Source organism: Prunus persica, chromosome G2 (assembly GCF_000346465.2).
Source record: "Prunus persica cultivar Lovell chromosome G2, Prunus_persica_NCBIv2, whole genome shotgun sequence".
NCBI classification, from domain to species: Eukaryota; Viridiplantae; Streptophyta; class Magnoliopsida; order Rosales; family Rosaceae; genus Prunus; species Prunus persica.
In genome coordinates this window covers 21538394-21607926 of record NC_034010.1, presented here as the reverse complement: position 1 = coordinate 21607926, position 69533 = coordinate 21538394, and the positions used below count along the sequence as shown (strand labels likewise).

General features: G+C 37.0%; 10 protein-coding genes and 1 pseudogene across 21 annotated transcripts in view; 6 read left to right on the top strand and 5 right to left on the bottom strand.

Moving 5' to 3' along the window:
• The window catches only part of LOC18786214 (probable LRR receptor-like serine/threonine-protein kinase At4g36180), a 3661-nt gene extending 3422 nt beyond the window's left edge, over nt 1–239 (top strand). For 2 of the 4 annotated variants that reach the window (XM_020556269.1, XM_020556268.1), the window contains exon 2: nt 1–239. This exon is cut by the window's left edge. Coding sequence is in view for 1 of the 4 variants with exons in the window: in XM_020556268.1 (XP_020411857.1) it covers nt 1–17 (17 nt within the window). In the remaining 3 variants the exon portion in view is untranslated. The other 2 variants (XM_020556271.1, XM_020556270.1) reach the window with 2 other exon arrangements.
• On the top strand, nt 6962–10536 carry LOC18786729 (probable LRR receptor-like serine/threonine-protein kinase At4g36180). 2 transcript variants are annotated; one of them, XM_020558574.1, is made up of 2 exons: nt 6962–10158; nt 10246–10536. In XM_020558574.1, the coding sequence occupies exon 1, from the start codon at nt 7309–7311 to the stop codon at nt 10150–10152; it is 2844 nt and encodes a 947-aa protein (XP_020414163.1). In that variant the 5' UTR covers nt 6962–7308; the 3' UTR covers nt 10153–10158; nt 10246–10536. The 2 variants fall into 2 exon arrangements, with proteins under 2 accessions (XP_020414163.1, XP_020414164.1); XM_020558575.1 differs by having other exon boundaries at nt 10228–10536.
• Nucleotides 18312–21282, top strand: LOC18785653 (receptor kinase-like protein Xa21). Of its 2 annotated transcripts, XM_020556566.1 has the most exons (3): nt 18313–18830; nt 18922–19350; nt 20074–21281. In XM_020556566.1, exons 1-3 carry the CDS (start codon nt 18551–18553, stop codon nt 20934–20936), a joined length of 1572 nt encoding a protein of 523 aa, XP_020412155.1. In that variant the 5' UTR covers nt 18313–18550; the 3' UTR covers nt 20937–21281. The 2 variants fall into 2 exon arrangements, with proteins under 2 accessions (XP_020412154.1, XP_020412155.1); XM_020556565.1 differs by having other exon boundaries at nt 18312–18830; nt 18922–21282.
• LOC18786750 (probable serine/threonine-protein kinase At5g41260) lies at nt 25946–32776 on the bottom strand. 5 transcript variants are annotated; one of them, XM_020557794.1, is made up of 12 exons: nt 32051–32776; nt 31397–31646; nt 31077–31297; nt 30535–30670; nt 29796–29929; nt 29597–29702; nt 28820–28905; nt 28419–28604; nt 27619–27768; nt 27280–27393; nt 26744–27012; nt 25946–26193 (listed from the first exon to the last, which is right to left on the bottom strand). In XM_020557794.1, the coding sequence occupies exons 2-11, from the start codon at nt 31476–31478 to the stop codon at nt 26758–26760; spliced, it is 1470 nt and encodes a 489-aa protein (XP_020413383.1). In that variant the 5' UTR covers nt 31479–31646; nt 32051–32776; the 3' UTR covers nt 25946–26193; nt 26744–26757. The 5 variants fall into 5 exon arrangements, with proteins under 5 accessions (XP_020413383.1, XP_020413384.1, XP_020413381.1 ...); XM_020557795.1 differs by lacking the exon at nt 25946–26193 and having other exon boundaries at nt 26402–27012; nt 27280–27360; XM_020557792.1 differs by lacking the exon at nt 25946–26193 and having other exon boundaries at nt 26402–27012; nt 32051–32773.
• On the bottom strand, nt 34100–36890 carry LOC18787049. Its single transcript, XM_020558458.1, has one exon. The coding sequence runs from the start codon at nt 36283–36285 to the stop codon at nt 34372–34374; it is 1914 nt and encodes a 637-aa protein (XP_020414047.1). The 5' UTR covers nt 36286–36890; the 3' UTR covers nt 34100–34371.
• Nucleotides 37077–38098, top strand: LOC18784881. The gene is made up of 3 exons (XM_007220446.2): nt 37077–37251; nt 37368–37429; nt 37639–38098. The coding sequence occupies exons 1-3, from the start codon at nt 37194–37196 to the stop codon at nt 37756–37758; spliced, it is 240 nt and encodes a 79-aa protein (XP_007220508.1). The 5' UTR covers nt 37077–37193; the 3' UTR covers nt 37759–38098.
• LOC18786200 (AT-hook motif nuclear-localized protein 9) lies at nt 42299–47633 on the top strand. Its single transcript, XM_007218221.2, has 6 exons — nt 42299–43033; nt 43548–44061; nt 45038–45105; nt 45922–46053; nt 46628–46789; nt 47193–47633. Exons 2-6 carry the CDS (start codon nt 43653–43655, stop codon nt 47421–47423), a joined length of 1002 nt encoding a protein of 333 aa, XP_007218283.1. The 5' UTR covers nt 42299–43033; nt 43548–43652; the 3' UTR covers nt 47424–47633.
• On the bottom strand, nt 47911–50314 carry LOC18787487. The gene is made up of 2 exons (XM_007219613.2): nt 49748–50314; nt 47911–48510 (listed from the first exon to the last, which is right to left on the bottom strand). Exons 1-2 carry the CDS (start codon nt 50312–50314, stop codon nt 48025–48027), a joined length of 1053 nt encoding a protein of 350 aa, XP_007219675.2. The 3' UTR covers nt 47911–48024.
• On the top strand, nt 50891–51454 carry LOC18785865 (putative ripening-related protein 1). Its single transcript, XM_007220886.1, has one exon. The coding sequence runs from the start codon at nt 50891–50893 to the stop codon at nt 51452–51454; it is 564 nt and encodes a 187-aa protein (XP_007220948.1).
• LOC18785647 lies at nt 52462–54323 on the bottom strand (annotated as a pseudogene).
• Nucleotides 56143–61672, bottom strand: LOC18785728 (ABC transporter B family member 11). Of its 3 annotated transcripts, XM_020556969.1 has the most exons (13): nt 61252–61671; nt 61027–61081; nt 60764–60939; nt 60461–60682; nt 60132–60370; nt 59425–59950; nt 58940–59213; nt 58077–58802; nt 57916–57971; nt 57513–57779; nt 57094–57357; nt 56689–56982; nt 56143–56518 (listed from the first exon to the last, which is right to left on the bottom strand). In XM_020556969.1, the coding sequence occupies exons 1-13, from the start codon at nt 61570–61572 to the stop codon at nt 56165–56167; spliced, it is 3774 nt and encodes a 1257-aa protein (XP_020412558.1). In that variant the 5' UTR covers nt 61573–61671; the 3' UTR covers nt 56143–56164. The 3 variants fall into 3 exon arrangements, with proteins under 3 accessions (XP_020412558.1, XP_007219098.1, XP_020412559.1); XM_007219036.2 differs by having other exon boundaries at nt 57916–58802; nt 61252–61672; XM_020556970.1 differs by lacking the exons at nt 61027–61081; nt 61252–61671 and having other exon boundaries at nt 57916–58802; nt 60132–60354; nt 60764–60854.

Sequence of the window (69533 nt, the reverse complement as noted above, 5' to 3'; positions counted from 1 at the left end):
TTCGAGTATTTGAGTGATGATAAAGGGTCTCTTTGAAATATAAACCATCTTTAGTATATAAGTTGTACCATTATTTGTAATTGGAACTTCTACCATGAACTATTTGGTATGTTCTGATGCACCTCATGGTTTTTCTCTAATTCAAGCAAGTATTTTTTTTTCAATGTAGACGCTGAATTGCCTTTTATATTGCTCTTACGAATAAACCAATGGAATTTGGGTTCAATCCCAGAAATGAAGGATTGCTAGTCTGGAAAATGCACTTACTTTAACATTATCTTTCATCATGACTTGTTTGCACCTAAATGTGTTTTTTTTTTTTTTTGGGGGTCGTAATCAGAGAAATGCATTAAAAACCCCAAAACCTGACCTGAGGAACACATTACAGGGAGAAGCAAACTAAATTAGAAAAAAAAATTCAGGAAAATTCTAGCTAATACAACCCAACATATGTTTAGCAAAAAGAATCTTCCCGACCAAACAGTTTCAAGTAGAAAGGTGGGCACAATAGCCCATCTGACTCCAGAACATGAACTAGGGAGGGTGGTGGCTGATTAGCCCAGCTTCGCAGCTCCGCCGCTCCCAAACCAATCTTTGCCGCAACATGAGGCGCACGATTCAAATTTCTAGGAATCCAGGCTCCGTTGCTAACTTTTCCACCAAGTCCATCCAATAAAAACTTTACAGTCAGTTTCTATAATGACCCTACCGTGGCCTCCGTGTATAGGCAAATTAAGCGTGGGCTGAGTGTCTCACCTAAAGCTTTGCAAGGAACTTGGACCCCAATTTCGATGGCTCACTCAAGTAGATATTTAGGAGGTTTTAAAAAATATGTGGGCTTTGGTAATTATTTTATAGGTTAGAGGGACTTTAATGATGATTTCAAATACTTCTTTACACTAGCCAAATTTGAATCATACTATATATACCAACAACAACAACAACAACAACAACAACAACAACAAAAAACACACATAAAACAAAAGGAGAGAAAAACATTAAATAAAACCTGTCCAACCCGGAATAGAAAATACAAATATATAAAACACTTAAGTATTCAATAGTTACATGTCTAGAAATAAACATATTTCTAATTAATATTTTTAAAATCTTTTTTTTTTTTCCATAAACACCATCGAAAGTACGTTTGGTTATCAGAAAGCAGTTTAGCCTCTAACATCATGGCCAAGTGTGTTATGTATGCATGCTAGTTTTAGAATGTTAAAGACACAAAAGATGTGTTGTGATTTAAAGGGCTTGTGCATCAGTTTAGTGTGTTGATTGCCGGCGTATTCTTATTGTAGGGCTATCGGGAGATCGACGTAGGGGGGGGGGGGGGGGGGTGAAGTCTGCAGTGACCAAATCCTTGGGTGTGTGAGTAGCAACACTCAATTTTAAATCATATGTAGTTGGACCGCCCGCTATCTCTTGGGTCGAGTTGGACTGGTGAGCCTTTGCATGTTATGGACTAAAACTCGAATGACCCATTATTCTTTACATAGTGTCTAGTCGAGAAACCTCTTAAACATGTTAGTAAGCATTTTCATGTGGAGTACAATAAAACAAAGTAATCTTAATCTTAATATTAATCTTTCCTTCAAAAAAAGAAAAGAAAGAAAGTAATGTTAATCCAATTTCATTTTTCTTGATGATTGTTCAGAGGCAACTAGTTTGTAGATTAAGTATTTAAAGGTATTTATAATTACACTTGAGGTCGTGTGTTCGATTCTTCGTTTTTTATGGAAACTATTGAACTTCATCCATAACCATAAGAGAAAAATAAAATCATAATTCAGAAACTAGATAGTCAACTTATAACTAAGTTTTGAAACCTTTATTTTTGTAGATTGCTAATGCCATTGCCATTTCTGCTAGAACGTACAACACTATCATTGCAGTACGAAAAGTTTGCTAATGCCATTCCCATTTCCCACACTTATTTTTATATATTATTTATATAATATTCGATGTTCAAATCGATTTTTGAAGCTCAATTAGCTTCCACTTGGTCCAACTTCTATTTACTAAGTGTGGGACTTCCACACTTATAAAGACCTCACTCTTTCTTCTTTCTACCAGTGTGGGACAAATGTCCTTAAATTTCATTTAAACTTCCAACAAGTAATCCTTGTGAGAAATGTGAGTGTTCTAGAGTTTGTCTCTAGAAAGCAAGAAAGAGTGCTTGTAAGAGTTGGTCTTTCTTTTGAGAGTTGTCTTGTTGTAATATTTTATGAGTCTAATACAAGTAATTTGTTTACTTATTTTCCCTCCAACAAGTCTATATTAGAGTTGTGTACTCTAATTTTCTCAACATGTACATGGGATTTTCCATTATGATTTCGATACTATTAGGATGAGAGCAGATGTGAGGCATGCCTCTTTGTGGTGGGTTGCACCATGTGAAAGATTAGAACCAAAACCATAAGCACAACGAAAGACAACAACATTTATTAGTACCATAACCATATCTCGCAACTGCTTTAATATGTATGCTGCAATAAAAGAAAAATTAATTAAATTATTTTTGAATCCATGCGGAGTGAAATCAGCATAAATTGAATGCCAAAAGTTTCATTGTAGGTGGAAACGAAAGTTTAGGGAGAGAAAAACTTCCCTATCACAGTGATTCCACATCAGCATCCACAAAAGTATCCTAAACCAATTCATTTCTGACAGCTGGCCATAGACTTTAAAAAAAAAAAAGGCTTTTTTTTTTTAATCACAAATGGTCCTTAACGTTTAAGATTTTATTACGAATGGTCTTTGAGGTTTTTTTGTGACACTAATAGTCCTTAACGTTGGGGCTTTTTATCACAAATGGTCCCTCCGTTAAAAATTCTGTTAAGTGTCTGATGTGGAAGACAAGTGGAGCCCATATTACCAATCACATTGTGACATGTGGATGAAAAAATAATTAAATAATTTTTTTTAATGAAAATTCCTTTTTTTTTTTCTACAACTTTTCATCCCCCTTCCTCTACTCCATCTCTCTCCCCATCTGCCCTCGCTCTCCATCCTCTGCCCCCTCTCTCCCCCTCTGCTCTCCCTCTCTCCCCTCTGCTCTCCTTCTCCCTCTGTAAAAATAATAATATAACTCATATATCTTTCTCCATCTTTGTATAGTGGTATATAAATCATAATCCACAATCCCCCTTTGTTTTTTTCTTGCCCATTGCCTACCACCTGTAAGAAAAAATGGTCTTTGGGATTCTTTTATTGGTCTCTGTTTTTTTAACACAGCCACCAGCAAGCTGCAACCCACGCCCAACTCCCCTACCCTCTCCCACTGTATTTTCTCTCCTCCTCTACTCTCCCCCTCTGTTTTTAATTATTTTAAGTTGTTTGAATAAATATTTGTGTAAAAGGAAATGTGAAACTACCTTGTGCAAGTGATTATTTTGCAAAATACACAGAGGGAGAGGGGTGGGTTGCGGGTGGGTGGGCGTGGGGTGGTCGGGCTGTAGAGGCAAGGAAAAAAAAACAGAGAGAGAGGGAGAGCACAAGGAGGAGAGAGGGCAGAGGGGAGGGGGAGAGAGATAGAGAGAGAATGGATTTTCATAAAATAAAATAAAATATATTTATTTATTTATTTAATTCACATGTCACGATGTGATTGGACATATGGGCTCTACTTATTACACTTAAACAGAATTTTTAACGGAGAGACAATTTGTGATAAAAAGCACTAACGTTAAAGACTATTAATGCCACAAAAAAAATCAATGACCATTCGTGATAAAATCGTAAACGTCAAAGACCATTTGTGATAAAAAGCCAAAAACAAAATTATGCTTATTTTCTTCCTCCTCTCGTCGGCATCGCGCTCTCTCTCTCCTCCATTCCCAGTTCTCTCTCCAATCACTCCTCCTCTCCATCATCATCAACCACACACCCCTGATTCGTCTTTCCCAGTTCTCTCTCCAAATGGACTTGAGAAAGATTGGGTTGGCTTCGAATCTGTGGAATAACTGGGTACGGTTTGGAGGAGAAAAAATTTATCCGGCGTCATTGTCTCTCCTCAAATCTGAGGAATTTCTTTCCACTTTTTTTTTCCTTCAAATTTATTATCTATTGGGGAGTTTTGGAAAATTAGACACGGTGGAGCTGAGAGAGACTGTTGTTTCGATTTTGTCAGGAAACATTGAAGGTGCGGTTTGGGGGAAAGCTTGTCATCTCCTTATTCAGCCTTTTTTTTTTTTTTTTTTATAATGAACTGGGGGGCAAATCCCTAAGAACCAGCCATTTCATTATCACTAACTATTATCCTTTTTAATCTCAGTTTAAATATATTAGAGATAAAATGGGGAAATGAATACATGATGTGTGGGTGATGGAGTGACTGAAGAGGGAGAAGAATTAGAAGAACAAAGTTGCAAAATTTTACGGACTGAAAGAGGAAAAGAGAAGGAGAGAGAGAGAGGGATGCCGATGAGATGAGGAAGAAAATAGGCATAAATTATTTTTAAATCTGTGGCCAGCTGTCAGAATTGGATTGGTTTGGGATGCTGATGGTGGAATCACTGTGACAGGCAAGTTTTGGTATTTACAAAGACTTGCCATTTCCATTCAATGGCATGTTGTAAATATCTCAAATATGATGGCTGCAAGGTTTTCTTAACTGCCCGCACAGTTGGCTTAATGTAGGGCTCGCCAGACCATTAAGGTTCTATTCCCAAAAGTTACGCTAGAGACCTTAAGCCTGGCCCATAAGCCTGAAATTTCCACAAGTCTTCTTGTCCATTAATCCCAAAATTAATGAACTTCATATATTGAAAAATAAAAAAAAAGAAGAAAAATGAGATTATATGGTTAAGACTTACAAAATTTGTCAACTACTCAAGTCTCAAGTCAATTTCTGATCACTTACATCTTGCAGTAATGAATCTACTGATCTGTGAATCTCATCATAACATAAGTGAAGCACACACCCCGGCTCTCCTTGATGAGAGATCGGGCTTTTAAAAGGGAAGGGGCCTATGTTGTAAAGGTGACAGACGAGAGTTTTTTTTCCACTATAGCTGCGTAAGACTTAGAAGAAGAAGGATCTGGTGGTCGGGATGAAGATCCTCCCATTAAAGAAGGGTTTGGCAGCAGTCAAAGTGGCGGGATCAACCGTGGTTGGCCGGAAAAACCAGCTACATCAGGAGAATCGGGAGGAGCATTCTACCCATAAAAGCCACTCCGGCCACTTTCTATTCCCCGTACGAAATTAGTGGCCAACTTAATTTCTAGCAATAACAGATGTATCTCTGTTTTGGTCTTTTGTCTGTGTGAATTTATCAAACAAGTTATAAGGATATAAAATCATTTAAATAGGAAATAATCCGATCTCAAGTTGAAAGGAAGTGCCAAAAATGAATACATGCTCTTGTTTTTAGCATACCAACAACATCCCACTTCAAAAAGATAAGTCACTTTTGAAAAATGTGATTTTGGTAAAATTATTTTAGAACATAAGGTGGATGGGGAAATAAAACAAGAGGTGAAAATAGCAGTACTCTATTTTTAATATAGATGGAACAATCATATTGAATTAAAAAATAACTATAGTATTTATGACTTCCTAAACTAGGAAGTATGATCGGAGTTCAAATTTTATAGAGAGCTCTTAAAATAACTTTTGTGTATTTTTAACTAAATTATGTTTCATGATAGTGGACACCGGAAGGCACGTGAAGTCAAGTCAACCAATAATTTCCCATGATCTACGGTCAGGTCTACTATTAAACCCCAATTAGGTTCAAACTATGACGGATTTTCGTGTGGAACTGGGGATTCTCAAGATGTGCAACATCTGAGAAGGTAAAGTCTTTTGTGGAGCCACTCACACATTAATTCATGCTTCCAAAACCAAATTTCCACAAGTCTTACCTAATTAAGTTCCCCACTTCATTGAAATTCATTTTCAGACCTGAAGGAAAACAAAGGCCGCCTTTATTGAATTGAATTCTAGCTTTTACCAAATTAACTTTATGCATATATAATTCAATCAATATTCTGTCTTCCAAATTTATAATTCCATGCATGATTCATTCAATTACTAGCAGAACCAGATCATTGATGTGGTCTTGTTTCGTGTGTAAATATGTGGCTCTCTTCTTCTTCTTTTTTGAAACGAAAGGATAACATTGATAGAAAAAGACTTACAGAGAATCTTCCACCAAAGCATCAGTAATGATCACAGGAGGTTCCCATGACCAAGTGGATGCTGAGGTCAGAGTTAAAGATAGTTGTGCTAGTCTATGGGCCACTTTGTTGGCCACTCTAGAGATATGCATAATGGAAGTACTAGGCAAAAGCGCAAGGATCGCTTTGCAGTCCTCCACCAAAGAACCATATGTGGCTCTCTTCTTATTTTGACTTGTAAGTCTACTTTTCTTTGTAGCGTGTTTGAGACGAACTGCAAAAGACGAACTCACATTTGATAAGAATAATTAAGTACAGTGCTTGTCTACTTGTCCACATTTGACAAATTTTTCTTCTATTTTTATCTTTCCATAGACCAATATGAATAAGAGTCTAGCTTCTTTCTTTTTCTTTTTAAATTAAATACACACTTATCCTCACAAAAGTTAGGAGAGAAGACCTACACTTCGGACTGCCCCCTCTCATCCCCCTATGTATATTATTGTTAAGGAATAAAAAGAGAAAAGATAAATATATATAGTTATAATTTTTTTTATAATAAATTTATTCTCACAAATTATTTATGCATAATATTGTTCAAAACCATCAGTGCATTGAACATTTTGTAAAACAAGTTTCCACAAATATTATATATGATCATTGAGTTCTACCAACCCGATGAATCAGAATCAACCAACTTTTATGCTAAACTATGAGAGTTTGAGAATTTCTGTATGTTTTATTCGAGGTATATATATATATATATATATATATATATATATGATTATGTAGAATTTTTAGAAGTGTATACGATAAGAGAATTGTACAAGGATTGGTCTACTACACTAGTTGGCGTGTTCCACCGATAGGCAAGCAAATTAAATAATTGAGTAGACATGGGAGGCACGTTAATTACCATCTCAAGTCAATTTAAGTCCAGTCAAGACCTGCATTCTGGAATACAAATCAAGTCAGTTCAAGTCATTAAAGACTTTCTTTTTTACCCCTATATATATATTTTATGCAAGCTCGTATAAGGAGAAGCACGGAGACAAACCATATATCAATATACTTGCAGTGTTTGCATATGTGCTTGTGCTCCATCTTTGACATTATATAAACCCTAAACAGTCGTGCCTCTTCATTGGATCGAGTTGATCTTGCTTTTGAATATATTAACATATGCAGGGTCACGGGAGGTGCTTGAAACTCTTTCTTGCATTTGCGCTACTTTTGCTACAAAATGTCAAAGGAGGAGAAGTTGGCCGCAGCGACAAGGATGCTAATGCGACCGGGACTTGCGTAGAGAGGGAAAGGCAAGCACTCCTTGCATTCAAACGTGGCCTGGTGGATGAGTACAACAGCCTCTCTTCATGGAGTTCGGAATCCCATAAACAAGATTGTTGCAGATGGATTGGAGTCTCTTGTAACAACCACACTGGCCATGTTATTCAACTTGATCTTGAAGATTATCTTTCAAAAGGTAAGATGATTAGTCCTAAACTGATTGAGTTGCAACATTTACAACATTTGGACCTTGGAGAAATTGATTTCAATGGGAGCCAAGTTCCAGATTCCGTTGGTTCTCTAACTAATCTAAGGTATCTAGATCTCTCTTCCTGTAATTTTGGTGGTCAAATTCCAAGTCAGATTGGAAACCTCACGCAATTGCAATATCTCCACCTCGGCGGTAATCAGTTTAATGTAGAAAATCTTAACTGGCTCACTGGTCTTTCTTCTTTAACCGATTTGGACATAAGCGACGTCAATCTCAGTAATATTTTCGATTGGCCGGAAGCAGTTAATAAGCTCCCTAAACTAAGACACTTGGATCTAAGGGACTGCAGTCTTCCTCCTCCTCCTCCTAGAATTCATTCCACTCCTTTTTCTAACATAAATTCTTCCACATCTCTTACAGATCTTAATCTCAGAGACAACCATCTCACTTCTACAATTTTTCTTTGGTTGTCCAACTACACTACTGCAAGCCTTGTTGACCTTAACCTCTCTAAAAACAATCTAACCGGTTTAATTCCTGATGTCATTGGAAACATGAGCTCTCTTGCAAGTCTGGATCTCTCTGATAACCAGATTGAAGGAGGAAACCCGAATTCGTTTGCTAGGCTATGTAGTTTGCAATTCCTAGATATTCCAGGAAATCGTCTGAGTGGACAATTATCCAAGTTTGTTCAGCTTTTGCCCACATGTACTCAAAATTCATTAGAGACTTTGGATCTCTCTCACAATGATCTTGCTGGCTCATTAACTAATCTTACAACTTTTTCATCTTTGCAAATCTTGTCTGTGAATAATAATCAATTGACCGGAAGAATACCTGAAAGTATTGGGCAAATGTCTCAACTGGAACACATCGATTTTGGCATGAACTCTTTGGAAGGGGTGGTGTCAGAAACCCATTTCTCCCATCTCCACAATTTAAGTTCTTTGGATTTATCCTCTAACTCACTTGTTTTAAACTTCCCTTCTGATTGGGTTCCTCCTTTCCAATTGGATACCATATTGTTGTCATCTTGCAAGATGGGTCCACATTTCCCAAAATGGCTTCAAACTCAGAATGATTGTTTAGCCCTTGATATTTCGGATGCTGAGATTTCTGATATCCTTCCAAGTTGGTTCTGGAGTATGTTCTGTAACTCGGTATTTATTAATCTCTCCAACAACCAAATCAGAGGAATTTTTGCAAATTTGACCGTGAATTTTGCAATCTTCCCAGAAGTATATTTGAGTTCGAACCAAATACAAGGTCCAATTCCCTCAACTCTATTACAAGCCTCATATTTGGACCTCTCCAATAATAACATTTCAGGATCGCTTTCTCTCTTGTGTGCAAGTGCAACGAGTTTAACGTTTCTAAATCTCTCAAGCAACAGTGTTTCTGGAGAACTTCCTGATTGTTGGAACAAGTTGGAGAATCTAGTCATGCTTGATTTGAGTAACAATGCTTTTTCTGGAAAAATTCCGACGACAATAGGCTCTTTGTTTAAAATCGAAACATTGAAATTAAGAAACAACAGTTTTGCTGGAGAATTGCCATCATCCTTGAAGAATTGCACAAGTTTAGAAGTTATTGATCTAGGAAATAATAAATTATCAGGACCAATACCTACATGGTTAGGGGTCAGCTTCAAGAATTTGGTTATCTTGATGCTTTCCTTTAATAACTTCAATGGAAGCATGCCCCCACAATTATGTCATCTAGTACACGTTCAAATTTTGGATTTCTCTATGAACAACATCTCTGGAAGCATACCAAAATGCCTCAACAATTTGACTGCTCTGTCTCAGAAAGGAAATTCAAGTCTAACCAGCACACATTATTATAGGAAAGAAAATGATAAGATCGTATTTCCTGGTAATAGTTATGAGGATGATGCAACTTTCATATGGAAAGGAAGAATGTCCACATACAAAAGTATTTTGGGGCTAGTGAAAAGAATTGATCTGTCAAGCAATAGATTAACAGGGGAGATTCCAAGTGAAATCACTTATCTTGTGGAATTGGTTTCTTTAAACCTTTCGAGAAACCAGTTAACAGGTCAAATAACTCCAGAGATCGGAAACTTGCAGTCACTGGATTCTCTTGATTTATCGAGAAACCGGATAAGTGGAAGAATTCCAACGAGCCTTGCTCGAATAGATCGTCTTGCTGTCTTGGACTTGTCATATAACAACTTGTCGGGCCAAATTCCAATTGGGACTCAGCTCCAAAGCTTTGATCGCTCTGTTTATGCTGAAAATCCTCAACTCTGTGGAGCTCCACTTCTAAAGATGTGTGCTGATCCCTCTGAGTATAGCAATACAAAGGATACATATGAGCTTATAACATTGGGATTTTACATCAGTATGGCGCTTGGGTTTGTTGCAGGATTTTGGGGAGTTTGCTTCACTTTGATATTCAAGAGGTCATGGCGATACGAATACTTCAAGTTCCTAAATGGTTTAAATGATTGGCTTTATGTGAGAGTAGCTTTGATCAAGCGGCAACTCAAGGATACGCTTAATTGATAAGATGTAAGTACATGAACTCTTCTTTTTGTTTAATTTGGTTTTTATAATTAACTATATTTTCGAAACTTACAGGTGTTTGTTTACTTTTAGCTCTGAGGCGACATCCATGCTTCACTTGACTTGAAGAGTGCACCGGTACCGTTGCCATGGAAGCAATTATATATCTGTGGAAGTTTTCAAGTATATATTGGATTAATATTGCTCAACTCCATTATAAAGATTTGTGTCTTTTTTGTAATAAGGAATTATGTAGTGGGAATTTTCCTTGGTAAATGATTTGTTACTTATCTTGTTTGTAAGAACTTCATTGGGACTTCTCCAAACATTTCTGCAGAGTATTTTAGATCATAAGATTTACAGAAAGCCAATTAACTTTGTTTCTTTTCTTTTCCATAGATTGCAGCATTATGCAAAATCTTGTCAAACTTAAACATTTTCTTATCAAATAACTAATAATTTATTTATTATAATTAGACAGAGACGTTTAAAACTTTAAACTAAAGCCTAACTGAGAATGGTATCCAATCAATGGAAAAGCTCATATCCTCCAGGATGATTTTGCTCCTCTGATTTCGATACTCTTTAGCATAACATTCAATGAATAAGCTAGGAACTGTAGATTTTATCTATCTTTATGCCGATCAATTAAGTCAAGTCAATTGAGGATGGCAACCGGATGGATTTTCCTCCCACATCCCTATCCTTGCAAAAATTTATCATCCTCATCCTCTACCTAGTCCCCATCAAGGATTATCCATCTACACAAACATTGGGGACCATCCCTATTCATAAAGAGTTAGCTAAAAGTCACAAATAATACATGTAGTTTATTTACCTTGATGGCTAGGGAGATTATCTTTATAGACCAACTTGTGCACCATCTCACTAATAGAGGTGAAGCTGAATACAAAATGAAGGACACTTTGAACTCCTTGCTCCAAAACTTTAGCGATCAGATTCAGCACTAAATATACTCTTCCTACTTAAGAATTTTGTGATCATCACTATAAATTATAATATGAGAAATTTTTTAGAGTAATCTTAACACCACATGTAATATTAATTTATCTTATTTTTAATATGTGATTGGTGGGAGATTTATGCTTTACTATATAAATATCAATAAATATATACGTACAATAATAATATTGGGTTGTTAGACATATGTTTCAGTTAAGTCAAGGTCCATATTTGCAAGAAGATAATTGTAGCTTGTGCCCAACCTTGGATGGGAGGCAAATTTAAAAGATTGTGTGGACACCGAAAGTTTCAGTTACCAACCATCTCAAGTCAAGTCAAGTCGAGTCAACAACTACAAGACAATAGTGAGAAAGAGTTTGATGTGCGTTGGAAGGCAAATCACCATCTCAATTCTCAAGTCTAGTCTAGATTAATAGTTGCCTGGGAAGGAAATTAGGAAATATTGGGCCAAAAGTCGAGTAGTTCCACTTAGCTTACCTTGAAAAAATTTCTCCAATATAAAATTAGAAATTATTGAAAAAAGAAAAAGTGATTATTTGATTTGTATACTCTTCAGCATGAAGCTTGTTTTGTCTATCAAGTCAATCAATATAGTGTGATCCAAACTAATTAAAAACTCAAATTTATTTAATTACTTAAGTCAAGTCAACATCTAGCCACTTAATTGCATCATGGAAATTACAATTAGTGTCCAACTTAATTTGTAGCAGGGTTTGCAAAGGACCCACTAGTGTAGTGGTTTGGAGCAAATGCTCCCTCCAGGAAAGGTCCTCGATTCGAGTACTAGTATCTGTATAGTGTATATGAGTTTAGTATGCTATAACTCTTCTCAATGGAAAAGGTCATTGAAAAAATAAAAAATAAAAAAATAATATTGTAGCATGGGTAGCTATAAATACATGTAATTTTGGTTAAAAGTCACAAATAAAGAGTTGGCTAAAAGTCACAAATAATCCATGTAATTTTGTCAAGGACACATATGTACCACGTGTATAGGTATTATTATTTTTATGTTGTTATACAATATCACTTAATAAATTGGAAAAATGTTAGCACAAGCCTTGGGGCATGATTTTGTGGCAAACTTCGAGAGATGCAGCCGGGACGAAGGACTGCTCCTATATTTGTACTAGCTTTCGAGTATTTGAGTGATGATAAAGGGTCTTTTTGAAATATAAACCATCTTTAGTAAATAAGTTGTACCATTATTTGTAATTGGAACTTCTATCATGAACTATTTGGTATGTTCTGATGCACCTCATGGTTTTTCTCTGATTCAAGCAAGTTTTTTTTTTTTTTTTTTTTTCCCCTTTCAATGTAGATGCTGAATTGCCTTTTACTGTATTGCTCTTATGAATAAACCAATGGAATTTGAGTTCAATCCTAGAAATGAAGATTGCTAGTCTGGGAAATGCACTTTGACATTATATTTCATCATGAGAGAAATGCATTAAAAACCCCAAAACTTGAGGAACAGATTACAGGGAGAAGCAAACTAAATAAGAAAACAAATTCAGGAAAATTCTAGCTAATACAACCCAACATATGTTTCGCAAAAAGAATCTTCCCAACCAAACAGGTACAATTAGAAGGGTAGGCACGGTAGCCCTTCCGATGCCAGAACGTGAACTAGGGAGGGTGGGGGCTGATTAGCCCAGCTTTGTAGCTTCGCCTCTCCCAAACTAATCTTTGCAGCTACATGAGCTGCACGATTCAAATTTCTAGGAATCCATCGCCACTCGACTTGGTCAAAACATGCCTCAAGTCTTCTAATCTCCTGAACAAGAGGAAGGATAGTCTAGGCTCCGTTGTTAATAAAACCTTACAGTCGGTTTCTATAATGACCCTACCATGGCCCCTGTGTATAGCCAAATTAAGCGTGTGCTGAGTGTCTCACTTAAAGCTTTATAAGGAACTTGGACCCCAATTTCAATGGCTCACTCAAATAGATATTTAGGAGGTTTTGAAAAATATGTGGTCGTTGTAATTATTTTATAGGTTAGAGGGACTCTTTTTTTTTTTCTTTTTTTTTTTTGGTCAAACTGGAATAACATTATCAGGGCAAAAAGCCAAAGTTACAAAGCTAGAGTCCAAAGCTAACGGACAACTGCAACTAGAAAAATAGAATAGACAAATATAAAGACTAGAGGAAACACAGGTAGAAGACGACCCAACCAACCGGTGGTGGTATCGTCAAATTCCTCACTAGTCCCAAACTAATGATGGGGTGGATAAGGTAACCCATCCTTATTATGAATGGGACCTGAAGACAGTAGCTAATTTTGAATGGGTTAAAGGGACTTTAATGAAGATTGCAAATACCTCTTTACACTAGCGAATTTTGAATCATGGTATATGTACAAACAAAAAAAGAAAACAAAAGGAGAGAAAAACATTAAATAAAACCTGAAGACATTCCAATGATTCAAGTGAGAATTGTAAAGTTGGGCGGCTAGAATAGAAAATACAAGTATATAAAACACTTAAGTATTCGAGATTTACATGTCTAGAGCTCAATATATTTCTAATTTAGTCATGTCTAATTTGTTTTAGAGGGAATTCTAACTTAAATTATAAGTTGTTTAGTACTAGTTCTATATGTTATATATAATATAATAGTGGAGAGATAAAAAATATGGGGGGGAGAGGGCCACTCCAGGCCTAGGAGTGGCTCCGCCACTGCCTGCATGGTTAGGGGTTAGCCTTTCAAATTTGGCTATCATGCTGTCTAATCACTTCTATGGAAGCATACCATCACAATTATGCCATCTAACACACTTTCACATTTTGGATTTTTTCGATGAACAACATCTCTAGAACTATACTTAAATGCCTGAACAATTTAACTGCTCTGGCTCAAAAAAAAAAAATCAAGTTTAACCATCACTTATAAGATGGAACTTTATCTGGGAGTAGTTATGATGATGAAGCATCCTTAATATGGAAAGGAATAATGTCCAAATACAAACGTATTCGTGGGTCTTGTAAGGAGCATTCATCTATCAAACAATCGGTTAACAGCGGATATTTCTTTAAACCTATCGAGAAACTTTTTAACAAGTCAAGTAACTCTGGAGATTTGGAAGTTGCAATCACTAGATTGCCTTGATTTATCAAGAAACCAAATGCATAGTAGAATTCCAACAAGCCTTTCTCAGTTACGTGGTCTTGGTGTCTTGGATTTTATCAAACAACAACTTATCTGGTAAAATTCCAATAGACACTCAGCTTCAAAGATTTGATCCTTCTGCTTATGCTGGAAACCCTTTACTTTGTCGACTTCCACTTCAAAAAGACTTGTAGTTGTTTAGAGGAAACATGTTCAAATGAGCAACCTGTGGTTAGTTAGTGATCAAGAAGACAAGGACCCGATCACGCAAGGATTTTACATCAGTATTGGGCTTGGGTTTGCTGTTGGATTTTGGGGAGTTTGTGGCATCATTCTACTGAACAGGGCGCATGCAGATTCAAATAGGGGTTGGGTTTCCGTGAAGGCAGCTGTACATAAGTTTCCTTTGAAATTTTTGTACTATATTTCAGATAATGAATAATATCTACAACACCATGTTTCACTTCAATTTTAGCTCGATTTGGTGACTTATGGAAAAATGTCTGTTGTTTTTAAGTCCTAACTAGTTAGTAAGTTAATATGACGTTAACCACTCGTTTTAGTTCAATTTACAATACATTTCTTGATCCAAACTGTTTACTTTTAAGATCTTCAGCGAAAGATCATATTGTTAAAAATTCATCCTAATGGAAGAGCATTTTAGCTATCTAACTATGATCAAATGAATAAATGAACACAATGTTTTCAATAAACAAGGAAACTCTTTTGATAATAACTAAGTGGCTAAATGGGTTCTGATTTGGATGAAATTTCGAGATATAATCTTTGCCTAACAATTTAGTAGTTCTCGCCGTTCAAGACTACTTGTCATGTGCTCGTTGTAGTAAATATGTCACAAAGTGATTAATTAGCTTTACGAGCATAGAAAATTGGTTAGGAATCAAGCTCTGAATTGAGAGAAATCACAATTCAAATTACCGAGAAACATGTCATCATACAGTTCTATATACCATCTAACACACATTCAAACTTTGAATTTTTTTATGAACATCATCTTTGGAACTATACCCAATGCCCCAACAGTGCAACTCCTCTGGCGCAATTAAGAAATCCGAGTTTAACCATCACTTTATAACTACGACGGCATATGTTTTTATTTACTTAAACCCACACACTTACCAAGTTTTACCCAATAACCCTATTTTGACCCGTAGAGAAGATCTTCCTCATCCTATTTCATAAAACAAGCGATTGGACTAGCATGGACGAGAGATAGGCACAACAAGCGATTGGACTAGCATGGAGGAGAGTACAGTAGCGAACGATGAAATCATAGCACTGGCTTTTGAAACCCATTCAAAGAGAGAGAGAGCTAGAGAAACTCATTTAAAGAAATCCAATTAATGGCTGTTATAAAGGAGTTGCTCACTATCTTTTATTTTTAAGTTCTTAGGTGAATGAGACTGCTTTATAAGTGATTATGGATATGAGAGTAGAAATCTGAGAGTACTATAGAAAGAAGTAATATCAAGCAATCCCTAGTTGAGAATCCCACATTGGAGGATGGACGTTTGGCAATAGTGCTTCAAAGATTTTAGGCCTCTTTATTTAGTGGAAATTAGTTTGAGTTGGATAATCATCTAACGTAACATAAAAGGGCTTACATATGCATTTGACAAACCTTTTGTGTTTGGTCACCGACCTTCCACATGATGGAGTAATTTGCAAGTCCAGACGCATACATAATACATTTAACCAAACGACATTGCATCTAGAACAACATCATTTTCCACCGTGAAACGACTTGACATACTTTGAATTTAAGAGTAATGTATTGTCTTTTTTTACAATACATTAGTTTAGTGATGTTAATAATCAACTAAGTCCAACATATCCGACATTGGAAAAATTACACATGTCAATTACATTTGTTCACCATCAAGAATCTCAGCAAGTGACATGGTAAGAATTCGTGATGTTTGCAAATGATGATCAACTCAGTTTTTCGTTTCTGTTTATATTACATGATGAGAGAATTTTAGTTCTCGTGTCACATGATGAGGGATGTAGGCACAAATATGAGTTACTAAGCAGATCTTTCTCACGAGGTTTCCATCGAATTCAATGGTTCCAAGATTTGAAAGACTAATTCAGTTATCAAAGACAAGTTACATTTTGGTATCCCCACTACGAAAATTCAAGTTGCGAATTAGTCAAGTTTGGCTAAGATAAAATGAAAGGTTTAGGTCCACATAGTACACAAGTGGATAATGCAAGTCAATATACTTGGCTACTTGTGAGATCATGGACAACTTTTTTCCTTTGAAGCAACTACTGATGGATAACGGGTGATAAAATGTGGTGGCATAAGTTTCCCGAAATGCATGAACCATCAGTGGAATATATTGCCACGCGACTGACTAAATTGGCATTACCCTACAAAAAATTAACACCTGTTTTCTGCAGCCAAATCGAAAGATTTTTTTTTTTCATTAGGAAAAGCAGTATATGTCATTAGAAAATATATTTTCTTCGACAATTGCAAACTTGAAAATAATAATAAAAGTTATTTCCACTTTGTTTAGTTAATATGTAATTAGCTTTTTTGCTATACTTATATTTCTCTCAAGAAAGAGTATTTAAATTCGGAGTATCTTCTAATATTAAAAAGAAAAATACCACTACATAAAGATTGGGCTACTCAATTTCGATACGTACTGTCAGTACCCATGCAATTCCTTAAACAAAGCTCATCTCTTGTATCTGTAAAAGGATTAAAGACTAAGGTAAAAGAAGTCAAATGTCCTCTCTCTTTCTCTCTCGTCTCTTGTATTTACAGAGATGATCTTTGAATGAGTATCTACAAAATAAAATGTTTGGATTAGTGCAATAAAATACCGAGTGAGCCATACATGGGTGTCCTTCAACTGAAGCTCCTTGTATATATATATATATATACATATATATTTAAAATGAATTTTAATAAATTTAAAACCTTAAAACCTTAAAAGCCAAAAAAATAATATAACATCCCACATCGACCAATGGAATGGGGTGATGTGCCTCGTATGTACATGCCTACCTCCATATGAAACAAGGCATTTCGGGAGCTCACTGGCTTCGGAGTCATGGGAACTCCGAAGTTAAGCGAGTTGAGGCTGGAGCAATCCAAGAATGGGTGACCCACTAGGAAGTTGCTCGTGAGTTCCCATAAATAAAATCGTGAGGGCAGATAGGGGACCTAAAGCGGACAATATCATGCTACGGCAGAGCCGATCCCTGGATGTGACAATTTGGTATCAGAGCCACTCTGCAGTGTGGTGCGAGTGTACCAACGAGGACGTCGGACCCCTAAGGGAGGATACCAAAGGAGAGGGGGTGATGTGCCTTATATGTACATGCCCGCCTCCATATAGCACGAGGCCTTTTGGGAGCTCACTGGCTTCGGAGTCATGAAAACTCCGAAGTTAAGCGAGTTGGGACTAAAGCAATTTCAGGATGAGTGACCCACTGGGAAGTTGCTTGTAAGTTCCCAGAAACAAAACCCTATGGCCTTAGGATAGCTTTGTTGACCTATTCAATTTCTCAATTGAATTTTTAAACGACTCCAAGGAAGATATGACACCGGATATTGTCATAGTCAGTACTTGCATTATGCGAAGACAAATGCCTACTTAGACTTAGTCATTTTAATTCGCACCCAATGTTTTTTTATTTTAATGTAAATGATAATTTTAATTATTTTAATTTTCAAAAAATAAGAATTGAATACGATTTTAAGGACAGATACACTACTTTGCCTAACTGCCTTAACCATGTATGCCTCAAGTATTTAATATACTACCTAATTGCCTTAGCGTGAGCACTCCAAATTACCCCGAACCGAATTCAAATTCTTTATGCATGATGATTGAGAGTTAATAGTGATTTTTCGAGTGGCAATCCTAGTATTTAAAGTCAACACACGCAGTAAAGTCAATAATTGCTAATGTAACATAAAGGGCTTACATATACATTTGACAAATCCTTCCACATGATGGAGTAATTTTCCAGTCAAACGGTTTTGAAAGCAAAGTACCACTACATTAAGATTGGGCTACAAAGCTCATCTCTTGTATCTGTACAATGATTAAAGACTAAGACAAAAGAAGTCTAATGTCTCTTCTCTCTCTCTCTCTCTCTCTCTCTCTCTCTCTCTCTCTCTCTCTTGTCTTTATAACGTTTACTACTATTCCATAATTCTATCTGCAACATAGAAACCACAACCTCAATCCGTCCATCCCTCTCTCCAGCTCTATCTATCTGTCTCTCTTTCAACTATTCCTCTCCCTCCCTCACACTTCGATGGCCATAGTTGACCTCAGAAGGTGCTTCCAACTCTGGTATGCTTTTGCGGTGCCTTTGCTACACATGAGTCCTTCCGTAAATGGATGCATAGAGAGGGAAAGACAAGCCCTCCTAGCATTCAAACAAGGCCTCGTCGTGGATACCCGCAGTCAAATAGTCTCTACATGGGGCACCTCAGAAGGCCAAAACAATGATTGTTGCAGGTGGAAAGGAGTCTACTGCAGCAACCAAACTGGCCAGGTTGTTGAACTTCAGCTTGGATCCCAATCTTTGCAAGGTACGATTAGTTCTAATTTAAATTATTGGCTTGCTGCAGCATGACTTTAACTACGTACTATATATTACTAATTATATATGCATGACTGCAGGTTCAGCTATGGATGTTTGGGGCAACATGAGCTCTCTTGCAGTCCTTAATCTCACTGATAACCAACTTGAAGGAGACATAACAAATTCGTTTTCGGAGCTATGCAGTTTGAGATCGTTGGGGCTTTCAAACAATAATCTCAGTGGAGAATTTCCCAAGTTTGTTCAGATATTGTCTAAATGTTCTCAAAAGCAACTAGAAGGTTTGTATCTCTCTAACAACCGATTAAGTGGAGAAATACCTGAAAGCATTGGGCAAATATCATTGTTGACAGAATTATCTCTCTATGGAAATCAATTAAGTGGAAGAATACCTGCAAGTATTGGGCAAATGCAATCATTGACACGATTATCTCTCTACGGAAATCGATTAAGCGGGAGAATACCTGAAAGTATTGGACAAATGTCCAATCTGGTGTATATCAATCTTGGTAAGAATTCTTTGGAAGGGGTGATTTCTGAAACTCATTTTTCAAAACTCTCCAAGTTAAAATATTTGGATTTATCCTCCAACTCACTAGTTTTAAACTTCCATTCTGATTGGGTTCCTCCTTTTCAATTGAGTGTCATAATATTGTGGTCTTGCAAGATGGGTCCATATTTCCCACAATGGCTTCAAACTCAGAAAAATTATTCATCCCTTGATATCTCTAACACTACAATTTCTGACATCATTCCAAGTTGGTTTTGGGGTTTGTCACGTACAGCTGTCGTTATAAATCTCTCCCACAACCAAATTAGAGGAACATTTCCAAGTTCAACAATGGAGTTTGCTTTTTACCCTAAGCTAAATTTTAGTTCGAACCAACTGGAAGGTCCAATTCCTTCATTTCTGTCAAAATCATCATCTCTAGATCTATCCAGCAATAAACTTTCCGGGTTCATTTCTTTCTTGTGTGGAATCAAGGCCAGTAATTTAACCCTTCTTGATCTCTCGAGCAACCTTGTATCTGAAGAACTTCCAGATTGCTGGACGCATTTAGAAAATCTAGTCGTTCTTGAATTGTGTGACAATGGTTTTTTGGGCAAAATTCCTACCACCTTGGGGAATTTATATTCTCTTGAAACCTTGAAACTCAAAAGAAACAGATTTGTGGGAGAGTTGCCTTCATCCTTGATGAACTGTAAACACTTGAAAGTTTTTGATGTTGCAGAAAATCAACTGTCAGGATTGATACCTGGATGGTTACTGTTTGAACTTCCGAAGTTGGTCATCCTTATCCTCCGGTCTAATCGTTTTTATGGAAGAATTCCTTTACAGTTATGCAATCTAACACACGTCCAAATACTGGATTTTTCAATCAACAACATCTCTGGAACTATACCCAAGTGTCTCAGCAATTTGACGGCTTTAGTGGATAAAGGAAATTCAATTCTAACCATCACTCATCACTATTCAAGTGATTTTGGAAATGGGATTTTTTCGGAGAGCTATGATGAACGTGCAACCTTAATATGGAAAGGAATGATGTCTGAATACAAAAGCACTCTGGGACTTGTGAAGAGCTTTCATTTGTCAAGCAATCAATTGACGGGGGAGATTCCTAAAGAAATCATTCATCTTGGTGGTTTGGTTTCTTTAAACCTGTCGCGAAACCATCTAACAGGTCAAATAAATCCAGACATTGGGAAGTTGGAGTTATTACAGTCTCTTGATTTATCAAGAAACCAGATCTATGGAAGAATTCCGACAAGTCTTTTTCAGATATATGGTCTTGGTGACTTGGACTTGTCAAACAACAACCTGTCTGGAAATATTCCAATGGGGTCTCAGCTCCAAAACTTTGATCCGTCAGCCTTTGCCGAAAACCCTCTGCTTTGTGGACTTCCACTTCAAAGGATGTGTGATCAAGAGAAAGAGAAAGGCAGTGTTCAACAAACTGGCTTAGGGAATCAAGACCATGAGGGTGGGCTTGTAACGCGTGGATTTTACATCAGTATGGGGCTGGGATTTGCTTTTGGATTTTGGGGAGTTTCTGGCACATTGATGTTCCATGAGTTAGCCAGATCCACATAGTTCAAGTTCTTCATACTTTGGAAAGAATGACTCAACCAGAGGCCAGCAATATGATATGTATTCAAAGATTGAATATAACGTTTGAAGTTAGCATGATATGTACAAAAAAATTAGCATCATCCTCTTGAATTAACATATGCGTCGATCATCATATATATATATATATATATATTGTTGTCGCTAAGATTCATTTGGTTTTTGTATTTTATCATCAACAATTGTTTAATAAATATTCCACCTTCATATTGGGTATAGTTTAGTTAGTTGAGTTGTTCTACCTCCACCTCCTCCAAACACTCAATGAATGTTTTGTAAACTCCCTCCTCCATTCGCTTGTACTTAAAACATAAGGAAAATTTGCATAAATACCGCCTGAATTATATGTAGTACCAACTTTCATTTGATATATGTTAAAGAATAAAAAATGGTTTATGAAGAGAAACCGGCCAAGCCAAATTTATCATTTATAATTAAGACCCTGTGATTAGAATATAATGTGGTGGACGGTATCATTTATCATAGAGCCTTTTGGCCAAAAACAAAACCACAATTTATCATTTCTTATTGAAAGACGAACAGACTAGAAATGAAAATCACAACACCAAAACAGAAGAAACAAAAGATGGAAAAACGACTTTGTCCAAAAAAAAGGGAAGAGAAAACGACAACAAACAAAAACAATAAGAAAAATGACCTTGTTGAGGTCTTTCCTTATGAGCCGTTGGGACGCACGTTTGGGCCTATCTGTGGTCTAACGGCTCCTCAAGTCAGAAGAAGTGACTTCCTCTCAGGTGAAATGGGGGCGGATCTCATTCTCGCGTTGTGCAGGGGTGATTTCGTCTGACCACTTTGAGTCTTGTCCGCATGCAATTATGTCATTGGCTTGAGAAATATATCCCACAAATAACACATATGGTGGTACTAGCTTGAATGTGTTGGTCAATTTGTGTTCCACACTGATTTCTTGTCGCCTCACAAAATTCATAAACATGTACCTTGCATTTGTGTTCCCTTCGTAAATATAACGGCATTACCGAGCGACCATATTTCTCCTCGGAAATAGTCAAACAATTCCGACGGCATGAGAAGCTCCTCGGAAATAATCATGTCATTTCCGACAAACAAATTGTTTGTCGTTAATAAAGTTGGAGCCAAGTTTTCCCGTCAAATAAATTACATTTTCGACGACCATAAAGACTTTTTTCAAGGGCCGTTCCTTTGTCGGAAATAAATTCCAACCCCATGACATATTTCCAACGGACAACAATTTTTCGTTGGAAAAAACACTTTTACCGAGGGAAATTGGGGGCCCTCGGAAAACGTTGGTTGGTAATGAACCTTTTTTTTGTAGTGCATTAAAGTTCTATTCATAAAAGTTACGCCAGAGACCTTGAGCCTGGCCCATAAGCCCGATATTTCCACAAGTCTTCTTGTCCATTAATCTCAACTCTCAAGTCAATTTTTGGCCACTTGCATCTTGGAAATTAGTGGCAACTTAATTTCTAGCAGTAACATATGTATGATCTGTTTTGGTCTTCTGTCTGTGAATGTGTCAAACACGTTATAAGGATATAAAATCATTTAAATAGGAAAGAATCCAATCTCAAGTTGAAAGGAGGTGCCAAAAATTAGTCCATGCTCTTCTTTTTAGCATATCAGCAACATCTCACTTCAACAAGATAAGTCACTTTTGAAAAATATGGTTTTGGTAAGGAATTATAAGGATATAAAATCATTTTTATATATCGATAAATATGTGTTTGTTTTTTTTGTAAGGAATTATGTAGTGGGAATTTTCTTTGGTAAATGATTTGTTACTTGTCTTGTTTGTAAGACCTTGATTGGGACTTCCCCAAACATTTCTGCAGAGTATTTTAGATCATAAGATTTACAGAAAGCCAATTAACTTTGTTCTTTTCTTTTCTGCATCTCATAGATTGCAGCCTTTTGCAAAATCTTGTCAAACTTAAACATTTTCTTATCAAATAACTAATAATTTATTTATTATAATCAGACAGAGACGTTTAAACTAAATTCCTAACTGAGAATGGTATCCAATCAATGGAAAAGCTCATATCCTCCAGGATGATTTTGCTCATCTGATTTCGATACTCTTTAGCATATCATTCAATGAATAAGCTAGGAACTGTAGATTTTATCTATCTTTATGCCGATCAATTACTAAATAAATATAGTTTTGCCTATTCATAAAGGATTATCCTTTTACACAAACAGTGGGGACCATATTCCCCATTGGGAATCTGTTTCCATCCCTATTCATGAAGAGTTGGCTAAAAGTCACAAAAAATCCATGTAGTTTTGCCTTGATTGTTAGAGAGACTATCTTTACATACCAAATTGTGCATCATCTCTCTAATAGAGGTGGAGCTTGATATAAAAAATGAAGGACACTTTGTCTTCCTTGCTCCAAAACTTTAGCGATAAGATTCAACACTAAATATACTCCTTCCTACTTAAGAATTTTGTCATCATCACTATAAATTATAATATGAGAAATTTTTCAGAGTAATCGTAACATCGCATGTAATATTAATTTATCTTATTTGTAACATGTGATTGGTGGAAGATTTATGCTTTACTATATAAGTATCAATAAATATATATGTACAATAATAATATTGGGTTTGTAGACATATGTGTCATTTAAGTCAAGTCCAAATTTGTAAGAAAATAATTGTAGCTTGTGCTCCGTCTTGAATGGGAGGCAAATTTAAAAGGTTGAGTGAACATCAAAGGGCATTGTTACCAACCCATCTCAAGTCAAGTCAAGTTGAGTCAACAATTGCAAGACAATAGTGAGAAGGAGTCTGGTGTGCGTTGGAAGGCAAATCATCATGTCAATTCTCAAGTCTAGCGTTAGAAGGCAAATCATCATCTCAATTCTCTAGTCTAGGTTAATGTAATAGTTGTGTGGGAAGAAAATGAGGAAATATGGGGCCAAAATTCGATTAGGTGCTATACTATCCAATAATTATTGAAACTTAATTGGCAAGGATATGCTCCAAATTAATGCATTAAAAAAAAAATTAAGTTCCACTCCAAACTTTTCTTCAATATAAAATTAGAAATGATTGAAATAAGAAAATTAAAAAAGGAAAAAAAGAAAAAGTGATTATCTTATTTGTATACTTTTCAGCATGCAGTTTGTTTTTTTTTCTATCAAGGCAATCAATATAGTGTGACTCAAACTAATTGAAAATTCAATTACTTAAGTTAATATCTAGCCACTTAATTGCATCGTGGAAATTATAATTAATGTCTAACTTAATGTATAGCATGGGTCGCAAAAGACCCAATAGTGTAGTAGTTTAGAGCAAGTGCTTCCTTCAAGAAAAGTCATCGGTCTGAGTTCTAGTATTCGTGTAGTGTGAGTGAGTTTAGTATGATATCGCCCCTCTTAACATGAAAGGTCCTAAAAAACAAAAACCAAAAAAATTTGTAGCAGGGTTAGATGAATCGTGGTCTTTTTCATGTCGAATCTTGTATAAATATATGACTCTGCTTTGGTGCCGCATCTGTATGTGAATGTCCATACTTTTCCACTATGGTATAAGTGAATTTGTTTGATAAAGATGTTTGTACAAAATTGTTCCAAACCATTTCTGTGCAGTGAACATGTTCAGGAACAAGTTTTCACAAATCTTCTTCTCATCAAATTCTACAATTTCAATTAACCAAGTAGCTATTAAGTATGTTATTCTCAATTCAACAAAAAAAAGGTATGTTATTCTCAAATTTTAGAAATGACTACTATTTTGATAGAATTTAAAGTTGGGATTTATGACCTTCAAATTCCAGTTCTATCAAAAGCCTCATATCTGGATCTCTCTTATAATAAACTTTCTGGGTCAATTTCGTTCTTGTGTTCAAGTGCAGCTATTGGTTTAGTCTTTCTTGATCTCTCAAGAAACAATAGTTCTAGAGAAGTTCCAGATTGCTTGACACATTTGGAAAATTTAGTCATGCTTGATTTGAGTTACAATGCTTTGTCCGGAAAAATTCCTACAACAATAGGGTCCCTATTTCGGATTGAAACACTCAAATTAAGAAGCAATAGATTTGTGGGACAATTGCCTTCATCCTTGAAGAACTGCACAAGTTTAGTAGTCATTGATGTTGGGCATAATAAATTATCCAGACCAATACCTGAATGGTTAGGGGTTAGCTTAAAGAATTTGGTTATCCTGCTGCTTTCGTCTAATCACTTCAATGGAAGCCTGCCCTCACAATTATACCATCTAATACGAATTCAAAATTTGGATTTCTCTATGAACAACATCTCTGGAAGCATGCCTCCATGCATCAACAATTTGACTTCCCTGTCTCAGAAAGGAAATTCAAATCTAACCAGCAGACATTTGTATGAAATTTCTTATGACGATCAACATTCATTTACTTATTATGCTTATGACGATGATGCCATTCATATGGAAAGGAAGAACGCACTCATACAAAAACACTTTGGGGCTTGTGAAGAGAATTGATCTGTCAAGAAATAGATTAACAGGGGAGATTCCAAGTGAAATCACTCATCTTGTTGAGTTGGTTTCTTTAAACCAGTCGGGAAACCAATTAACAGGTCAAATCACTCCAGAGATTGGAAACTTGCAGTCATTGGATGCCCTTGATTTGTCAAGAAACCAGATGGAAGGAAGAATTCCAACAAGCCTTTCACGGATTGATCGTCTTAGTTTCTTGGACTTGTCATTTAACAAATTATCTGGCGAAATTCCAATCGAGACTCAGCTCCAAGGCTTTGATCCCTCTGTTTATGCTGGAAATCAACTCTGTGGACCTCCACTTAAAAATTTGTGTGCTGATCAAATGTGCAAACGGAATTGAGCAATCAAGAGGATGATAAGGATGAGCTTATTACACTGGGATTTTTACATCAGCATGGGGCTTGGGTTTGCTGCTGGATTTTGAGGAGTTTGGGGAGTTTGCGGCACTTTGATATTCAAGAGGTCATGGAGATACGCGAGTAGTCTTGATCAAGCGGCAACTCAAGGATATGCTTAATAGATAAGCTGTAAGTACATCAACTCTTCTTTTTCTTTTTAGATAAAATTTAGCTATTTTTGTTTTAATTTGGTTTCTGTAGTTAACTTTAACTGTCTGTTTTCAAAACTTACGGGTGCTTGTTTACTTGTATCTTTTGCTCCAGCATCTTCGGAGACAACATCCATGCTTCACTTGACTTGAAGAATGCATAGTTGCCATGGAAGCAACTATATATCTGCAGAAGTTTTCAAGTAGTGGATTAATATTGCTTAACTCCTTTATTTGTTACTGTCTTTGTTTGTAAGCAATTATGTAAGAACAATTGTTTGCCATGAATGTTATTTTCTGCAGGGTATTTTAAGTCATAACATTTCCTACAGAAAGCCAACTAATTTTCTTTTTTTCTTTTCCCCCATCTCATAGTTTTGCTGTCAAACTTGAACTTTTTTTCTAACTGAGAATGGTATCCACTGTTTTTCATCAGAAAGAATACACCAGGAATCTTTTATGTATTTTGTACACAAATTACAAGCTTTTTTCCTCCCACTGTTGTTTACAACATTTTTTTTGTTTCCATTTTTCCAGAGTAATTCATATACTGGAAACATTTAACGGACAAGAAATCAGATCAAATCAAAGAACTCAAATACAACATATCTCGCGGGAAAATGACCAAAATCTTAATATCATGGAACTGAGTGAAGCTTTAACTTCCATGATTCGAAACCTTATGAGCAACATCTATATGTGCTGAGAGCCAAACTGAGAAGTGTCAAATTCAGTACCTGATCCTTGGTTTTCACTTCTTTGCAGCTGCAGCGTTCCTTTTGGCTTCAAGCATAGTACCCTCCTTCAGTGCTGCTTGTGCTTCATTGTCCATTCCAAGGGCAGAAAGGGCAGCAGCCTGAAGATAAGATGCAATGTGCCATATTGGGGAAATTACTTGAGCTTGCATTGCATCGTTCAGAGCTTCCTGAGGCATGTCATTCATGAGATAAGACAAACCACGCCGGGCAAAAATTGTTGGAGAAACCATGGTTCCAACATCAATGAACTGCAAGTGGAAGAAACTGTTAGCAGGATAACACATACAAATAAAGTAGCAACAAAGGCTTTACTAGGATCAAATCCACTAATTTTGTGACTGTTTATAAACTACCAATTTTACTCGTTCCTATAAGACTTAGCAGATAAGATGTTACAAGCACATTTTGTTATTTCTGAAACTAATTCTAATAGCTGGAATGAGTATAATTTCCCTACAAGAGAAGAGAATGCAAAAAGAAACCAACCAACCACAGTATCACAATAAGAACTTAACCTGTGAATAACACTCAATTGTGGTTCTAAAATCCTTCTGCTTAAAAGCAGAATCCCCCTTTTCCTTTGAATCTAATGTTTCCTGCATTTGGTCAGTCCACATTTGAAATGAGAGCTGCAGTGGAATGTGAGAAATGAAAATGTTTCAGTAACAGTACTTTGCATACAAGATAAAAGTGGCAAGAACTCAACAGACAGTTGCAACAGAACATATGCAACTGAGAAGTTCAGTGACAACCACAGGCACAAAATGAATACAGAAGCAGACTATCTAGAAGGCTAAATATGCAGACGTAGAGGCAATTTTATATTTCTCCATCATTTTAAGAAAATATAGAACCTCATTTGTCATTCCATCATCTTTATAGCCGATATTCTCTAGGACCTCATGTATAGCAGTCAAATCCCTTCTTGAGCACGCTTCACCAAGTGGTGAAAGAGGAGAGCAGGAGGTACTGTTTGGAATACCCATCAAAACAAAAGAGGGAACCTGCAGTTGTAAGCAAAAAAGAAATTTAAAGGAACTACAGATACCAGCATTATGTTAAGCATCTATATTTAATCGAACTACTAAGATGGTTCAGATCATTAGTGATTTGAATTCACACCAAAGAAGTAAGCATAGACTTTTAAATAGATATATTCTTATAGAAGGTGGTTCTCCATCTCCCTAACTTTGAGGTTGGTAACTATGAGTTTAAGGGATTATAAATTCAAAATACCTTAAAACCCCTATAAAAATGACCCTCGGTTTTGGGGCGATACATATTTTCGAAGATTCTTCCTAGAATATCGCTCACCATGAAAGGAACTGAACAAAAGTGTAGCTCTCATAAGTCCTACATAACTAGTAAGACATGAGTGCCATGTCCCATTCTCAAATTTTCAAATATTCCACTTGTCAAAAGGTTCTGTGTCGAAGTGATCACTGCCGATAAAAATAAAGATCCGGTAGATCTGCGCTTGCAGAAATAGCTCAGATTGAGTCCGGTGGAAAGAAGATATCCATTAAATATTGTGCTTAAAAGACTGCCACAAAATGCGGATCTATAACTATTTGTGCAACTTTTCAAGTGGTCAAATGATGCTCCCTGATTTAGTTGAAATTCGAAAGCTTTATAAGAGAAACACAAAACTGACCTCAGTTTCCTTTTGAAGAGGCGTCAAAGAAGCAACTAATGACTTTGGATTTGGTCGCTCTCGGGGTTCAGATTGTAAACATCGTGAAGCCAACCGTACCAACTCAGTGGCATCATCAGAAAGCTGTCCTTCCAAGCAAGAATCTGTCAGCATCTGAAGATTTCTGTCCCGAATCAGGTCTAGGGCCTGGTACAAAATAATCAGTCATCAAGTCAAGAAATTTACTTCAGTATTTACACTTAACCAGAGAAGATGAAATCATGATGCAGAATTCCTAACAATTGAAAGTAAAAAATATTATGGTGTAGGGAGAAAGTTTTAACATCAAGAAACAATATTCTTTTCCTGTCAACACCTTTTTCTCTATTTTGTTCCCTTTTACCACTCAAGAAATTACTCACATGGCTAGGGGGAATATGCTTTCCACTGAGAAGATCAAGCAAAAGAGTCCCAAAGCTATATATTACACTTTCTGGTGTTACTCTCCCTGCATGACAAGGGACGTGAAGCAAAGTCATAGACTTATCTTGCAAACCAATGAGCAATTACTGTACGTTGTGAGATGCCAATAGCAGTCAGATCTTAAATCATAAATACAATTGCAAATAAACATGGAGACTCCAAATCAGCACCACCACATGATATTTAAGGAAAAATATGATCAACCAATACTTTATAGAAAGATATTGAGAAGGATCAGTTTGGGTGAAAAGACTTAACAGCGCTCACCCTATAATTCCAAAACATTATATATCAAAAGGAGTATGCCTGTTCAGTGTACAATAATTGCTGAACTGCATCCACATCAAGAGTAATTGTCACAGCACCGACATTTCCATATTGAACTCCTTTTTAGATATCAGGAGAAAATAAATCTGATGATGAGACAAATTTTCACGAAGACAGATCTGCCATTCTAACAAAAGAAACTATTCTGGAAAGTAAATTGTTAATGTATTTGATAATTAAGGCTAGTTAGTCTACCATGGTCGGAAGACCATTTACATCTGCTTTGGATGCTTGTTAACAAGGACATTCCAAGTTATTATCAAATACCAAACAAGAATATGACTTTATTACCTTAAATAGCTAAACCATGCAGCTGTCAAGATAATCATAAACTTAAATGAGCCTTGTTTGGAGAAAAAAAAATTGCCTGCTTTCTAGGAGCTACATACCAGTTCTAAGATATTCAGGAGGAGTAAATGCCAGATTTGTACTATAACTCTTCCCATCCCTACTATTTTTCATCAGGCCAAAGGTAGATATTCTAGGATTTCCATCCTGCAAAATTATAATACATAAAATCAAGGAATGCAAGCAGAATATACATAAAAGAAAAATGGTACTGAACAGATGGAGTTAATAAATAGTTACCTCATCAAATAAAATTCTGTAAGCATTAAGGTCATGATAAAGGGCACGCCCTTTGCTTGTGCAGTACTCTAGAGCCTGTGCGAGATGTAAAACAACCCTCAATCGCATTGCCCATTTCATAGGCTGTGTTTCCCCTGATTCAAGAAAGCAATAAAGTTAATCTCCACAGAACATTAGCACAGTACTCAACAGGTGATGCATCCATGCAATTAACTAGATAATTTACCAAAATAAGAAAAGATACTATAGCTGAAACAAGACCACATAGGGTATTTTTCCTTAACTTCTGTCTAATAGTACAAAAAATTATAAATAAATAATAAATAAAATCTAATGCCAGACAGGGAGGGGGTAAAAACCTAGAATGAAGAACCAACAATAAAAAAGGTCACACTAGCAACCATTGTATCATTGTAGATACTCATACCAACACCAATATAAACTCTCAAGTAGCATTCAGTACTACAAAATTCAGGGTGGAAAAGTGAGAAATTAAGCGAGACAATTATATTTTGAATTTCTAATGTAATATGTGGTCATCATTACTAAAATAAATGTGATGCCTAATATCTTATTATGTCCAATTCCAAATGAAGTCCGTGGTAAGTCATGAGTAAGACAAATGGAACCATTATCCAGAGGCAATTGCAGGACCAAATGGATCAGGTATCCACTAAATGGAAAAATGAGTGCAAGTTAGAAGAGTAAGCCTCATATAAACTTAAGAACTAAACCTTACAATGAAAAAGATGTTTCGCAAGTGTTTCATTGGGCATGTATTCGGCCACAAGCAACCTCTCATCACCTTCACAACAGCAACCAAGCAAATTGACCAATCTCCGGTTGCGGAGCTGACCAACCAATCTTGCTTCCTCCTGCAGTTTTGGAAAATCAAATCGTCTCACAAAAGTGGTCATAGAATAGAGAAGACAGAAAATGCCTTCTTTCAATGGAGCTGATAAAACAATATGATGAAGTAATATATATGGCCCAAAAGAAATGGACTTCACAGTCAGAGAAATACAGCACTGCATTTTGTGAATACTATCTGCCAAAAGTAGTCTATGACCCAAATTTCAACCCATAATATCTCAACAGAAAATTACATCGGTTTAGAACATAAAGATAAAAACAATAGTTGTGCAGACAACATACACCAATTCTGGTCACCTATGTGCTGACTAAGAGTTTTATGAAGTAGAAAAATACCATGTTAATGGTTTGGATGAAAGTAATCGAGAAACCATAGAAGGAAAAGAAATCAAGTTAAAAGCTGTCTACCAAAAACTGCCGAGCATCAGGCCAGGCCATCCTATTGAAGCGCTTAACAGCAATTCTCCTCTGATTTTCCAGTTTCCCTTTATAAACAACATTTGGAGCCTTCTCTCCATGCTCAGACACAATGTACTCCACTGCAAAACCAGATGTCGCATTTTTAAGTTGCTCAAATGTGAATTCACAAAATCTAGGCAAGTAATCAACATCGCTCTTCTCCTCATTATCTGCAATAAGGGCAACAATCCACGAGCATCAGATATGATCCGCTTCTCCATTAAAACAAAACACCACACACAAAAAAAAAGGACATATAATTAACCCACCAATGTCAGGAGCTTCAAGAACCGCTGCCTTGAATTGTGAATTCCAGCAACATGGTATGAGTTTGGAGAATTGACACCCCATGTCAATGTCACAGTATCAACTTAAACTATCCCTTTGAAACTGTCTCTAAACAAAACGAAGATCACGTAAATTCAGGTTCATCTGGCTTCATGCTAACTAGATCAAATTTACTGCTATTCAAGTGGGACAAATGCTCCAATGAAGCTAAATTGGTCCGAACAGAAATACCTGATTCATTAATTTTGTTGGAACATTGAATTAGAAATGTGATGAAAGCAGAAACTCAAGCAAACTCAAGTAGCACGAAAAGTAGAGGGAGAGAACAGGTACTAGCAGAGATTTGTTTGGACTACATACACAATTTCTTGGTTAAAAATTCTGTTTACTGTTAGGCAGTAAACCAACAGAACTGAATGCTCTAGCTACAAACTAATTTAGATTACTTTTATTTTCCTTTTCCTTTCATTCGTATCAGAAAACATTATGATTGCGTTGGGCATTAGCATTTTCTATCTATCCTACCAAATAGTACTAAATCATAATTTAATGAAGAATAAATGCTCAAAGCCAAATGAAATGAGAATGACATGTTAATAGCAACTTAACTGCAGCTTTAAAAGCTCTTTCATTACCTGAACCAATTTGGCGAAGCTGAAATCAGAGGGAAAAAAAAAACAGCAGGACCCAGATACAAAACCCAAAACCCAAAACCCAGTGGGCAAAATTTTCCTAGCTGATCCAGAAAGCCACAAAACACCAAAAACCCAGTAAGCAAAAGGCTTCCCAGTTGACCCCAAAAAGCTCTAAAACCTTCAAGCTTCTTCTCCAATGTTAAAAACCCTCTTCTGGGTCTCTTCCAGCCAATCAAATATTCCCTTTCTCGATCAAAGCAGAACCCTTAAAAGATCCAAGCTTTTGCCTCAAAAAGCAAAGAAATAAACGATTAAACAAAACTCCAATCGAGAAAAGAAGAGAAAAACAAAGTGATAGTCTGAAACAGCTCAAGATCCGTGTAGAATATAAGAAGAGGGAATAAAAAAGCTCGGTGTTTGCAATAGTATTTGTTTTTGTTTTTTATATAATTTTATATAATTGTCTTAAACAAACAAATCTGCCATTAATCTATTCAAACCATATCATGAGTCAAAGGAGATTAAATTAAGAAACAATATAAATCATTCTTTGATTAATTTAATTGTGCAGAATTAGACCAGCTTAATTTTCTTCCTCTTTTACTTTTGATTAGCTGGGTCTTATTATTTGCTTTGAATTTTTTTAAATTCCACCGCCAATGGTCTTTGGATTTTGTTGGTGGAGAGATTGAATTGAATTGTTGTTGTGTGGTATTGAATGGGGCCAACGGCCAACACAAGTCGAAGACTTTTCATCATTCTTCTGCCCCATCGCTCCCGCCATAATCATTTCTCATTTGCCTGCTTTAATTATTGTTGTTGAAGATAAGCTTTACGGCGCCGTTTGGATATAGAATTTATAAAGGGCAAGCCGTGGTTTTTATGGCACATAAACTACATTAAAATTGTATTGCTATAGAAAAAATAATAATAAATAGAGGTTAATACAAAATGTTCTTTTACAATTCAAAAGGCAATATTTTAATGAAATTTTCGGTTTCATATCACTTTTGGAGTAATTATAGGTGTTACTAGACTATTGTGTTATAATATAAATGAATATTTATTAATATTATATGATAAACGTAAGAAATATATTGTTACAAATAAAGTAAGAAATATGTAATATGTCGTTTCCTTATGATATGTGCAAAAAGAATTCATCAATCAAATGTTCTATTCCGCAGATTTTTTTTGTTTTTGGTTTTCTGAAACCAAACGTGCACAACAGAAATTTGAAGCACATGGACAAATTATCTAGTATGAAAAATTGGAACACTGAACACCCTCAGCACCTGGTTGCCTAACAAAAATCAGACATAATGGAGAAATATATAGACAACAATAACCTCAATGCACTATATGAATCTCCCAAAGCAGAGCAAAAAGCCCTAAAACAAGGAGAAGCAGCCACAAAACACAATCATTAACAAAGTCAAAGGCAGAGTGAAGTCACCTTGATTGACAAATTTCTGACGATTTAATTAGGATCCATGTCGGCCTCTTTGAGAGCCCAATCAACATCAGAGTGAAATTTTTATATAGGTTTTTAAAAATATATTCTAAACTACACTAACAAACGGAGAGGGAGAGCGAACTTGAGTGTAAGAGAACAGGTCCACCGACTTAAGTGTAAGGAGACAGACACACCACTTTCAACAATTAACCTATAATTAGAAATATAACACATATGGGTTACAAAGGGTGTGAAAGAGAAGTGAGTGCTAGGTTTTGGGAGCATTGAAAATTGTGAGATAGGAAATCAAAATCTAATCAGACATTTTTGTCCAGGTAAAAGATGTATAATTCAACTTTCTAAATTAAGATTTTATGTCTCAAAATAATTGTTAAGTTAAAAACTAAACGCTCTTAAAATTAAAAACAAAAAAACAAAAACAAAGAAAGTGCCCCATAGTATGCCCCGCTGTTACAAGCCCATAGACAAAATTCAAGCTGCCTGTTTTGGAGAAAAAAGAGAGCCAATTTGTTGTAGAAGCATATGACAAAATTCAACCTTGCTCAAACCTAATAGCTACAAATCTTCGTTCATATATGAATATATTCATTTTCTTTCACTTTTCATCTAACTGCACTCAAAAGAACTCTGAATATTTACAATAAACAAGGAAAAGTTTCTGCAAAATTTGTTTCTATTTCTAGAAAAGAGTCCCAATACAGAAGCAGAAAAAACTACAAATGATGATATGAAGAACCCATGCTCTAGACACTCTTTTCTTTTACATGAAGTCCATCTTTTAGCCATCAACCACTTTGTATAGAGCATCCACTATTATGCAAATAAGATAAGAATTGCATTCTTACTACTGAGTTCTGACTTTCTTAAACCTGTACATGAGGGATTCAATTGATTTTTGTAATCTGGTGCTATCTCTCTGTGCCACTTCCTGAGATGCCAGGTGTAAATTTTGAATCCCACGACCCAAACTGGCAATTGATGGAGCTGCAGGTAGAGATTCAGCAGCACATTCAATCCCATCTCCGTATGCAACCAACCCGGCACAAGTTGCCATACTACACCCAAATGTAGCCCACGGTAGGACACCGATTTTCTGGAGCTGCCGTTTCCTCATTATTTGATAGAATGCTGTTCTCATAGCTGAAAAGCTAGTCTTCTCAGCAGCAGCTATAACACTATGGGCAGCTGCTCGGATCTTCTCAGCAGAAGCAGTTGCTTTCAATATAGGTGTTGATTTGACTCCAGAACTCATAAAACCTGGAGCTACCACTTTTGATGGGCCAAGGGTCTTACTAAGGGCAAGTCCTACTGTCTTATGGGTTTGGCTTAGAAAGAGTTTAAGTGAAGCAGGAACTTTGAGTGTCAAAACTTTCATAAAGGTTGAAGCAGGAACTTTGAGTGTCACAGCCTTTGAGAACGAAGAGGCTCCTAAAACTGCTGTTGCCCCTGCCCCTACTGCCACCAAAGGTTTATTAGTTATTAGCCGCTTCCTATCAGTATCGTTTGACATTTCCCCCTCGCCTTCACAATTAGTAACAAGCTGTCCAACCAAATCCTTGACCTCCAGAGGAACAGGGGTGTTCCAGTGTTTTCTAAGACCTGCCAAGCCACTAGCATCCACTACCGCCACTATAGTCTTGAACTTCTTAGTCTGGCTGCGAAGGGCCTGAACAAAGAGAGCATATGACTTGTCCTCAACTGGAAGCTCAGAAAAATCAATCTTATTTAAGTTCAGATTCCTTATTTTATTAATGGGAAGCCGACCAGCATTGTTCATAGAAATTCTCAGCCCCTCAACTGCAATCCGGAAGGCGTAGACTTCAGATATAACTTTGGTATCTACAGCTTCACCTCTTTTCACATCATAAAACATCCTTTGTGCACAAGCTAGAGCCTTTCCCATTGATGGGATATCAGCAAAAATATCATGCAGATCCACAAGAAATGGATAAATTGATTGAGCAAATTGTGGGGCCTCATAACTGGATTGCAGCTGAATTTCTTTTGACCCCACCTCAGAAACAGAAGTCGATGGACTTAGCCTTGATATTGATAAATCAATATGTGGAGCTAATAACTTAACCATCTGTGAATGAACATCATTGGTTATGCAAAACCTCGACGAACTTGACGAAGCAACTGAACCAACTTTCTGTGGAACCAAACTACTAGCTAAACCTTGGAACTTGCTCACTGCTTCATGTTCACTTGAGGTATTCTCCCCACCAGAACATTTTACAAATGGCAATTCAAGCACCAAGAATGAAGACCCAACCTCCTGAGCCACCTTTTTGGCTACCAAAAAGTGTCCATGAAAACCAACCCCAAAGATCTCTTGTAAAACCAAGTTTCCTGCAATATCCTCATACTTCTCCTTATTAACCTTCTCCAGAAAACATCTTTTGAGAACTTTAAACGACGAAGTGGGAACTGAGTTGTCAAAACCATCTTTTAATACGGTCTCTTCAGATTGAATTTCAGTCACAGTTGAAAGACCCACCTGGGAAATAACAGCATCAGGTCTAACCTCCCTGATAAGACAATCAGCATCCAATGCTGACCACTCTGATAAACTTTGAGCAGAAAGTATGTAAATTACAGACTGAGTTTCCGGCTCCCGAACGGCATAAACAAACTGTTTCGTGTGTTCAGGTACTGGTAGTTTGCGTACTAATTCATTAGATACTTTCAGGTCATCGGATTTGAGTATCGAAAAGGGCCAAAGATTTTGAAGGTTCCAGACAAATGCAAGTGCCATTACAAGAGCATTAACGCCTTGATTGTAATCTTAAGAGTATGCAATCCTCATAAATCAACCCAACAAAGTGATACTGTAATTCTTTTTTAGGCAAAACTAAGCACAAAATCCTGAAACTCATAACCCAGATAGAAAACAACTCATAGTTATTAGTTTTAAACTTAGTTCCAATTGCCACCTATCTTTCTGAGCATCCCAAAAGATCATAGCCTGAAAACCCAATATACCCTTTGAATAATCATAGAACTCGACAGAATTCGATAGGACCCAGATGAGGGAATGACATTAGAGGCACATGTCAATACAATCAATAGAACCCCAAATAGGAAAATCGAAAATTATCTCAGCAATAACAAGAACCAGACCGTAAATTTCCAGAGAACGAAAGTTGATTTGTTCTCCTTATGTACCTGATTAATGGGTTGATTTCTATGTCTCCGGTTTGATAATCTTCCCTTCGGATATCAGAGTATCTGCAAGGCCGAGACTTTGAAGGTGAAGAAGGAAGTACTTGTCCCTGAGCCGACTTGAGCAGGACCCAGATTCCAAAACCCAGAACCCAGTAAGCAAAAGCTTCCTAACTGACCCAGGAAGCCGAAGCTATGAAGAGCTGGGTATTTTCTGTATATTATTGCTTTTTTATTTCGTTTTAAATCACTCACGGCCCAGAAGAAATCAATTTTTCACAGCCCAAGAAGCTTTATGTTATTTGGGCCGAAGAAGAAAGCCCGGTAAATGTTATTTGGAAAACTGAAAAAATATAATTAAGAAACTATTTTAATATTTTCTCTCTCTTGAATATCTGACTAGGTTTAGGGTTTTAGTCAATTTTCGCGGAAGATTTTGAAGAAGGAAAGTGAAAGCCAAAAGCAGAGGGGTTCCCGGCGATTCAGAGCTGCGCGAGAAAAATGTCGAAAAAGAACGATCTTGCTCGTCGAAAAAGGCAGCACGAATTCGAACTCAAAAGTAAGCAAGCCTCTCTCTCTCTCTCTCTCTCTCTCTCTCTCTCTCTCTCTCTCTCTCTCTGGATACCTATATGTCATGTAGTTTACAAGTTTCAAATTTGTTTGGTAATTAATTAGGAGAGAAAGAAGAAAGAGAAAAGAAGGCACAGAAGCTTCAAGCAAAGAAGAGCAAGATGAAAGTAAGTTTTCCTTCTCTTTAGATGTAGCTTAGCTCAACTGAAGTGAAAAAGGTTGCCTACTGGCCTTAAACTTGCATTTAATGTTAAAAATTTAACTATTTGTTGGGCTTTCTTCCCATCTATTGACTGTTGAGTTTCCCAATTGAACATAAGACACTATATTGGAGTTGGATTGTTTAAATTTTTTTTGACCAAATTATATGCTTCAGGTTGATGGTAGTGGCAAGAACAAGAAAGGTGGGTTTCAAGTAGGCAAGAGGAAATTGAAGACCAAACTGACAGCGACTGCAAAAGCTAAAGCTGCCCAAGCAATGGAGGTTGACAAATGAGGTTCAATTGCAATGCTTGTCTGTGTATGTTAAGAAGTATTCAAAGGAACGGTTTTGAATTTTCCTTTTAATGTGAAATTTAGGTTTCTCTAATGTTGTTGCTCTTTTGCTCCGATCAATTTGCTTACAAAGATGATGTCCCATTTTAGTTGGAAACTTTGGGTTGTCAAGACAATACCAAAACATTATGCTTACCCGTGTCCTAATGCGTAGTGTGGCTTAGTAGTTAGAATGTGGAGGGTGATCAAGAGGAAAGACAGATAATCATCTTGAAAATGCACTGTGTATTTGTCTTAAAAAGGTGAAGATTGTGATTTAATAGCCTGACTCTGATTAGAGATCAATTGGAACTGATGAACTTTTTTTTTTTTTTTTGGAATGTTTTAGCCATCAACCAGACGACCTTCTCATCTGGTTGAGCTTGAGAATTTAATCTTCTAGCGGAGTTTTTCTGTGTAACGTCTTTCGAGATATTTTTCGTCAAATGGTTCTTTTATTGAATGGACTTAAACCTTCATTTCTGGTTCCCTGAATTTAGGTGCTATGAAGTATGTAGTTGATGGAAATTTTCTGATAATTTAGGTTGATTCATCACAAGATTAATCATTTTTCCTATCAGGGACCAAAGAGTATCCTGTATTGTTTTTATTTCCGTTTTCTATAGGAGCCGTGCCTTCGCAAAGATTGTATCCCTACATTCAAATTTCCTGCCGCCCTGATGGGAAGATTGGCACATCTGCCACTTTGGTATTGATCATGAAGGTTGTCCTGGAGAGCATGGATTTGGATAGGTCTGAGCGTTATGTTTAGGACACCAAGTACACCAAAACAAACTATTCTCAGGATAGAACTTGAGTTGAGTTGAATTTGGCTTAAGATGTGAGATTTGGTCTTGGTTGAACTTGATTTGCAAATGGCAACCCAGTAGCTTGATCTTGTATAGAAATCGGGTGTCTCGGACCTTCGCTTGTAGGAGCAATTATAATTTTGTTGAGAATACTTGAAAGGTTGGAGGTTCTTTTCGGCATATTTGGAGCGAAGCACCACCATCTATGTTGAGCAATTACCAATTGAAGCTCGGCTATACTCACCCTTTTGCCCTTTTCCTCTGAAATTTTCCCACTCGTTAAACATCTCTGTTTTCATTTTAGTTCTGTTTACTTTTCTTATACAAATTTGAATTAAGTTGCAGAAATTATGCCCCAATGGTTTTGAAATCAACAAACAAAAACATTCTGCATTAAGAATTACCAAATAATCTTTCGAGTTTGCACTTGCTAAACATAAAATGGAAAATGTTCTCGTACTTATTTCCAAGTATGCAGATCTTACACTATTACACAACCACTAGTGGCAAAAGCTTATGTTGTCAGAGAATGAGCTAACAATGTATATAAAATTTACTTTTCCCCACGTGCAAGTCGTCTTACACATGAAGAGGTAGATCAATGGGGGAAGAGAGGCAAACGTATAAATGTAGCCCTACTCTACGCCTTGCAAACCAACAAAGTAGTGCGGAAACATGAATCGAACCCCAGACTACTTGCAAAAGGACTCTGTTGAAGCCTAAATTTGTTTTACCCACAAACAAACTCTAATACCATGATAGACAACTACTATATCAAAAACTTAAACTATCAAAAAAATAGGCTACAAATGTATATAAAACTTACATGTTCTCATGAAACAAAAACTGCCACTAGTGGCATTTTGGTGAAAACCTTGCATCTTTCATTGTGCACCGACGGACTAGCTGCTTTAGGTGACTTGTGTTGAGATATAATCATGACAGTCAGATTTCTTTTGAATTATGCTTTGATTTATTTGCTTTGTTGCCAATAAAAGATTTGGTAATGTCTGGTGTGCCCTCTTTCATTTGACCACTTCTCCATGGACAGTAACTCTTCTGCTGTCCAAAATGTAGAAACTAGCTAAAGAAAAAGACATGGTTACCAATAAATAGCAAGTACAACTTCCTAGTCAAACACAACATTATTGTAATTTTCCTTTTTTAAAAAAAAAAATTTAATTAATTCACCCAAATACCTACAAGTTATTCTTCAACAACTATAGGTTGAGGGTAGCTCCACCAACCAACACACTCTCTGCTTTTTAACTCTTAGGTCATTTTCCCTCTCAAATATTCCTTTCTCATTTGGGAGAGAATGGATGTTCAGGAAAGTGATTTGTTTCTTGTTTTTAAATTTTTTAAAAAAAAATGAACAATTGGATCATCATATTCATAAAATTGATTCCATATATTCTAAAGCAATGCTGCTTTAAAAATTTCTCTATCTCCTAGAAAATGTCCTGAATTCGAGTCCTATAATCCATATAGTGTGTGTGAATTTTGTATATTATCGCTCATTTCAATATAAAATCTTGTCAACTTTGCAACTTACTCTATTTTAAATGAGTTACCTACAATGTCAAATTCAAGTCCTTTATCTTGAAAACATTTCTTTGCTTCATATATTTAGATGCTATTCAATTACTAAGGATATCTTTTTTTTCCAAGTACAGTGGGAAAACCTACAAATTTGCAAGTACTAATCAACATAAAATGTTATCAGGAAAAGAAAAAAAAATCCAACATGGTGTACTGACATTTTTATTATTATAGCAATTTCTGAAATTGATGATTGATGTTGAAAACGACTTACACACTGGCCCACTAAAAAATCTTAATTGGGCAAGAACCAGAACAAAGAGGCCTCCCTATAATATAAAATATTGGGAAATTTTCTGAAAACAGAGTTTAAGGTATTTCCACTTTTGGAGTTGATGATCCAATGCTGGACCAAACAAAGAGATCTCCATTAATCTATGCAACTATCCAATCCAAATATCTAATATAAAATTTAGTCTCTCAATATATTTTATTGGATTGGATGCATGAAATGAAGCATCATCTGTTTTCCAACATTTTTTTATTTGTGACATTATTCTAATATGCAGATGGAAAAAGCAGCTCCTTGACTTTGAACTTGAAGTGCACTCCTCTAATTGAACTTAAGTTTGACTTTTTTCACTCTATGATGCTCCACTTAGGTTTTCTAGCGTGCAATTAGGGTTAATGAGTCTCTTTATATATGTTAATTACTTGTTAATTCTTTCAATAACGTTCGATAGCTTAAAGAACATTTGGTTCACATTGATAAAGAGAGAATTCTAAGTTCGATTCATGATTCATTTGACGTCTCTTAAATTGACTGTGTTGATCAATCGGGAATTAAAAAGTATACAAATGGTACACCAAATGTTGCATCTACAATAACTTGAGAAGCCTTAGGGTTGATTAACATACACTTACATTTTGCTCAAACCCTGTATTCAACAGACAATATGGAACAAATACTCATATAAGTTCTAAAGGTAGACTTTACAGCTACAGCTCCTACAGGCAGGTGAGAATATCAGTGCTCTTGTAATTGTAGATATTTTTCTGAAGTTTTAATATGTAGGGCCTGGAAAGTGGTGGGGGGAGAGAGACAAGTCATACATACACTCAGATAGACTCACATGCAAACCAAGTCACCCTCTTCCGGGGGGCCCAAACCCATTTTCAGTGGGGTCACCTTTGAATGACAACGGCTACTTGCTCCTTTGATGCCTCTCACGCTCTTCAGAGATGCGTAGCCTGTCATAATGGATAGTGGATAGAATGTGTGTGTAGACATGTAAGTTTGACATGCATTGGTCCATTATTTAAGAGGGAAAGGAGAGCCATCTCTAATTCCCCAACATATACAACTATGTTATATTCCAATCACAACAGGGTTGTGTTGGGTGCTGTTCAATTTGGATTCTAGTTATACCTAGCAATTGAATTGTTATTTTGAAGACCGATGATGAATCATTTAAAATTTTGACTGACTGTGAATAGTTTATTAAGAGATCAGCTTAATTAGATCAATTTTAGCGAGATTCGACGAGATGTGGCAATGAGATCTAAATTAAGAGAGAAGAAATCATCATTTGCAAATTATTAGCAAACTTTATGAATGTTAACTATCGTAATTCATTAAATAAATTTTATGAGTGTTAACTGGCGTAAACACAAGTTTAACTTAAATATCGAATTATTAGTTATATTTTCATGTGTTAACAATATTTAAAAATGATCAAATTAAGGTGGAGTTAAGTTTGAACGGAAGTTTACATAATTCCAATCTATCTACCCGTATTAAAAAGTCGGGTTGAACTTGGGCATATTTGGGTTGACCCGACTCGAGTCGCACACCTAATTAACGGGTGGTGTACAACTTCATATAGATATCTCCATTCCATAGGATACAATACAACATAGGGTAAGGCACATGTATCGCACGCCCTTATCTGCGCGTAGGATAGAGTTCCTTAACATACCCAACCTCAAAGGGTAATACATATCCAAAATTAATTTTAAAATTTTAATAAGAAAAAAGGAAAATCTATAAATGTAGGAAAAAATAAATAAAATATTGGTATTATCCAAAGAAGAAGTGCTTTTTCTGTCAAGTTTTTGTTTGCTTCTCAAACTCTATCCCATGAATAGTCCAATAAGGGAAAGGAAAGCAAAGCAAAGCAAGGATCATCACCCACTTCCACTTGTGTCACAAACACGAGAGAGAGAGAGAGAGAGAGAGAGAGAGAGAGAGATAAGCAGCTTTTTCTCAGAGAGTAAACTTCATCCTAGAGAAACGCATTCAGATAAGGACTTGTGCTAAACCCAGTAGTAAATACCGCTCTCTTTCACACACCAAATGACCTCCTCCTTTGTGCATTTCCCAAAAAACTGTTCGACCTTTAATGCCCTTTCAAAAATCTCTCTCTTTTCCTCCCTGTCTCTCTCTCCCTCCTACACATTCAAAGTTCCTTCCCTTTTCTTAGTCATAGACCTAGAGAAGCACAGAGAGTGCAAAACAGTCTGACCTTTAACCTGTTTGAAAAATGCCACTTTGACTCGGTCTTTTTTGACTGTTTACTTCTTGGGTTATCTTTTGCTTCCTCACACTTTGTGGTGCTAAACAAGAACTGGGTTTGAGTTTGTTGTGGCGTATATATTGGCATTGAATTAAATTTGTGGTTTTTTTTTTAACTGTAAATTTTTGGAGAGGGGTGGTGTTGAAGGTTGAACTTGAAGAGTTGAGCTTTGTGTGTATATGGTTATGGGGTTGCCTTTGAAGATGCTTGGTGTCAAAGGCTTTATAATGGGTTGGTGACAGTGGACCTGTTTCAGTCTCTCTGTTCTTTGCCTTCAGCATGAAGCCTTTTTGTTGTTTCCCTTGGTTTGGTAAGCTGTAAAAGTAGCCTCCCTCTTTGTCTTTTCTCTAACTTATTAATATTATTAGCCTTTGAACTTTGAACTTCTTTTTCTCTTGCTTTCTTGGTTGCTAAAAGTTTTGCCTTTTGCTCTAATTCTGTTCCCTTTAATATTTTGCATAATTTTGTTTTGCTTTTCATAGTTCTTTCTTAAGCATCCGAAGGTCTATGAAGTTCCTTCTGTTTCTCTTAGTTTTTAATTTCATATGTAGTTTTGAAAAGCTTCATCTGTGAAATTTGGTATCAAGATATGGATTTTGTTATGCTCCATTCTTGAACAGATGTAAAATGTTGCAGTTCTTTAAACAATGTATTTGCCTGGAAGCAGAACTTTTCAATCTAAAAATGCTTATTACTATTTCATAAGACTTTTTATTGTAGATATTCGAGTTTAAAAACAGAGTCTACATTCAATTTCCTGAAGGATTCTTGTCTAGTATTTGCAAATTGTGTCACATTCTTCTGAATTTTGTGCTTCTCTGTAGAGCTTGTCTTTGTACCGAGTAGTGAATGTTAGAGCAGGAGGAGACATTACATTGAGTTGCAAGGTTGGGGTCAGAGTTTCTTTTGAAAGATAGCTGAATAAATGCATGGATCGGAGGGACCCTATGGCATTATCAGGGTCAGCCTCTTACTTTACATCAAGAGGACTAACACAGTCTGGTTTACATGGATCACAAGGCATTCATCCCTTATCTAATCCAAACACAGCATTTCAATCCAATCTTGGGGGCGGTAACATTGGTTCAGCATTACCGATAGAGCCTTCTTCAGGTATTACACCTCATGGTGTCAATGTGGGTGTACCATCTATGCTGCCACCAGGTGAACCTGTGAAAAGGAAAAGAGGAAGACCTCGGAAATATGGACCTGATGGGACTGTTTCATTGGCATTGTCTCCTTCATCATCTGCTAATCCCGGGATGGTAACATCAACACCAAAGCGAGGTAGAGGGCGGCCACCAGGGTCTGGGAAGAAGCAGCAGTTAGCATCTCTTGGTAAGTTTCAATAGCAATTTCAGTTTCTGTATGGTGTTTGACATTGACATTGATTAATGGGTGACTTGTAGTTGTTTGCTAATTCTGGTGACAGCTTGTTGAAGGGATTTTTAATTTTATGGTGTGGGTTTTAAGTTAAGAGAAACCTCAGAGACTTTTGTTAGAGTATAATGCATCTTTTTACATTGTCATATGATCTGCTTTAGTTGTGCACTCTCTGGGATTAGTTGCTAGTTCAAATCTGCCTATAACTGGAATGTTCATTAGCAGAAGTAAATACACTGACATTCCGACTCGTTTGATGTACACTATCTCAACAAAATTGCAAAAAATAGTAGACAGGATACTCTAGGGGTGAAACAGAATTTAGGGTAAACTATGAGGCATATGGAACCCTGCAAGGGCACTAAAATGTGGAATTATGTAGTTGCTACATTTTCAATAAAAGGAATTTACTGGGTTGGACAGAAATTTTTGAAAAACTTTGGATCATATACAGGTAGACACAGCAATGGTTAGAAAGGTCATGAAATACAAATTTCTTAGCAATCCAGAGAGAAGTTGCAGCATTTGATGCTGCAAAAAAAAATTGCAAATTTATGTCCTTGGTAGCTTAATCCTTACTGTGAACCCATCGAAGATGCTAAATAATAAGCAGGAAGCCAATGAATCAAGTGGTTATCTAATTACATATTCAATATAACTTTGAACCATGCTTCCTACATTAGCACCTCTTTTTACAATCTTTTTATGCTTTTGATTTCAGCTTGACAAATTTCGATGTGGATTGTCTATACCAAACATAACAGCTACATTTTACTAATTTAGTTGTCTGTGAGAGCAGCATTCTTCCATGTGGGGTAGATTGGTTTAAAGGGGATTCATATGACATGTGTAGTTTAAATATATGCTTCTTGCTGCATTGGCACCTGTTGGTATGGGAATGATGTTGCAAAATGGTTGATTGTTTTGCTAGGTGAATTGCTGTCTGGTTCGGCTGGGATGGGTTTTACTCCTCATATTATCACCATTGCAATGGGAGAAGTATGTCATATTATCTCATAAATATATATTCCTATATGCAAGCACTTACAATTCTTTTGCCATGAATAGTTCTCTGTTGATAAACTAAGGTGGCCAAGATATGGTGTCATTGGGCAGGCAGCTGGATGCCATTTATATGCTAGTTTTTATTTATTTCTTTCACTTTGTGTTGTAACCTTTCATACGTGGAATAGATTCTGATTAGGTCTGCAATCGAATTGAGTAGCTCAGACGCCTGAGCTTGATGAGGCCTGATTCATGAGTCATATGCCGGCTCATTTGTTATATAGATGTCTATATATTTGTTTATGTTGACATAGTACTTTTTATATTATTATTTATATGTAATTATGTAGAGGTGGAGATATTATACATAATAATTAGATTAAAGAATACATTTTACCCAAATGAGCCAAGCTTTCGAGTCAGTTTGAGTTTGGTAGTTTTGAGGTGGCCATGATTTTGATGTGGGTTGGCTTGTATATAGTATAAGACAAGCAAAGTTTCAAAGGAGCACCACGAACTGCCAAAGTATGATGATCATTACTTAAATGAAATCAATGCAAAATCTGATGGGAAAAGGAATAAACATTGAGGTTCTTCATATTAACTGGTGTGATAATTTTTCTGTTATTACTGCTATATTGGCAATCAAATTTTTGCATTCAATCCTATCATTTTGTATACATATTTCTTTGTGAAGTTTGATTTTTTTTTTTTATTACTAAAAACATTAGGTGGTACAGTATCTTTTTAAATATTTGATGTATTTAAGCAGTTTCTTTTGTCTTAAATCTGCTTATCTTTTTTTTGTAGGACATTGCAACAAAAATAATGTCGTTTTCACAGCAGGGGCCAAGAGCTCTGTGTATCTTGTCAGCCAATGGTGCTGTCTCTACCGTGACACTTCGTCAGCCCTCAACTTCTGGTGGTACAGTCACATATGAGGTGTGAACACTTTATCATATTCCACTTCTAGCTCAGTTATGAGCTGTGTGTAGTAGATGAGTAATAAATTTTTTAATCCCTTGTGAAGGTTCAAGAGTCATTATAGGCTAAATGTTCTTGTATATTGTAATGTTTATGGTTATGAGGTGATGCCGGGAAACTGGGCTCATCAACTCCAGAGCCTTGTCATGAAAGGTTGGTTGAAGCTTGTCTTATATGCAAGGCAAATATAAAAGGCATTCTCATTTTTGTTAGTCATCATAAATTTCTGCTAAAAAACTATATGTTGCCAGGAAAATAATTCAAAATTAGCATCTGTGTTATGTTTGTGGTAATTTTGTCCTGAAATCGTTCATGCACAAACATGTGTGTGCATGCATACACACACTGACACACTTTTATGTATGTTCCTTTTCATTTATCCTTCTGTTTTCTTTCAGTTAAAAACTTTGACAGTTCAATTTTTTATATGTATTGTTCTAGTAATATAAATTCCTTTTATCTTCTTTGAATCTTATTTTTCGATTTTCTGATAATAAACAGTTTCTTGTCTTTTGGATTGTAACTTCTTTAGGGACGGTTCGAGATAATATGTCTGTCAGGTTCTTACTTGCTCACTGAAAGTGGTGGCTCCCGGAACCGAACTGGCGGTCTGAGTGTCTCCCTTGCTAGTCCTGATGGTCGTGTCATTGGTGGAGGCGTAGGGGGGATGCTTATTGCAGCAAGCCCTGTTCAGGTAATAACTTCTTCATTGCTTTGGCCTTCGATCATTGTGTTCACTCAATAAATTGTTTTCGTTCCTATGAATTGCCAGTTGATCTTTTCAACATGGAAATTAAGGGACTGGTGCTGTTTTCTTTACAAATATTGTAACCGTTACCATAAATGGTAGTCACATAGAGTAGCGAGGTGATGAGTTCAACAGAACAGAAACATGCCAGGATAGTTTTTGGCTATTTAGTTGTGGTAAATTAAATTCAACCATCATTTCATTTCATGTCACAAATTGAACCAAAAGAGCACCATTGCAGTCATCTAAATGCTACAGTAGCTTAGCAAATGCCATAAAGGAGTTATCGTTGTTTTTCTTCCCTCTCTTTGTTAATTTTGAGGCTGAAGCACACGATGGTTGATGCCAGGTGATAGTAGGTAGCTTCATATGGGGTAGCTCAAAGACAAAGAGCAAGAAAAGGGAAGCTGTAGAAGGTGCCACAGACTTGGACCATCAGACAGTCGACAATTCAGTTGCGCTAAATAGCATTTCACAAGATCAAAGTCTTTCTCAAAGCGCTTCATTGGCAGCGTGGCAGGCATCACGGCCGTTGGACATTCGTAACACTCATGTTGACATTGATTTAATGCGAGGGTGACTTGTTTTATTTACATGGGCGTTGTATGTACATTTCAGTTTCATTCATGGCTGGTCGAACCTATTATTCATTGAAGCATCGATGATGGAAAACAGAAGCCAGCTTATTCTGGCCTTTGATAATTCTAACTTCATTTATCCATTGTAGACATTGGGGATGTACTCATATTTCTCTAGTTTATTCAAAATTTAGTTTGAAATTTAGCATTCTTGTACCATTCTTGGTTTCAATTCACTTTCATCTTTAGATATACTAAATTTGGTTTGAAATTTTCTCTTGTTGGACCATGTGACTTGTTATGTTATAGACTTCCCCTAGTTTCTTTTTCATTGCCCCAATTCACCTTTCGACCTTTCCATGTGTTTTCTACAATTTCGGCCACCGACAGAAGAAAGATCAAGCCACTTTTCCCGACACTTATCATGCTTTGTCGTTCTAGGAAAACAGAAAGAAACAGGGTTGAAAACAGAGGCATGCACACCATGCGTAGACAAAAAGTCCGTGTCACATTAACAGAAGATTCAATATAGCTAATACATTAACGAACTGCTAAGAACATATTCCACCATAAAAAAACATCAAGCAACAGACACTAATGTAACTAAGCATCAGACCATGTGATATCTAAGCCACCCCATTGGCCCCGAGGCACACCCAATGCTTCCCAAACAGCCTTTGAGGCATCAACAATGTTGTTAGGACATGGAGGTTGATAATCATGATCCACATCACATCCCTCCATAGAGTCACACTCATCCACCACCATGGCCACCACACTGCGCCCGTTACCATTAATTCTGATGTGGTTATGGCACCTTCCTCCATTGTTGTACCATCCAGTGGACAAAGCCACAACTCGGTTGCTGTCATTGTGGTATTTGTTGTCACATTCCGATGGACCACCTCCATCGCCCCCTGCCTCGAAGCTGTTGAGAGTGAGGTAGGCCTTGGTATGCCGGGACAATGGGGGCGAGCATCGGTAGGTTGGGTACATTTTGCCTTCTACACAGCAGTCAGAGTCGTTCTCCTGGTTGCACTGTCCAGGAGGAGGCTGCCTTCCTCTAATTCTGCCGCTTGGACGGCATTGCTGGGCTTCTGTGACCAAGCAAATTGTTGAAAGGAGAATGACTAGTAGGACAGTGGAGCCTCTGGGAAACATTTTTCTCTCCATCCCTACCTGTGTTTCTCTCCAGCTCTTCATTTAAGGGCCATGACCTATTGGCTTGATTAATTTTTAAAATGAATCCTCCTGCCTAAACAAAGCTAGGGGTCAAAATCTTTGTTAGGTATATATCATATACAGTGAGTACAAGTGGGTTTTTTTCTATATATATATTTGAAAAGTTTTTATAAAAATTATATTTGGGCTATAAATAATAAAAAGTCATAGAGAAGGTGGCTAGTGCGTGGTTGGTTTATGTGCACTTCCCTCTATAGTTGGTATAGTGGATATGTGGTCACAAATCCTAGTTTATAAATCTTGAATTAGTGGTCCATATTATTGTGCACCACCTTTGCTTGTGTTAGTTGTTTTTAAGTAACTCTCAAAACTATGTGCCCAAAAAAATAAACAAAACTAACTCTCGAAACCATGAAAATTGGAGGGTTTTTGGCCTAAAATATCATTATCCACCGTTAAGATTTCACGGTTAAAATCGTTTATGGCAAACTTGAACTTGATCGTGTTTGCTCACTTTTGAGTTTTGAATTAATTAACTATTCTTTTTGCTTATTCAGAATGAGGAAACTTTTGCCTTATAGGGGAAGGAATGGTTTCTTTTATTGGTCATATGGCATTGGCATCCACATCAACATTCCAAAAAAAGAGTAGTTTCAAACTCACGACCACTTTCAAAGAAGGTTTTCATGCCATGTTAGATAATCACTAACCTTAAAAGTTTAAGCTTTCAAAAAAAGAATCAACAATGTATATCAAACTTAGACAATCTCTTGTAAAGAGAAAAAAAACACACCCATCTTTTCGTCTTTATTTGTTTGTTTGTTTTTTTTTTAAAGTTTTTTTTTTTTGGTTACAAACTGGTGAAGCATTCAAGGCCTTGTGCGACAAGCAATCTATATGAATACTAGTGTAATAGATTAAGCAAGATAGAGGTTTTGAAGGGTTGACCTCCATCTTGTTGTCACATGTACTACATTCGTAAGTTAGAAATCCAGATGGTGGAGACTAGTTTGGTAACAAAACTAAAACAGAAAGAAAGTCCATATTGAAACAAAATAATTTCATAGAAAAACAACATTCCACAGACTTTGACAACAAAAAGCAAATACAACTATAGAGATACGGTACTAAAATGCAACTAAGCATCGGACCAAGTGATATCTAAGCCACCCCAGTTGTCCTCAGGCACACCCAAGGCTTTCCAGACAGCCTTTGAAGCATCAACAATGTTGTTAGGACAAGGAGGTTGGTAGTCATGGTCAGCATCACATCCCTCAGTAGAGTCACACTCATCCACCACCATGGCCACCACACTGCGCCCATTAGCGCTAATTGTGATGTTGTTATGGCACCTTCCTCCATTGTTGTACCATCCAGTGGACAATGCCACAACTGGTGTGTTGTCGTTGTGGTATTTGTTGTCACATTCTGATGGACCGCCACCATCACCACCTGCCTCGAAACTGTTAAGAGTGAGGTAGGCCTTGGTGCTCTCGGACAATGGCGGTGAACAAGTGTAGGTCGGGTACATTTTGCCGGCGACACAGCAGTCAGAGTCATTCTCCTGGTTGCATTGTCCAGCAGGGGCCTTCCTTCCTCTGATTCTGCCGCTTGGACGACATTGCTGAGCTTCAGTCACCAAGCAAATTGTTGCGAGGAGAATTACCAGTAGGCCAATGGAGCCTTTTGAGAAAATTGCTAAGCTCTTCATTTTCCCTCTGTTTCTCTCTGTCTCTACTTGTGTGCTCTTGTGTAGGATGTGTTTGATGAATAAAGGCATTTGAGGGTGGTATATATAGCAAGTCCCAGTGCCAAAAGAACAATCAAAATTCAACAAATCTTCTCCATCAACGTAACGGACATGTCCTAATTGATTAAAGATGATTTGGATTAAACTCCCCAATGGAACATACAGAAAGTGACTGTGTGAATTCCCCAAAGGCAAACACAAAGAGACAATTATATGTTCCATGTACATTATGCTACTCTATCTAAGAGAAGTCTTTGAACCCGTCTGCTGCTAGCACTAAAATGTCCATTTTTGCCATAAATTATCTTTATAATAATCGATCTAACAGCGCCAAATCAGACCGTGACAGCGACGCAGCGATGCCTTCATGACTGTTAATATGGTACCATTGTTTGAACATTGTAATGCAAGCTATCGTTGCCTCCAAGCACTTAAGCTTATATTGTTTTAGGAATCCTTCCCTATATAAATATCCCATTATCACTCCTAATTGTGCATCAAAATTTGAAAAAGGATCAAGCTATTCAAGAAGAGAGCATGAAGAATACAATCTTATTAGTGTCTCTTCCTATACTGTTTGTTCTTGCTTTAAATTGTTTAGAGGTTGAAGCTCAAGTTTGCAGGCCTAGTGGCAAAATCATAGGGAAGAAACCTCCTCATGGAAAATGCAACACGGAGGACGACTCCGATTGTTGCTTTAAAGGCAAGATCTACACAACTTACAAGTGCTCACCCCAAGTGTCTAGCCACACCAAGGCAGTTCTAACCCTCAACAGCTTCGAGAAGGGAGGGGATGGCGGCGGTCCATCAGAATGTGACAAGAAGTATCACTCTGATGACAGACCAATTGTTGCACTATCAACCGGCTGGTTCAACAGAAAATCCAGGTGCCTCAACAACATTACTATAAGTGCCAATGGGAGCAGTGTGGTGGCAATGGTTGTCGATGAATGCGATTCGACGATGGGATGCGATGAAGTCCATGATTACCAGCCTCCATGTGCTGACAATATTGTTGATGCCTCAAGAGCAGTTTGGGAAGCATTGGGAGTTCCGAAAAATGACTGGGGATATATGGATATTACTTGGGCTGATGCTTGAAAATTATATATATATAATGTAAACAAGTAGTCTTTATTTTGTATTACTCTTATGTTGATATCAAAAGGGGTGAATTTTAATACAAGGAAAAAATATTTATAGTATTCATTCACTGACAAGCTACTTGAATTAATTAAAGGTAAAGAACACTGTCGATTCACTAAAACACTATTAAAAGTCATAAACCATCCATCATTTCCAATGTTTGAAAAATTGCTAGGCAGTAGGCGGCGAGAGACATGTAGGGGTCTGGCGTCCATAGGAGTAATCGTGGCCTAAACAGCCGCCTAGGCATTTTTTTAATATAATTATTTTGTATTACAATTATAAATTTATACCAAAATCATGCAAAATAAAAGGATATATAAAAGAAATCTTTAACATTTTCGAACCTTGAAATTATCTGACTTTTACTTTTGTATCTTTCTGCAACCTTGATATAAAAAAAACTACAAAAAAAGGGTTTACTTTTTTCAATATGGGCCCATTTCGTTATGTTTAAAAGAAGGCCCATTTTAATACAATGTTTAAGTCCATTTTACTAAGCCCAACCCGTCAGTTACGTGAAAAATTAGGTCTAATATCTTCTTCTTCCCAGCACCGGCTCAGCGCCTCTTACGCGTCGCCGCCTCCTGCGCTCTTCAACCGCTCTAAGTCGGCCCCTCAAAGGCAAAACGCCCCCCCAAGCGCAGCCTAACTCCCTGGCACCCACCCTTGATGATTAGGGTGAAATCGCGGTGGTGTCCTCCCGCCTAGCGCCTAGGCGGCCGCCTAGGCCGATTTTTCGAACAGTTTTCATCAGCGCTTCATTATACTCTGAAACCTTGCATATAAACAACTTCCGTATACAGGGTGTTCAGTGAGACAATCTGTTATTAAAATGCACCCAGGTCAAGCTACTTGGATACAGGAAATGCCAAAAGAAAATGACAAGTTGTTTTGCATTTTCATTAAAAATCTATAACATTTTATTAAACAAAATATGATAATACAAGTTCTATCTAGTATGTTCTATATAATAGAACACATGAAACATACATAGACAGAAAGCAACAAGCTAGCTTAGACAGATCACACTGATATAACTACGCGTCGGACCATGTGATATCTAAGCCACCCCAGTTGTCCTCAGGCACACCCAAGGCTTTCCAGACAGCCTTTGAAGCATCAACAATATTGTTAGGACAAGGAGGTTGGTAGTCATGGTCTGCATCACATCCCTCAGTAGAGTCACACTCATCCACCACCATGGCCACCACGCTGCGCCCGTTAGTGCTAATTGTGATGTTGTTATGGCACCTTCCTCCATTGTTGTACCATCCAGTGGACAACGCAACAACTGGTGTGTTGTCATTGTAGTATTTGTTGTCACATTCTGATGGACCGCCGCCATCACCACCTGCCTCGGAACTGTTAAGAGTGAGGTAGGCCTCCCGTACAATGGCGGTGAACATGTGTAGGTTGGGTACATTTTGCCGGCGACACAGCAATCAGAGTCATTCTCCTGGTTGCATTGTCCAGCAGGGGCCTTCCTTCCTTTAATTCTGCCGCTTGGATGACATTGTTGAGCTCCAGTCACCAAACAAATTGTTGAAAAGAGAATGACTGGGAGGACAAATTTATATATATAACCTATAAATTGAAGGGAAAAAAAACTAGTTGTACTATATTTTTTTATTTATTTTGAATGATGTATGAAATACCATTATGATGGCAGTATTGTAATTTTAGGTTTTTTTAAAAAGGCTTATATGGTATATTTGGTCCCTCCTTTGTTTGAAAAAAAAAAAATTAAGTGAAATAAGTTTTTTCCTAAGATTTGAGTATTGTAGGTGTTTTTTTAATTAGTATTTATATTTAGGGCCCTGTTTATGGGCTTACTTACATATGGAAAGCCCTTGTTTTTAGATTGAATTAGAAACCAGGCACATTATTTTGTTTGTTTTTTGGGCACAAAATTGACTACATAAACCAACTTAATCTAATTGAATATAGAGTTGATCAGTAAGCAAAAATATTAAAAAAAAAAAACCCACTTATTCCAATATTCTTTTTTTTTTTTTTTTTTTGGGTGCGTGTGAGAAGGGTTCGTTGCAATAAAATGAAAAAATATCAAAACAAAACCAAAACTTAAGAAGCCTCACACTGCAGGCAGTGAGAAATCACAGTGAGGAATCAAACGAAGAAGAAAAGAGAAAGAAACCTAGTGGCCAGCCAGCTAATGCATGTGCTAAAGGTGAGAAATTTAAAGACGAGAAATAGAATAAGGAATAAGACAAGCATGGTAGCAAAACAAAAACTATGGCATGGAATATGAAATGAGGTGTTTGTCTATTATTGAAAAGAAAGTTTAATTGAAATCAATGAAGTGTATTTTAATAAAGAAAGTTTAATTGAAATTTTTTTTAAAAGTCTTAATAAATCATAAAAGAAAAGAAAATGTTAAATAATTTTAATTGATATGTGGTTGTCCACGTCATCTGCAATATAAGGTAGTTTGGGAATGTGGTATACAAATGTGGTAAGAGTAGCATTATTCTAATTTATATTAAAACTTAATATATTAATGTCATATCTTTCATCATATTGAATTTTGTATCATATGTAATGAAAGATTATGAAGTTTTTTTGTCATGATTATTTTTTCATACAAACCGATCATCCAATCCAATCCAATCCAATGTACATTGGATCCTAACTTCCAACCATATTAGATTGGATTGTAAAATTTGTAATCCAATAAAAGATTGGATTGAATTGCATTGGTAAAAAAAAAACCATTGGTTTCGAACCGATGCTTACCCCTACAATGCAATTTGGATAGTTGGGTCTTAGGGCTCATATGGTATGTCGGACTGTACTGACTCATTTATGTCGGATAGTATTAATATGTTCCAGAGAGTACTGATTGTTTATCCATAATATAATAAGGCGTTTGGTGTTATTCCGGATAAATAGTATCACTAAGTTATACTATGTTTGGTGCTGTTTCGGAAAACATCAGATCAGACTATTTTTTTTATATTAAATTCTTTAATAATTTAATAAAAATTTAAATTCATAGGGAAATTGAGTAATTTAGTGGGAAGGGCTTTTAATTTACCTGCGGCTTCTTGCCATTAATCCCATATATCCATCCAACACCATGAATTTGCCTAAATACGTTTTAGTTAATTTAGTTAACTAAAATTTAATTTCCAGCATTGACCAAATTAAATCGAACAATCCACTCATCCTCCAAACTAAAGTTTGAATCTTGGAAAACTGAATTATGAACCAAACTCATCCACTCCCCAGCAACCAAACCCAAGCTTTTTGGTTGCTCTTTGAAACATCGAGTTTCAATTCAATGCAAAACATAGACAAATAAATAATTCCACGATGCAATTACATTTCTGACCTAATTTCCACAAAAATAAAAACTCATAACCTAGTTTCCACAAAATTTAATAAAAGATGAAATATATAAAGAAAGAGAAGATGAAGACAGAATAAGAGAGAAGAAACATATTGGAGAGAGTATGAGAGAGAGATGGATACTTGGAGAAGATAGCAAATAAGAACCCTAGGGGAGAAGAAGATAAAAATAGAATTTTTCACATGAATGTGTTCTTTTTCCCTAACCGTATAATTAAGCGTGTATTATCTAAACAGGGGTATGTGGGTTGTATTAATTAGTCAGGTAAAGAGAGTATTAAAAGTCCAACCCGTTTAAAATAGTCAGAGAATTGAAAAACACGACTTAACACAAAAACAATTGACATTGAATATTTACTCCTATCCATAGTCTTATACAGTATACCAAACGAGCAAAAGACAAAGAAGGAATGTTTGAACTTCTTGGAAGGTTAGGATTAGAATTTGGATAGTTGGGTCAAAATTTGGACAATTAATTAAGTTGTATTTTGTCAAAGGGATATATGATTAGAGTACATGGAAATGAAAACAAAAACTACTATGGCATGGAATGGAAGTGTTTGTACATTATATGTAGATATTATATTAGAATGGAAACATCAAACTTAAAATTATTAAACTAATAATCCAAGATTTCCATTTCCAAAGTAGAATAATTAATATTAACATGAGAGTGAAGTGAGTATATACCTTCTACGGTGCACATGCACCGATGCACCAAGATTTATAAATAAATAAAAATGAAACCTGTTGTTCAAGTTGTCCGGTTTCCTGTTTTTCTTTTTTGTTAGAGTTCCCAACTTTTCTTAATATTTAATCTTTGGCCTGTTTTTTTTTTGCGGAAAGAAACTTTGTCTTATTCTTTTTCTTTATTTTTTGGGTCGAAATATTTAATTTTTAGATAAACTAATCTTAACAAAACTAACCCAATCAAATTTTAAAAATTTATATAAATCCAATTGAACAAATTGATAATTTTTTTTTTTTGAAAATTCACTATTATACATAATATAGGAATCCAAATTATTAAAAAAAATTCTATAAGAAATGGACTTTTTAAACATACTCAAAGCCTATTTACAACATAACAAAAAGATTTTTAACTTCTTTTAAATTATAAAACTGCTATTGATTTCTTAAAACAAACCTAACCCTAAAACTTCATTAAAAAAACCTAAAACATTTAATAGGACATTGAAGTAATTTAATAATCAAAATTAAAAGAAAGGAAAGCTGCGTCAACTTAACATACATACTTTCTCTTTCTCTGTATAAAAAGAATATAAAAGCTATCTAAGATGAGGCACTTGCATGCAACGCTACCAAAGAAGCATAAATGCCATCCTTGATACCGATCAAAGTTTCATGCTTTCCTTTCTCTGCAATGACTCCATTTTTCACCACCGCAATTACATCCGCACACTTTATTGTGGATAACCGATGGGCAACCACGATTGTGGTTCGATCCACCATGATTCGGTCCAATGCATCTTGAACCACTTGTTCCGATTCAGCATCAAGAGCACTTGTGGCTTCATCTAGTAGTAGTATCTTTGGTGCCTTAATTACAGCTCGTGCAATTGCCACCCTTTGCTTCTGTCCACCAGACAATTTGATCCCCCGCTCTCCTACTATTGTATCATAACCCTGCATTGTTTTTCCAAACTTCACATGGTCAATCTTCAACGTTCTGAATAAAATTTTGTGAATTTTCATCAACTAGTCCTTCTCATTTATGCAGCACCATGGCAATAGATTATATTATAGTATTTGTGGCCAAAAGAAATTGACAAGCTTGTTAATTTTGTAGTGCCTACCTGTTGTAAACTACTGATGAACTTGTGAGCATTTGCCAATTCTGCAGCAGCTATAATTTCAGCCTCTGTTGCATTCCCTTCCTTTCCATATGCAATGTTGGCTCTGATAGTGTCATTAAACAATACAGGCTCCTGGCTCACCATTCCCATTTGCTGTCTCAACCACTTGAGCTGTAGCTTTTGTATTTCAAATCCATCTAATGTAATGTGACCTGAATCAGGGTCATAAAATCTCTGCAACAGTGAAACGACTGTCGATTTCCCACTTCCACTTTCTCCAACCAAAGCAACTGTCTGAATAACATAATTCAAATTTGTAAGTCCGAGAAACTTGAATTAGACTACGAGGTCCAAATCTTATGCATTGTTTGAATGAGTAAAAGAATAAAATTGCTACCAAGTTACCTTGCCATGATGAATGGTCAAGCAAAGATCCTGGAAGATTGGTACATCAGGTCTAGTTGGATACTTGAAACTGACATGGCGAAGTTCAATTTCTCCCTTCACATTTTCTATAGTTGTTCCAGATTCATCACTAGAGTCTATTTTTGATTTCCGGTCAAGAATGGCAAATATGGAAGCAGCAGAGCTCTTTACTTTACCAAGATTAGGGGCTAGGGAACCTGACTGAGACACTCCAATAGCTGTCATCGCTAGAGCAAAGAAAACCTGTAAACCAGGGAAATGTTAACAATCGACTGAATGGACTAATGAAGATTTAATTCTCAAGTAACACATATTTAGCAGAGTTCGGATCCTCTGCTAATGTTTTCTCATCTATTTACTTACTTGAAGACTTGTAGCGCAAGGGAATAAAAACTTACCCGGAAAACATCAGAGAATGTTGTCTTGCCTGCTGCAACAAGTCGGGCTCCAGCATAAAAACTGCAGGCATACACAGAAAAAAGAAAAAAGAACGAGAGCCCAAAACCTGTCCCGCTGATTAACCCTCGTCTTATCCCTGTCTTAATAGGGCCTTCACATTTCTTCTGGTACAATTCAATCACCTTCTCTTCAGCACAAAAGGAAGCAATTGTTCGAATACTCCCCACTGCATCATTGGCTACTTGACTTGCGTCCTCGTACATTTTCTGCAACAATTTAAAATTTTCAGCATTGATAAAAAGGATTGGTCTTACATATATTATGTATGTCGTATTGGATGGTGTTTTGACTGCACCAGCTACAAGTTCTATACTATAAACTTTAAAAACTTCGGAGAAATACCTTTGCATCTGCACTGAATCCTTTCAAGAACTTGACTTGAACATAACCAGTTAATCCTAATAGAGGCAGCAAAACCAGGATTATAAGAGCAAGTTGCCAATTTGCCACAAAAGCAATACACAAACCAACAATTGCAGTTGCTGAATTCTCAACCAGCAAACCTAGTGCATCTCCAACCATCCCACGCAGAGAAGCTGCATCTGTAGAAAGCCTTGCACCAATTGCACCACTTGAGTGCTCAGGATCGTCAAACCAACTTACTTCCATGTAAACCACCTTCTCATAGCACATTGATCGAACTCGTTTTATTAAATTACACCCTGCCACAGCAAAAAAGTATTGTCTTGCTGGCACTGCTATGAAAGCTACCACTCCAAGAACAATGAAGATTAATGCCCAAAACTTTGAATCCTTACGGAGTTGAGGAGGTGGCTTGTAGAAGGTCTTGATTACACTGGATAGCAATATCGAAAAAATAGGTAAGATTGCCCCATTGACTGCTGCGGCTATAGTACCTAGTAATAATACTAGGATCTCTGGCTTGTTCAGGTAAGCCAGGCGACGAAGTGAGACTTCTGGAGGCCCTCTTGATGATGCTGAAGCAGGAATATCACGTCCTACAGATGCTGTTTCAAGAGAATCGACTGCAGTGGGCACACCGTATGTGATTGAGAAGGAATGACGGTTACTATTTCCGCTTCCAGATGATCCCCTGCTTATGGATCGTAAGTTTGAAAATCTTTGACTTGAATGTCTTCGAGAATCCACGCTGCTAAGCCTTTCGTGATCATTTACAGCAGTCTGTTCTGACACGCTGCTCATTTCTTGCAACCTTATAAGCTGGCTATACGCTCCTTCAGGGTCCATAATTAGCTCAGAATGTGGACCTGCTCAGTTGAAAACGATCAGTAAGTGCAAAACCCATGCACTAAGAATAAGATGAATTGTAACATTATGTTGAACTATAGACAATACGATCTGGCCTTCAAATGGCAGAACAGGACAACATAAACAAATGCATTACCTTTTTCAACAATTGTTCCTCGATGTATAACAGCAATGGTGTCAGCATTCCTTACTGTGTTCAAGCGGTGGGCTACGACGACAGTAGTCCGGTTGATCATAATTCTGTCCAGTGCCTCCTGCACAATGCTCTCAGATTCTGCATCAAGAGCACTCGTGGCTTCATCTAAAAGTAGAATTCTTGGGTCTTTGAGAATTGCTCTAGCTATTGCAACTCTCTGCTTTTGGCCCCCAGATAGCTGAGTTCCATGCTCACCAACCATTGTGTCTAGTCCCTAAATGCATAAATCACAAAACCACAAATAAGAAAAAAGGAAATGAATAAGTTGATCGAAATAATCCGAGTTTTTAGAAAATTCATGTAACAAAATGATAAGATCACTGGATGTCTCAATAAGCTTCCATGGTCGTGGAAATTAAGAATTCACACAAAAAGTTCAGAGCACAAAATACCAGAACTTAGATGAAAGTTTAAATGAATTTAACCTGAGGCAGTTTGTCTATGAATTTAGCAGCATTGGCAAGTTCAGCAGCAGCCCTTATTTCTTCAGTGGTTGCACCATCCTTTCCATAGGCAATATTATCTTTAATGCTACAAGTAAATAAAACGGGTTCCTGGCTGACAAGGCCTATTTTCTGTCTGATCCATTTCAACTGGAACTCTTTGAGATTAATCCCATCAATAAGAACTTCGCCAGCTAGGGGGTCATAAAATCTCTCAATCAAACTGACTACAGTTGATTTACCACTTCCACTCTCTCCAACCAAAGCAGCCGTTGCACCACTATGTATTGAGAGAGAAAATCCATCGAATATTTGTTCATCTGGTCTTGCCGGATAACTAAAATAAACATCCCTCAGTTCTATGTCCCCACGGATATCATGTAATTGTTGCCCATTAGTGTCAGAAGCATCAATCTCTGGCTTTCTGTCAATTGTTTCAAACATCTTATAAGCTGCAGCTTGTCCAGCAGCAAATACACTCAAGCATGGAGATGCCTGCCCAAGAGACCTGAAAATTTATCATAGAAAGCAGAAAAGTTATATCTTGATCTTCTGAAGAATCACATATCAAATTTTGGACCCAAGGAGGGAGGGGGAGTAGTCAGTAGATCAAGTAAAAATGCAAACACTAGTACAATAGTACTAGGATCAACAAATTTGTTCATTAAATTTTACTGCAAGCAACTTACGCGGAGCCAGTCAACACAGCGGAAACTACATTAATGACTTCCCCTCCTGTATATCCTTTTTCAAGTATCATCTTTCCTCCAAACCATATAGCCAGAGCATAACTACACATCATAATCAGCATAGCCGAACCAATTCCGAACCCAGATGCCAAACCCTCTTGCACACCAGAGTTGTAAGCTTTAATTAAGGAGTTGTTGTAATTAGCTATAGCTTGCTTTTCTCCTGTAAACGATGCAACCTGAATTAGGAACACAAGTTTTAGTTCTTCACTAAGAAAATAGAAATAATAAATTTTTGTTTTAAAGATCTTAAAGACAAGTAGGCCTACTGTTCTGATTGAACCAATTGTCTGCTCTACCACAGTTGCTGCCACTGAATAAGCAGTTTGTCCACTGGAAGCCATCTTTGATATAAGGATGCTCATGACGGCACCAGAGAGGACAACAAGGGGGATACAAGATAGCATGACAAGGGTGAGAAGCCATCCCTTAACAAATGCTATGACAAAGCCTCCTACGAATGTTGCAATTAACTGGATAAAAGTTCCTACCTGCAATAAGAAAATGAAAGAATGGAGGTTACTGGAGAAAATAGCAACAGCTTAAGGCTTTTGTGTGTGGCATGTAAATACCTTCTCGCCCATGGCCTCTTGAATGAGCACAGTATCACCTGACATCCTCCCAACAATTTCACCAGTGTTAATTTCTTTATCAAAAAAGCCAACATCTTGCCTCAATATTGTTTTCAAGTATAAACTTCTTATTCGAGCAGCCTGTCTCTCTCCAGTGACCATCCAGCAAGACATCTCTGGCATAGAGAGAAAGCTACTAATCTCAGTTTCCAAAAAGCCAAATTATTTGTTTGGTGCACCAGCAGGCAGTTCAGTGTACTTACGTAGAAAGGAAGCTGCAGCAGCTCCCACCGCCAAGTAGACTAACTTTAGAGCCACCTGAGAATATTGAATTGGCCAAATTATATCTGATTAAGCCTTGTTCATTACAATTTCAACTAAGTTAGAGGAACCAGAGAACCAAAATAGATGTTAAAACAGAAGTAAGCTCAGTCATCGCAGTTCTAATAGAACTGGACAGAACAATATTACAGTCACATAATATTTACCTTGGAAACTGCATCAACCACTTCTTTATTATTCCCAGTTTGTCCAAAGGAATTAATCAAATCTCCAAAGATTATGGTCATTAGAGCGACAGAGGCCCCATTTCCAATAGCGCTGATTGTACCAACAGACATTAGCAGGTAATCTAAGGAATCGGCAAAGGAGAAAAGCTTGTAATATGATACTGTTTTGGTGCCATCCTCCTTGCTCCTGCTTGTATCTTGTGGGTTGTTTTGAGAGTCCTCCACTGCTGAGTGGCCGTTCGATGCTGCCTTGCCCTCCTCCTTGATTACATCTCCATCCGCAGGATTTTCCTCAGCCATGTTTTTCGAAGCACCTCAGAGAAGTAAGTTGCAACTATATGTTGATGATTGGCTCAAAAATTAGTCAAAAGCAAAACTGCTTTCGGTGCTTTCGGCTAGCAGAAAAATTGGAGACAAATTAATGGCTAGCATTGATGGCTTACTTTTACCTTTTGACTTGTGTGTTTTGCTTTTGCCATTGGGTGGTTGAGGAGACAAATTAATGGCAAGCATTGATGGCTTACTTTTACCTTTTGACTTGTGTGTTTTGCTTTTGCCATTGGGTGGTTGAAGAGCAAATGTTTGGCTTATAAAAGGGAACATGCATTTGGGAAAAATGAAGAGTGGAAAGCACCGAGAGTTGATGAGAAAAGAGAGAAGTTGGGAGAGAGAAAAATAATAGTTTGGGCAACTAAGCTTTTGTTGCTATTGTTGGTTATTTTTCCCTCTCTAAATTGTACTCAATTTGTATCCCCTTTATATTCTTGAGTGTGTGAGCTTGGGTAAATTTGGGGCTTGGGTTTTCTGAGTGGTTAAACACTATTGTATTCTCTCATTGATTATAGTGGAATACTCCGTCGTCTCCAAACTGGATGTAGGCAATTGCCGAACCAGTATAAATCTTGGTGTTGTTCTTGTTGATTATTTTGTTCTATTTTTCTCCTGCCTGTTGTTATTTTTCACTCGCAGTTAGTTGACGCTTCCGCACAACAAGTGGTATCAGAGCTCCAGTTTTTCGACTGGGGTTTCGTGGGAGTGAAAAATCTGTCGTTGCTACAGTGACGGGTGAATAGTGCACGTGAATAGTGTTGGGCAGATTTGATGGCTGGAGAAAAGGAAAAGGAATCGACATCGTCTTCGTCGGCACCTACATCCAATAGACATCCAATTGCCAGTACAAGATTAGAGGTTGATAAATTTAATGGCTCTAATAATTTTGGTATGTGGCAATGTGAAGTTATGGATGTGTTGTATCAACAAGAGTTGGATATGGTTCTGGAGGATAAACCAGAAGATATTGATGACAAGCAGTGGACTCGAATTAATCTCCATGCTTGTGCCACCATTCGATCGTTCCTTGATAAGGAGTTGAAATACCCGTATATGAAGGAAACTTCTACTAAGAAGTTATGGATGAAATTGGAGGAGAAGTATATGACCAAGAGCGCAGAAAATCGGCTCTTCTTGAAGAAACGACTCTTCCGATTTCAATATCGCTCAGGTATTTCTATGCATGAACACCTCAATGATTATAATAAAATACTTGCTGATTTAGCAAATCTTGATGTGATAATTCCTGACGAGGATAAGGCACTATGTTTGTTAAATTCATTGCCTGATGATTATGATCATTTGACAACTACTTTGTTGTATGGAAAATCCGAGGTGAAACTGGATGAGGTGTCTGCGGCATTGGTGAATCATGAGTGTCGAAAGAAGGAACAGAAGACTCAAAATTCACAAACCGAGGCACTCGTTGCAAGGGGTCGAACAGAGGAAAGAAAATCTGGGAAGCGGGGAAAATCTCGTTCAAAGTCACGAGGGAAGTTTCCTGCTAAAGATGAATGTGCCTTTTGTCGCCAAAAGGGTCATTGGAAGAAAGACTGCCCCAAATTGAAGAACAAGGAGAAGGAGAAAGCGGGTTCTGAAGCAAATGTTGCAAAATCTGGAGATGAAGATTTCGAGTTTGCTTTGGCTAGTTCATCTGCTGATAGTCACTCAACTTAGTGGATTTTGGATTCAGGTTGCACCTATCATATGTGTCCTATTCGGGAATGGTTTTCTAGCTTCGAGGAGCTGGATGGTGGAGTTGTTTTGATGGGCAATAATAATGCCTGCAAAACACAAGGGATAGGCAAAATCTGTTTGAAGATGCATGATGGAACAGTCAGAGAATTGAGTGATGTCCGGTATGTACCGGATATGAAGAAGAATCTCATCTCATTGGGCGCTTTGGAATCCAAGGGTCTCAAGATCACCATGGAGGGTGGAGTTCTTAAAGCTGTGTATGGGGCACTGGTGGTGATGAAAGGTACAAGACGAAATAACTTGTATTTCTTGCAGGGTAGTACAGTTATTGGTGGAGCAGCTGTCACCGAAGCTGCTGACGCAAATAGCACAGACACCACAAGGTTATGGCATATGCGTCTCGGGCATGCTGGTGAAAAAGCGTTGCAAGGATTGGTGAAGCAAGGCTTATTGAAAGGTGCAAAGGCATGCAAATTGGAATTTTGTGAACACTGTGTGCTGGGTAAGCAAACTAGAGTGAAATTTGGCACTGCTATTCACCACACTAAGGGCATTCTAGATTATGTTCACACTGATGTTTGGGGACCTTCCAAGAATGCATCTTGGGGAGGTAGCCATTATTTTGTCTCCTTTGTTGATGACTTCTCTAGAAGAATATGGGTGTACACCATGAAGCGTAAAGATGAAGTCTTGAGGATATTCCTGAAGTGGAAAAAGATGATTGAAACGCAAAGCGGTCGAAAGATCAAGACTCTCAGATCAGACAATGGTGGTGAATATAAGTCTGATCCCTTCTTGAAAGTTTGTCAAGATGAGGGTATTGTGAGGCACTTCACGGTTAGGGAGACACCGCAACAGAATGGGGTGGCAGAACGCATGAACCGTACTTTGCTTGAGAAAGTTCGGTGTATGTTGTCTAATGCTGGTTTAGGCAAGGCGTTTTGGGCTGAGGCGATTACTTATGCAAGCCATCTCATTAATCGGTTGCCTGCTGCTGCGAATGAGGGCAAAACGCCCATGGAGGTATGGTCTGGTAAACCTTGTACTGATTACAAGTATTTACACATATTTGGTTGTCCTGCTTACTATCATGTCAGGGAGAGCAAGTTAGATCCAAGAGCAAAGAAAGCTCTATTTATGGGATTTAGCACTGGCGTGAAGGGATACCGACTTTGGTGTCCAGATGAGAAGAAATTTGTTGTAAGCAGAGATGTGACTTTTGATGAGGCTGCTATGGCAAATCAGAACAAGCATGAAGGTGAAATTGAAGCAACTAAGACCATGAGTAGTTCAAAGCAGGTGGAGTTACTGAAAACTCCAGTTGTTCCAGTAAGGTCTGATACTACAGACACTAGTCCTACAGTTGATTCTGATGAAGAGGACGAGGATGATGAAGAGGAGGCACCTACCCAAGAGCCTCCACAGCAACAAGATTCTATTGCAATCAGAAGATCGAGAAGGGAGATTCGAAAGCCTGTTCGATTTACTGATATTGTGGCATATGCACTTCCCGTTATTGAAGATGATATTCCATCCGCCTACAAAGAAGCTGTCAGAAGTTCAGAGAACGTGGAGTGGAAGAAATCTATGGATGAGGAGATGAAGTCTCTTCATAAAAATGAGACTTGGGAGCTGGTTCAGTTACCAAAGGGGAAGAAAGCAATTGGTTGCAAATGGGTTTATGCCAAGAAGATGGAATCTTTGGGAAAAGACAATGTGAGATTCAAAGCCAGATTAGTAGCTAAAGGATATGCTCAGAAGGAAGGCATTGACTACAATGAGGTATTTTCTCCTGTAGTAAAACATTCCTCTATTCGTATTTTGTTGGCTTTGGTTGCGCAGTTTGACCTTGAGTTGGCTCAACTTGATGTCAAGACTGCATTCTTACATGGTGATTTGGAGGAAGAAATTTATATGTCTCAGCCAGAAGGTTTTAAGGTTGCTGGAAAAGAAAATTGGGTTTGCAAATTGCAAAAATCATTGTACGGCTTGAAGCAGTCTCCAAGACAATGGTATAAGCGATTTGATCGGTTTATGATCGGGCAGAAGTACACAAGAAGTCATTATGACCATTGTGTATACTTTCGCAAGCTACAAGATGGAACCTTCATCTATCTACTTTTATATGTTGATGATATGCTTATAGCATGTAAAAGCAAAGTGGAGATTGAAAGGTTGAAGACTCAACTGAGTAATGAATTTGAGATGAAGGACTTAGGAGAAGCTCGGAAGATACTGGGTATGGAAATTGAAAGAGATAGAGCGAAGGGCAAGATTAGTCTGTGTCAAAAGCAGTATTTGAAGAAGGTACTACAGCGTTTCGGGATGAATGAAAATTCAAAACCGGTTAGTACACCTCTTGCCCCTCATTTCAAACTTAGTGCTTCTATGTCTCCTAAAACTAGTGAAGAGAGTCATTACATGGCTCAAATTCCATATGCAAGTGCTGTTGGTAGTTTGATGTATGCTATGGTGTGTACGAGGCCTGATATTTCACAAGCTGTTAGTATTGTCAGTAGATATATGCATAATCCAGGAAAAGGGCATTGGCAAGCTGTGAAATGGATTCTACGGTATATTCTGGGTACTGTGGATGTTGGTTTATTGTTTCAGCATGATAAAGTTACTGGTCAATGTGTTGTTGGATATGTGGATTCTGATTACGCAGGTGATTTGGACAAGCGTAGGTCCACTACAGGTTTTGTATTCACTATTGCTGGAGGTCCAGTGAGTTGGAGGTCGATTCTGCAATCTACAGTTGCTCTGTCGACTACGGAGGCTGAATACATGGCGGTAACAGAAGCTATAAAGGAAGCCATCTGGCTTCAAGGATTGCTTGATGACTTGGGGTTTGAACAGGACCATGTGGATGTTCATTGTGACAGTCAGAGTGCTATTTATTTAGCAAAGAATCAAGTTCATCATGCACGTACAAAACACATTGACGTGAGGTTCCATTTTGTTCGTGAGATTATTGACGAGGGAAATATTCTTCTTCAGAAGATTGGGACCGCTGAGAATCCTGCGGATATGTTGACAAAGCCAGTTTCGTTGCTCAAGTTTAAGCATTGCTTAGACTTAATTGGCATTTGTAAAGTTTGTTGATTGCCCCATGGGGGATTGGGAGACGACCATTGAGAGTGTTGCTTCGAGGTTTTGAGCCAAGGTGGAGATTGTTGATGATTGGCTCAAAAAATTAGTCAAAAGCAAAACTGCTTTCGGTGCTTTCGGCTAGCAGAAAAATTGGAGACAAATTAATGGCTAGCATTGATGGCTTACTTTTACCTTTTGACTTGTGTGTTTTGCTTTTGCCATTGGGTGGTTGAGGAGACAAATTAATGGCAAGCATTGATGGCTTACTTTTACCTTTTGACTTGTGTGTTTTGCTTTTGCCATTGGGTGGTTGAAGAGCAAATGTTTGGCTTATAAAAGGGAACATGCATTTGGGAAAAATGAAGAGTGGAAAGCACCGAGAGTTGATGAGAAAAGAGAGAAGTTGGGAGAGAGAAAAATAATAGTTTGGGCAACTAAGCTTTTGTTGCTATTGTTGGTTATTTTTCCCTCTCTAAATTGTACTCAATTTGTATCCCCTTTATATTCTTGAGTGTGTGAGCTTGGGTAAATTTGGGGCTTGGGTTTTCTGAGTGGTTAAACACTATTGTATTCTCTCATTGATTATAGTGGAATACTCCGTCGTCTCCAAACTGGATGTAGGCAATTGCCGAACCAGTATAAATCTTGGTGTTGTTCTTGTTGATTATTTTGTTCTATTTTTCTCCTGCCTGTTGTTATTTTTCACTCGCAGTTAGTTGACGCTTCCGCACAACACTATATTTATTGAGAATTCCAAAACTCTGTTTTGGTTTCCTGTCTGTCTGTGTGAATATCTCAAACACGTTACAAGGATGATGAAGAAGCATTTGAAAGGAAAGAATCCCATCTCAAGTTGAAAGGATGTCTGTTCTAATATATATATATATATATATATATATATGGAAGGATGTGCCAAAATTAATACATGCTCATTTTTTGCAATATCCCACACTCTTGGTCGTATCGTTCACTCAAAAAGATAATTCACTTTTGAAAAATTCACTTTTGGTAAAAGTTTGAGAAAGTGCACATATGTATTGGCACATTAAAAGAAATCCGAATTATCAAAGATGTGCTTTTTGTGGAATTAAACAGTCCAAGCTTTCAAGGTCAAGCTAATACTTCCACTATTAGCTTGTGGTTGAGAGGGTAGGTTACTTCATAATTGAAGACTAAAACGCCCATTGAGTGTAGAGACACTCGCCTAATCATCTAAGATATAACCCTCTTTTTATACTTGTTCCATCCTTTTTCTCGAATAAACTGCTATCGCCTTTTGACTCCAAAAATAAAAATAAAAAATTACTTACACTATTAAGAAATTGGGTATGAAGGAAAAAAATTATGAAATAGATCCACGAAAATTAAAGTCACCACATAAAGTTTGCTTAAGAAATATACAAGTCATCGCGGAAAGTTTGGTTAATAAATATCAAAAGTTAAGGGGGGACTTTTCCTTCATTTCTTGTCCATGTCCCTCATCCAAACAGGCCCTTCAAGTACAAATCTTATGTCACAGTTCAAAAACAAAACTGCACAAAATGTAGTATTGACGATAATTAATTGTATTGTTGATTTAAAAAAAGTGGTGGAGGCTATAAAGTCAGTTCAAGTCATTAAATATTTTGGTGTATGTTGGAAGTCAAATCACCATCTCAAAGGAATAATACTTTGCTACAGTACGCCCAAAGAGAAGAGGTGCATAGAGAGGGAAAGGCAAGCACTCCTTGCATTCAAACGTGGCTTGGTGGATAAGTTCGTTTTCCTTTCTTCATGGGGTTCAGAAGTCCAAAAACAAGATTGTTGCAGTTGGATAGGAGTCTATTGAAGCAACCAAACAGGTCATGTTATTGGACTTGATCTTTCATACAAAGTTATGTGCGAAAATTATTATTTGCACTTCTAAACGGATTTCAATTGATTAAAAAAAGGAAACAAGGAATAAACAAAAGATATTGCAAAATATGCATGGGGTTCAGAAGCTCAAAGGGATTCTAATTGATTAAAATCAAGGAAGATCAAGGAAACAAAATCATATTAGATTCCAAAAAACGTTCCTATTATGAGTGCATAAAAAATGACATCTCTTACCCTTCAGATCAAATGTCTCATACGTGTTAAGTCACAATTCTGGAATTCGGGGATTGGTGAGCTATTTCAATCTAGTCGTTTTTGGAAATTAGAGACATCAATTTTGCTTCAACCCTACAGCTAAATGACACTTCCAAACCTATAGTAAGTTCTAGAAAATGCCAACACATGAGCTCTCCTACGTATCTTGATCTCTCATATAACATGATTGAAGGAGGAAATTCGAATTCTTTTGCTAGGCTATGTAGTTTGCAAACATTGTATCTTGGAAGCAATAATTTGAGTGGACAATTATCTCAAGTATTGCCAATTTGTGCTCAAAATTCATTAGTGCATTTGGATCATTCCTGGAATGATCTTGCGGGGTCATTAACTAATATTACAAGCTTTTCATCTTTGAAAACCTTGAACCTTAAAAACAATCAATTGACTGAAAGAATATTTGTACTGTTGGAGACGGTTAAAATATGTTCCAGCGTTATTCCTTAAAAAACTATAAATTATGTGCTAAATTTTAAGGATGGACTATGTTTAGCCCTCCACAGTTGGAGATGGCCTAAAATAATGCCCTTCGTCCTCCTAATTGCCTTGACACAAATCAAGTCAACCTTGAACCCTAAACATTACGAAATATTTTGTTATGAAAAGTCTAATGACAAAAGTCACTATGATCGCGCCCTCCATGATTCTTTCTTACTTTTGGTTGACCCAATCAAAACCATGTGTACTTTTCACACATCCATTCTTCCAATACAAAATTTCCATGAGTCATCTCATCCATTAGTCCCCAACGAAATCAACTTCCTATTCAGACCCAAGAAATAAATAAATAAGAAAAGGAAAAAGAAAAGGTCATTATTTGATTTGGATACTCTTCAGCATGCATCTTGCTTTCATTTATCAAGTCAATCAATATAGTGTGATTCAAAATAATCAAGAATTTTAAAATTTATTCAATTATTTAAGTCAAGTCAATACTCACTCACATTGCATCATGAAAATTAGTGTTTAACTTTTAATGTCTAGTAGGGGCAGATAATTCGTGGTCT

Coding starts and splice junctions, on each gene's coding strand:
- LOC18786729 (XM_020558574.1), top strand. CDS start 7,309: ATGCAGGGTCACGGGAGGTGCTTGAAACTCTTTCTTGCATTTGCGCTA.
- LOC18785653 (XM_020556565.1), top strand. CDS start 18,551: ATGGCCATAGTTGACCTCAGAAGGTGCTTCCAACTCTGGTATGCTTTT. Junction 18,831..18,921: donor TGGATCCCAATCTTTGCAAG/GTACGATTAGTT, acceptor GCATGACTGCAG/GTTCAGCTATGGATGTTTGG.
- LOC18786750 (XM_020557794.1), bottom strand. CDS start 31,478: ATGGGGTGTCAATTCTCCAAACTCATACCATGTTGCTGGAATTCACAA. Junction 29,930..30,534: donor TGCGAAACATCTTTTTCATT/GTAAGGTTTAGT, acceptor TTCTTGAATCAG/GGGAAACACAGCCTATGAAA. Junction 27,394..27,618: donor ATGATGGAATGACAAATGAG/GTTCTATATTTT, acceptor ATTCCACTGCAG/CTCTCATTTCAAATGTGGAC.
- LOC18787049 (XM_020558458.1), bottom strand. CDS start 36,285: ATGGCACTTGCATTTGTCTGGAACCTTCAAAATCTTTGGCCCTTTTCG.
- LOC18784881 (XM_007220446.2), top strand. CDS start 37,194: ATGTCGAAAAAGAACGATCTTGCTCGTCGAAAAAGGCAGCACGAATTC. Junction 37,252..37,367: donor GCACGAATTCGAACTCAAAA/GTAAGCAAGCCT, acceptor GTAATTAATTAG/GAGAGAAAGAAGAAAGAGAA. Junction 37,430..37,638: donor CAAAGAAGAGCAAGATGAAA/GTAAGTTTTCCT, acceptor TATATGCTTCAG/GTTGATGGTAGTGGCAAGAA.
- LOC18786200 (XM_007218221.2), top strand. CDS start 43,653: ATGGATCGGAGGGACCCTATGGCATTATCAGGGTCAGCCTCTTACTTT. Junction 44,062..45,037: donor GCAGCAGTTAGCATCTCTTG/GTAAGTTTCAAT, acceptor TTGTTTTGCTAG/GTGAATTGCTGTCTGGTTCG. Junction 45,106..45,921: donor TCACCATTGCAATGGGAGAA/GTATGTCATATT, acceptor TTTTTTTTGTAG/GACATTGCAACAAAAATAAT.
- LOC18787487 (XM_007219613.2), bottom strand. CDS start 50,314: ATGAAGAGCTTAGCAATTTTCTCAAAAGGCTCCATTGGCCTACTGGTA. Junction 48,511..49,747: donor TAGATATCACTTGGTCCGAT/GCTTAGTTGCAT, acceptor ACAGAAGCCCAG/CAATGCCGTCCAAGCGGCAG.
- LOC18785865 (XM_007220886.1), top strand. CDS start 50,891: ATGAAGAATACAATCTTATTAGTGTCTCTTCCTATACTGTTTGTTCTT.
- LOC18785728 (XM_007219036.2), bottom strand. CDS start 61,572: ATGGCTGAGGAAAATCCTGCGGATGGAGATGTAATCAAGGAGGAGGGC. Junction 57,780..57,915: donor GATTCAGTGCAGATGCAAAG/GTATTTCTCCGA, acceptor AAATTGTTGCAG/AAAATGTACGAGGACGCAAG. Junction 57,358..57,512: donor CATTCTCTGATGTTTTCCGG/GTAAGTTTTTAT, acceptor CCTGGTTTACAG/GTTTTCTTTGCTCTAGCGAT.